Source organism: Lepisma saccharinum, chromosome 9 (genome assembly GCF_977018435.1).
Source record: "Lepisma saccharinum chromosome 9, izLepSacc3.1, whole genome shotgun sequence".
NCBI classification, from domain to species: domain Eukaryota; kingdom Metazoa; phylum Arthropoda; class Insecta; order Zygentoma; family Lepismatidae; genus Lepisma; species Lepisma saccharinum.
In genome coordinates this window covers 89,610,015-89,680,116 of record NC_139237.1, presented here as the reverse complement: position 1 = coordinate 89,680,116, position 70,102 = coordinate 89,610,015, and the positions used below count along the sequence as shown (strand labels likewise).

The 70,102-nt window shown below is 38.7% G+C and overlaps 1 protein-coding gene, 1 non-coding gene and 2 pseudogenes across 4 annotated transcripts; all 4 read right to left on the bottom strand.

Moving 5' to 3' along the window:
* Window positions 1-6,397: 6,397 nt before the first annotated feature.
* On the bottom strand, window positions 6,398-11,024 carry LOC145992538 (uncharacterized). Its single transcript, XM_083128892.1, has 3 exons — window positions 10,521-11,024; window positions 7,248-7,349; window positions 6,398-6,460 (listed from the first exon to the last, which is right to left on the bottom strand). Exons 1-3 carry the CDS (start codon window positions 10,794-10,796, stop codon window positions 6,398-6,400), a joined length of 441 nt encoding a protein of 146 aa, XP_082985018.1. The 5' UTR covers window positions 10,797-11,024.
* A 7,068-nt stretch (window positions 11,025-18,092) lies between these two features.
* TRNAT-UGU (transfer RNA threonine (anticodon UGU)) lies at window positions 18,093-18,164 on the bottom strand. The gene has a single exon. It is a non-coding gene; the product is annotated as a tRNA-Thr (tRNA).
* A 6,783-nt stretch (window positions 18,165-24,947) lies between these two features.
* LOC145992537 (glucose dehydrogenase [FAD, quinone] pseudogene) lies at window positions 24,948-42,027 on the bottom strand (annotated as a pseudogene). Its single transcript, XR_014442168.1, has 2 exons — window positions 41,987-42,027; window positions 24,948-26,884 (listed from the first exon to the last, which is right to left on the bottom strand). The product of XR_014442168.1 is annotated as a glucose dehydrogenase [FAD, quinone] pseudogene (transcript).
* A 9,215-nt stretch (window positions 42,028-51,242) lies between these two features.
* LOC145992246 (glucose dehydrogenase [FAD, quinone] pseudogene) lies at window positions 51,243-69,445 on the bottom strand (annotated as a pseudogene). Its single transcript, XR_014442158.1, has 2 exons — window positions 69,392-69,445; window positions 51,243-54,295 (listed from the first exon to the last, which is right to left on the bottom strand). The product of XR_014442158.1 is annotated as a glucose dehydrogenase [FAD, quinone] pseudogene (transcript).
* Window positions 69,446-70,102: the final 657 nt, after the last annotated feature.

The window sequence follows — 70,102 nt, the reverse complement described above, 5'->3', positions numbered from 1 at the left end:
CAACACGGACCACCTTCAATAACTGCTTCCGTGTTGCCATCATCCACCTTTTACCCCCCCGCTCTGACACATCTTTCCGCAGGCGATGGGAAAGGGCCTATATAGCAGGCATGCACGCCACTATACCCCCCGGACTCAACCTAGCCAACCAGTAACTCTTTCCTCTCCTCCCCGAAACCACCCACCCACCTGACAGTAAACACTGGCTAAAGTATTTCGTGTTTCCTTTCAACTGTTTCTGGCAACACTGACCGTAGAGACGCTACGGTCAGTATTCTGTGCCTCTACTCAAAGTGTCGTCGATCTTTTATCTACCGTCTTGAAAATGCGACTCAGATCGCGAAATATTGAATTATTTCTATTCGTGTGGTAAGCGTTTACTGTCTCCTTCATTATTTGTATATATATATATATATATATATAATGGATAAAAGCAAGGAGGGCCAAAAGGGCTAAGTAAAAATCAAAGAAGGTAAAAGGAAACACTCACCGGACAGTAGAAAAATTCAAAATTTTCGCTAATTTCATAGCATCATCGGTGTGAGGAGAAATAGACTAAATGCTATGAAATTAGCGAAAATTTTGAATTTTTCTACTGTCCGGTGAGTGTTTCCTTTTACCTTCTTTGATTTTTATATATTTGGTCTAGAAATAAATTTGTGCGCCTGGACAAGAGATGGCGTAACGAGCATATTATCCCACAGTTCCGTGTATCCACACATGCATTGAAAACTCCTGTCAAAATTTTCGCTAATTTCATAGCATCATCGGTGTGAGGAGAAATAGACTAAATGCTATGAAATTAGCGAAAATTTAGAATTTTTCTACTGTCCGGTGAGTGTTTCCTTTTACCTTCTTTGATTTTTATATATTTGGTCTAGAAATAAATTTGTGCGCCTGGACAAGAGATGGCGTAACGAGCATATTATCCCACAGTTTCATGTATCCACACATGCATTGAAAACTCCTGTCAGCACGCATCGTTCGTAGTATAGGGCAGTTGACTGACGCGTCAACAACAGCATTTTGTAGTCAACTGAACATGGCACAGTTCATGCCAGATAAAGTGTTTTTGTGGGGTGTTCTGCTTCATTACTTTAACATGCAGAAAAGTGCTACCAAAAGTCATCATATTTTGGTGGAAGTGTATGGTGACCATGCGCTAGCTGAGCGAACGTGTCAGAAGTGGTGATTTCGGCCTGGAAGACCAAGAGCGACCTGTACAGCCAAAAAAATTTCAAGACGAAGAATTGAGAGCATTGCTCGATCAGGATTCAGGTCAAACGCAGGAAGAACTTGCAGAAGCATTAGGCGTTGATCAAACAACAGTTTTCAAAGCCATGGGAATGATTCAAAAGATGTCACATTGGGTTCCACATGAATTGAAAGACAAACTTTGAAAGATGAAAAACCATTTGCGAATTGCAGCTTCAAAGACAGAAAAGAAAGGGGTTTTTGCATCGCATTGTTACTGGTGATGAGAAGTGGATCCATTACGAGAACCCGAAACAAAAAAAGGCCTGGGTGAAGTCAGGTGAACCAGGTCCATCACAACCGAAACGAGATATTCACTGTGCAAAGGTTATGCTGTGCATATGGTGGGATATGAAAGGTGTGGTGTACTATGAGCTGCTGCAACCGGGTGAAACTATTAATGGAGAACGTTATCGACGACAATTAATGCATTTGAAGCAAGCTCTGGCCAGGAAACGACCAGAATGGGAGAACAGACATGATAAACTTATTTTTCAACATGATAACGCTTGCCCACATGTCGCAAAACCGGTCAAAACCTATTTAGAAAATGTCGGATGGGAAGTTTTACCCCACCCACCGTATTCACCAGACATTGCTCCTTCGGACTACTACTTGTTCGATTGCATGAATAACGATTTGATTTGATTGGACAGCGGTTCACTTCTTCAGAAGATATCGAAAAATGGGTCTCTGACTAGATCGCTTCAAAGGATGAGGACTCCTTTCGCCACGGAATCCGTAACTTGCCTGACAGATGGGCGAAAGTGGTGGCTCGCGATGGACAATATTTTTCTTAAGGTATTTATGTATTTTGTGTTTGAACTACAGCTTCATTGTGTGCGTAACAACCAAACGAATTAATTCCTAGACCAAATATATATATATATATGATTGATTGAGTTGGTGTTTTAAGTCCACTTTATGCACAGTAAGGCTAATCGGGACCGGACCTACAGTTTAAAGTGGGATCCGAACCACTATGAGCCTCCACCGGGGTATCGAACCCAGGACCCCTTGATTACAAGGCAACGACGCTAAAACTGCACCATCGGGGAGGCCCATATTTATATATATAAAACTTCAAAAAATTACAATGATAGCTTTTTTTTTATAATAATAATATAAATTACAAGAGACTAGTTGAATAATTTGATTCAACCTGTTGTTTACTGGTTTGAACTGTGGAGGCAAAGGGGGGGGGGGGGAAGCAATTAAGTACTAATGTAGTTTTCTATATGTTTACTTTAAGGTTACATACAAGGGAACCTCAGCAAATATTTTAATTTTTTTGGTGGAAAATTACCACAATTAATTAATTAATAAATTGCCAAAGATTTTGGTTAAAAATAATATTATGCTTTTGTATTGACCTACTTTCAATTAATGGTAGAAAATGTAAATATGTAAGTTGTGCTAGTAATGCATTTAAAATTCACGAAACAACAGAAGAGAAAAATAAACCTTGAAAATGAAGAAAAATGCAACAAAACCAGCAAAAAATACTGCAAAATGACATAAAAGCAAAGGAAGATCGATAAATGGAAAATAAAACTAATATTTTCTGGTTCTAACTGAAGTGAAACAGACTAGTACCAGGCCCAGACAAAAAGATGATTTGTCATAAACTTCAGAGTTCTAATTACCACTACAAGGCATTCTGAAAGGCTATGAAATAAAATTAGTAATATTTGCACCGCTTCTATTAATAAATATTCTTTAAAACAAGTTTTATGAACACACATATGGTTAATCCGTGCCAAATCACAACAAATAAATTAACATTTCAACCCATTTCAGATTTTTATGGAATTTGGTAGAATAGTACAAGACGTGAAATAACTTACATATGTAAAATTATAGCCCTCAGTGATACACAGTATTCATGCAGCAGAGTTGCCAACATTATAAAAGATGTGAAATGTATGCTTACAAGGTCAAGTAAAACAATTCATAACTTTGCTTGTAATTATAGCATAACTTTCATCTTGGACTTGTTTTGAAGCCAAGCTTTAGGGTGTCTGACTACCATGCGAGAGGCCCAGGTTCAATCCCCAGGGGGGGAAAGAACCGGGACTTTTTCCACCTGTTTAAGCAGCTCCAGCACCCACCCAGCATCACATAAAGTGGGTACCTGGAGGAAACTCTGGGGGGTAAAGGCAGCCAGTGGCGTGGTACTGATCACATCAACCCCAGCTTCGGCCGAGATCAAGAAAGGATTGAGACCTAACTCCACACCCCCTATACATGTTTATGGCATTGATGTCAATTTGACTCTGAGATATAACTTTTTCTGTTTAGCACTGCAGGCTACCACCATGGGCTCGGCAATGGCCGATTTGTGTAAAATTCTGAAGCTTTAGCCTCCACTTTCTCCGTAACTATGAGGTCTACATAATAATATTTTGGCATGTGTTCATACCTTGGTAGTATTCACAAATACACCAAGTGTCATTAAAATCTGAATCAGCGAGTGTCACGGCCTGGGTGATTTGACATGGAATCAGTCAAATGTGTAAAAATTACCCCAACATGTCACGCACAGATTTCATCCACAATATTCTTCTTTTATACAGTGAGATGCGTAAGTATTAGTTGGCAAACTGTCCATGGTCATATTTATTTATTTCTCTCTTGCATTCTAAATGTAATAGATTTTCTACATATGTTGGTGCAAAGGTCAGAAACTTGCCTGGCAGCTTTTTTTTTTAATTCCTGAAGTTCTCATTGGGTAAAATAAAGTGCATGAACAATAAAGTGATGGACAATTTGATTGATAATACTATGCATCCCACTGTACAATACAACAGGAATGATAATCAACGAATGAGACCTACAGTTCTAAACACACTTCGGAGCGATTTTACAATACTGGACACTTCTCCAATTTCGTTCATATTTCACATACTCAATAATTTAGGGCTCCTAATCATGAATCTGCAGTTAAAATTTGGCGCTCACGTGTCGAATTTGCAAAAAAAAGGGGGCCTGTGATCACAACCGACAATGCACAATTCTTCACTATTTACTGCAAGTTTTTGAGTTTCCAATACTTAAGGAACGAAATATATATTCCTGATATTACTACGACCTCAAATTTTAACTATGTATGCCTAACCTAACCTTATCGTGAATGGTTCATGTGGCTACGCGTGGTGAATGGTTCGTGGGGTTTAAGGCCAATTGCGACCAGGCACTGTCAAAAAAATGTCAGTTTCGTGGCACTTGAGCAACAAATTTTAACTACACAATCGTAACCAAGTGTCCTAAATTATTGAGTATGCGAAATATGAACGAATGCCCCGTATTATTAATATGTATGTAACTGAAAGTGACTAAAAATAGCTTTTTTCAAAGCAAAACTTATGAAAGAAAGGACTTTATTTCCTACCTTCAGACCCCATCTTCCTCACACCACACAGATTACTGATCAAGTGAACGCTCCCGTGTAAGTGATTTGCAACGTCACGTGTTCATATCATCAAACATGGTTTCCATGCTTGTATACAGAGAACGATCGCGGTAATTGAAAAACTTATTTTACAACTTCTACACGTCACCCCCACATGTTAACCTCATATATACAGCCCGGAAGTTTGGCAAAATGCCTCTTTTTATCTATTGCATATATTGATAAAAATTTTCCGGATATACGTTTTTTTATGTTGTTTCGAATGTTTTAGAAGCCTTTTCATTTTGCCTATTTGGGACCCCACTGCCTATTTTTAATTATAATGCCTTTTTTGCCTTTTTCAATGAAATTTGACCATTTTTTTAAAAAATATGTTGGCATTTATTTTTCTTCCGTTTATTATGTGAATAATTTTTCACTTTATTTAAGTAATATTGAACTCACGCATGTTTCAACATTGCTGAAGGAGAAAAGTGTGAGAAAAAAGTATTTCATGCTCAGTTAGGATATTGCCTTTCGGTTAACATTTCCTTGTGCATGATTGACTGCTGAAGTGGAGAGGTTGATTTCGAACTCAAAGAAGATATTTCTGAAATCTCCCTCTCGAACCCGAAAATTTCAGGAAGTTGCGCCTGAGCTTAGTTTACCTCCGCAACCAGTCTTGACAAGATGGGGAACCTGGATATCAGCAGCTATATATTATGCTAACAACCTTGAAAAAATCAGTGAGGTGATCGATGCTCTTCCAGAAAATGAAGCGGCTTCAATTCGTGAATTGAAAAACTCCTGTGCTATTCAGAACTGAAGAATTAACTGTCGTTTATTTTTGCACATTATGGTGCATTGCCAGAGACAATTACAAAGCTAGAAAAAAGAGGTGAGAGACTTATAGCATCCATGAAAATCTTCGAGGAATCTATGCAGCAGATGATGGAAGTGCCACGAGAAAAGGGGTCAGCTGTTGCGGAAAAGTGCAAACGTGTAGTGAGTGCAAATAATTGGTTTGATTGATTGGATTGGTGTTTTAAGTCCACTTTGTGCACAGTAAGGCTAATCGGGACTGGACCTACAGTTTATAGTGGGATCCGAACCACTATGCGCCTCCACCGGGTATCGAACCCGGGACCCCTAGATTACAAGGCAATGAGTGCAAATAAGGACTTGAAACAATTGAAAACAATTTGTGATAATCTAAAAGGTGAAAATGCTGTTACCAAATTGAGTCCAGCTACATTAGCTTGTTGTATGTATGCTCCAATAACTTCTGTCGAAGTAGAAAGATCATTTTCTATTGTGAAAAACATTATCTCTGACAGACGACTATCAATGAATGTTGAGAACTTAAAAAAACAGCTTGTAGTTATGTGTAATCAAGATGGAGAAAATTGAAATGCTCTTCCCAATGTAGATTTTTAACATTTTGCCAGAGATTATAGATAAAAGTAAGTGACTTCCAAATGTGCCTTTCTTCGCTTTATTTTGCCTTTTTTTTTCATTTTTAGTGCCTATTTTCCACATTATAAATGCCTTTTTGCCTGCCTATTTTAACGAAAATAAATGCCTGAACTTCCGGGCTCTACTCATATACTTCATCGGGACTATGTATTTCGTGAGTATAAGAAGTAGGATAGAAATTACGGATGAGTCTGGTATTGTAAAATCTTACCCACAATTTTATCCAAAATGTAAGTATAAAAATACAAGAGCACTTAAAAGTTCAATTCAGTTGGATTAACAGTGGACTATGGTAACTAATGGACTCTGTATGCAGTTAGTAGCCTGAAGATTGTAAATCTAAAAAATAAAATCACTATGTACATCCACATAAAAATGCACATGTATGAAGAGAAGATATATGCTTTTTACAGTTACTCACAAAGATGTGTGTATACTAATTTTATTCACCTTCACTTTTCTTATATCTATGAATCAGATGTTAATGGGGGTTTATCCAGAATTCTCCATCTGGGGTGTAAGTTTGTATTTAGGAGTGTGCAAGCAAAATTACGAGCCACATTGACCATAAATTGGGTCTTTGTGATGATAATGCAGCCTCTCTTCCTTTTTACATGCATTTTTTTCAATTACTGAATTTTGTATTTAGTAAACAAAAGGGAAAGAACTCGGCTGCTGAAAATTTAGATATAAATATTTTCAAAGATAAAATCCCACATTTAAAATTAACTTTGAGCTCTTCTGATTACCCATACACTCGTTCTGCATAATAATAATAATAAAATCGCCTTTATTGGAGCGGGCAGGTTTCGGCCTCTAGGGCCGTTCTTACAACAGACCCTTGTCTGAAAGATTAATACAATGGAATAAAGAGTATGCATTTAGAACAAAATAAAAACATGAAAAGGATTCCATATCAATACAAATAAGAACAATTAAATATATAGGTATATACGCGTATATGTATGGATAATGAAAAAGAAAAACAGATTTACCTATAAACAGGAATATTCGCATAAAAGAACAAATAGCTTTCACAAGCAAACAAATAATGAATAGAATTTTTATTACAAGCCAAAAATGAATCAGTTTTATGTCATTGTTAATAATTTTAAATTATACTCACTTTAATACTTTGAATGTGCTTTTGACTAACTCTCAGAGTATTGTTAATATCATCCAGCCTTTTCTCTGTTTGCTCTAGCTGTTCCCTTTGCCGCAGCAATTCCTGTCAATTGAAAATTATGTATAAATATTAACAATATATTTAATACACTAGTCTACATACAAGGCATTTGTATAAATACAAATATTCAACAAGTCAGAATACACCAACAAACTTTTTGAATGGAAAAATCAACGTATTAGTCTGTGTAGGTTTGGATGGTGTACTTGGAAGGATAGAAAGGACAGTCTATTGTATTATGTATTCCAAATCGGAGCGAATTTACAATACCGGACCCCTCCCAGATTTTTGTAATATTTCGCATACTCACTAATTGAGGCCTCCTAATCACGAATTTGAAGTTAAAATTTGGGGGTCACGTGTAGAAATTGCAAAATAAGCTAAATTAAGTGGTCCGCGATCGGAACAGAAACCCTGGATTTCTCCACGAAAACAATGATTATTGCAATATTTTAAGTTTTAGAACGAAATTTATATATTCCTGATATTACAACGACCACAAATTTTAACTATGCTTCCCTAACCTAACCTTACTGTGAATGGTTCTACGACCCCAAATTTTAACTATGTTTGCCTAACCTAACCTTACCGAGAATGGTTCTTGGAGCTACCCGTGAATAGTTTGTGAGCCATTTGCAATCACGGACTGATAAAAATTGTTAGTTTCGTATCACTGTAATGGCAAAATTTCCTCACTCAATTTCTACACGTGGCCCCCAAATTTTAACTTCAAATTTGTGATTAGGAGGCCTCAATTAGTGAGTATGCGAAATATTACAAAAATCGGCGAGGGGTCCGGTATTGTAAATTCTTACTTCCAAATATTCCACAAATAAGATCTGCATAAAACTCATGAACTCCAAATAAAACTAAACTTCATGCCTTTGGGTAAAAATTTACTATTCGTCTGACACCTATAACTTCTTTGTTTCGTCAATTTTTGACATTCATACTTACTTAACTGCTTCGCGGAACATTCCTTTAACGTGTATTGATCAAAGTAATTGCAATTTTTCACATTACGAGTACTTTTTTCTCGTAGTCTTTTCCCTTGCCTCATTCGTTATGCAAGGTTTCAACCTTCGGAACCAAAGAAATGCTCGTGAACAAAGCTCATGTGATCTAATTTTTTTAAAAAAACTTTTTCGCATTGTTTTACGAAGAAAATTGTAATGGTTCGTGGGGCTATCCGTGAATGGTTTTTGGGGCTATCTGTCCTGGAATTGGTGGAAAATTTAAAGTAAAAAATTATTTTAGTTTGAAATTGTAGAGTCCAAATTTCCCACAGATTCCAGGCTCCGCCCCTGGGGTAATTGACCTACCGCCTCCGCGGCCCCGACTCCACTCTGCTCCGGCTACCTCTACAACGTCCCTGTTAAAGGCATTTAGAAATTGGCCGGAGTCACCTGCCCCCAAATGAGCCCAAACTTGTCAATTTGAAGAAATCAGTTTCCAGGATATGGAAAATTTGCCTGAATTTCGCCACGGATCCACGACACGTCATATTAGGCAAACATAGTTACAATATAATCATGAACATTTCTTTGAACACGCATATACCCACAGCCCATTTCTTCTAACGAGTAGCTTACATTCACTGCCACATTTTCGACATTCCTTTCCTTTCTTCACGATCCCGTGTTCAATAAAAAAATCCACTGGATCTCCACACCCGGTACAAACTTCACCACGCATCCACGACACGTCGTTTCTAACTTTCGTTGCAAACACAGACTGTTCGAAACACTGGATACCAAATGAACATGAACAAAACACAATCACGACGCATGATGATGTACGAAGGTGTACACGCCAAAGGCTATTCTCAGTCGGAGAATTAATTTTCAACGAAGAACATGAATTTCCCCTATCGTACATTCCCACATGACACAAAACACATTCCCGATGTTAGACAATGCTACAGGAACTTATTACGGTAAGTAGTTTCTTCTGTAAAAATGAAGAAATCTGTCAGAAGAATAGTAAATTAGTACAGAGATATTTTCTGTCATCATAGAATCTGCTCGAGCAGTAAATCATGTGTTTTTCACAATATTACTACGACCACTATGTTTGCCTAACCGAACCTAACCTTGCCATTTATGAATGGTTCGTGGGGCTATCCGTGAATGGTTTCTGGGGCTATTTATAAATGTTTTTTGGGGCTATCGTGAATGGTTCGTGGGGCTATCCGTGTATGGTTCGTGGGACTACTATTGACATTATTTTAGTCACAAAACGTCAGAAAAGCAATATTTCACCTTAAAGAATGTTTTGCAATGCACAATAGGTAAGTAAGAATGTAAAAAGTGACGAAATAAGTGAGAGGTGTTCGTCCGATAGAAAACACTTAATGTAATTAGTACTACTTGAATTTCGAAGAAAGTTATTGGTTGGGGGAAAAAAAACAACCTGACTCACCTACGTAACTACGAAAGCATGTACTGAACAAATTCTTCAAACATTTTTGATAGTAAACGAATGGCTGTTGGCAAATCGGATATTTTGTGTATCGCATGGTTCATACTTACCAATTGTGTATTGCGGAACATAGTTCAAGGTGCCATTATGCTTTTTACACGAAAACAAACACTTTTTCTACTAAAATAACGCATTTTTCTAAGAGCTACCGAACGCACGTAACGGTGCGATATTGCTTACTTTGCGAATGATATCGCTTCTTTGGTTTTCGAATATCATTGTTTCCAACCTTCACCGAAAAATACCTACTATCGTGTTCGTCACGTGTGCAAATTGTACATTATGCACGGGTAGCTGATGAATAGCCCCACGAACCATTTCCGATAAAGTTAGGTTAGGTTTGGTTAGGTTCGGCAAGCATAGTTAAAAAAAAGGTATTGGAAACACTGACATGATTTCCTGGTCAAATAGATACCACGATGAAAGAAAATACCTCGACTAACGTTGGAAACCTTAGAGAAACTCATTTCCGTAAATAGTTTCTTCTGTAAACATGAAGAAATGTGTCTCCGATGTATGAAACTGTTACCTTATATAGAAGTATCTGGAAGTAAAAAAACAGGGTCAAGGAAGCATGCAGTAAGTAGTTACTTAATAATAATACTCCACAGTATCAGATGTAAATCGAAATCGAATCATGTAAAAATTGCATACGTAGCATGATGAAATCGCAATAAAACAAAAGGAATTTGGGCCAATATGTAAAACAAGTGGTAGAAATTAACACAATACCTCAGCAGTTGCAACTCCTATTTGTTCGGAATCCCGTAACAAGCCTATGGATCTTTGTGACGATTGTATTGTTCGCTCTTCAATTTGACGTTTCCTTTCCAGGAGTTGAAGTCTTTTATCCTCCAAATCATCCTCCTCTTGCTTAATGTAATTAGGAAACATGTAACCCGATGATCCTGTTTTGGGGTGTTGAAGGAAGGTTGCATCATCGACGTCATCATCATCCGTTGAAAAGAATGGATTTCTAGGGTCACTCAAATACTGCCTGCCTGCCATATTGCCAACACCTACACTCGAAGCACAGCGCCTTACTCGAAGGTTTACAGGAACAGTCGAATCTCACACTTCACCTTCGAATAATTTATTTACTATTTATACGACATTCGTTCACAGGGAAAACTATAATTCATAACTTACAGTCACAGCTGTTGAGTAATTTCCTGTTATTGTGTGTAAAACTGCTAGAATTTATCACAGACTTCCGTTACCTATTCTGTCACATCCAATAAACTTAACCAATCATGACTCAGCAGCAGCTCTGCTGCAGACGATGAAACAAATGACATTCGCATTTATCAACGTTTGCGCTTCTATGGAAAACAAGTGGCGAAGTAAAATAATTGTGATTGCTGCAGGGGCGCAACCACGAATTTTTGTTTGGTGGGCACCTACCAGGATAAACGTACCAATAATAATAATAATGTTATAACATTATTATTATTATTAGTAGTAGTTGTTGCAGCAGTCCAAGGCGGGATTCGAACCCGGGACCAACATTATTATTATTATTATTATTAGTAGTAGTAGTAGTAGTATCAAAGATGTTATCCTCGTAAATTATGCAAAAAGGAGGTAGAAGTTAATCCTAAAGCATTTGTGTTCGAACAAACTATATGAATTATTTTTCAACACGTTCAATTTCACATTAATAATTGAAAGCAAGCACACAAACTATTTTTGAAAGACAGAAAATGCTTGATAAATGCATTCCAAATATAATTCTTTTTTACATTAACATGTGTAACTTTCATGCACGATATGTGTTTCACATATTATGCAACATGGAGCGATGCCCACACTAAATTGTGTACATATTCAAAATTTCATTAATGCATATTATATACAACATATATTATTTATATACATTACACCACCAATTCATCCATCTTACTAATCAAGGGGTCCCGCGTTCGATACCCGGTGGAGGCACAAGTTGTTCGGATCCCACATTAAACTGTAGGTCCAGTCCCGATTAGCCTTACTGTGCATAAAGTGGACTTATAACACCAAATCAATCAATCATCCATCTTACAATAAACCAACAGCAAAAATTACATAAATTGTCTCTCATATGTGCACGCTCCCATTCTTCAAAACAATTGTTCATGCATTTAAAACAAAATCAATGACGACAAACTTATTTCTCTGTCTGGAAATTTACAATGAATTACAGAAAACAATTATATATTGCGAGTAAATTTTTTGATCCAATTTTCTTGTAGGCTGAAATCAATATTGATTTAATAGGGAGCAAATAAATTCCGGGGCGCCAATGCATTTTCTCTTTTACAACTTGTGTGCCTCCCCGATGGTGTAGTGGTAACATCGTCGCCTTGTGATCAAGGGTTCCTGGGTTCGATACCCGATGGAGGCACATGGTACAGTGGTTCGGATCCAACTTTAAACTGTAGTTCCAGTCCCGATTATCATTTCTGTGCATAAAGTGAACTTAAAACCACAAATGAATCAATCAATTTTACAACATTTATTTCACTATTCGGCGCCGAAGGCCGACTTGCGCCATCCCCTAGCTACTGTTCTGAACTTAATAAGACTAAGAATAGCAGATCTTGCTGGCGAAGCGAGCAAGATAATTATACGAAAAGTATTTTTATTTGCATAAAATTTATAGTTGTGGGCGGTAATTTCCCCCTGGAGGTAAACTTGGCCGTCAATGTTTGGCCCCCCTTGTCCCCCTAAAACTCATTTCCGTCCAAGGTTAGGGGCGGCAATGCTCCCTTCTGGTTGCGCCACTGGATTTCTGTGTCATACCAAGGGCAGAGGGGAACGATAACCCCCCCTTAGATATCTAGAAAGATATCATGTAATTCGAATGAAGAAATTGTAGCTTAAAAACTGGGTGAGGGAAGCCATGAAATACAACAAATTAAGTGGTCTCTGATATATGATGCTTTCTCCGAAGTTTTCTAACTGCGGGCGCGGGGAAAAGCATCACCCTCACTTCCCGATTCGCTTTGAGCACTGTTGCTCCCCTGAGAAATTGAAACAATTTAAAAGTAAATATTCCTTGCCCTCCTGGGAAAAGTGATGTTTGCAGTGGTGCCAACTTTTGAAAAACTTTGGATGGGCTGAACTCGGAGATTTGTTTTATATTTATATGCTATAATACATAAATAACATAAGTAGGCTAAGGATTTGCCCTGAAATGCCTTTTTCTATTTTTCGTCACAAAATGTAGGCTTTTACGTTTGATACAGAAGGTTGGCTATAATAAACAGATCACTTGAAGTGCATGAAATTTTATAAAAATAAAATGCAGTGAAATATGCCTGAGAAGCGAGGATGAGGGAGCGTTCACCGCGACCGACGGCATGACTCTAGCGAGCTGGACCGATCGCGGATTAAAAACAGTTTGAGGTCATTTCTGAGAAAAATACATAAAATTTATAGTGAACTTCAGTAGCGGCGATTGGGTTTCAAAACTGGGGGCGGGGGGCAAGGTTCCAAAGCTAGGGGGGCAAACTAGGGGACTTTCTCTTAGCAGACAAGTTTTAGCATAGTGCGGGAGTAAAAGTTGCAAAAAGTTGGGGGGGGGGGGCAACTGCCCTCCTCCCTCGCCTCCCCTAATCGCCGCCACTGGTGACCGTTTTTATTTCCTATTTAGAATAGTTTAGTCTATTTCGAAAACAACTGAGTGTCTAATCCGGGAAAATGAGGAAAAATTGGTCGATGTACCTATTTTGTATTTTAGGTGCTATTTTGCCTGCTTATTTCTATTTTGAGAGTCTTTGTGCCTATCCATCCACATGCCTTACTTTCCTAATAACGATGTGACTACGGATAGTGTAAATAATTTAAGACACTGAAAAGTATCATATTGGAGATTTTCTTAAATTTTAAATCTCTAAGTGATTCGATACAAAATCTTCAAGCATAGTCTATGTCATCAAAATATTATCAAATTTAAGTAATAATAATTATAACTGATTGTATGTTAATATTAGGATTAATGCAGTATTTTCTCTGTAAGTCTTTAATGTTAAGTTTTCGTTTCTTTCAGTTGATTAATTTTTCTATCTTATGGAAACAATTTAAGAAACCGCGAGAACGGATCAAAATTAAAAATAATTTGATCTTGACAGAAAATTACAATAAAGGGCATGGACGTCCGCAGGATTTTTCCAGGGAGGTGCAAGCAAGGTATTTTTTTTTTCACGGGGTGTGCAAAGGAGGCATATTTTTCTCATAAGTGATGCCTCCTCAAAAAACACTGCTTCAGCCTGCAATTATCATGTTCCTTCAACGCCCATCCTAATAATTAACATAAATTACTGTGACTGAAGATGAAATTATGTGTGAAAAATATAATTTTTTGGTGGACTTTCATTTTCCAGGGTTGGCGTCAACTCCCCTTGCCCCCACCCTTCCGGACGTCCATGATAAAGGGCAGTGGCGTAGCAACGTATCGCGAGGTCCTGGGCGAGATCAGAATGCGAGGCCTCCATCCGTTCTTTACATTTGAAATCTCAATGTGAACCGATAGAAAATCTTCATGGATACGTCATCAAATTATCATATTTAAATAATAATAATAAATTACTGACGAATATCATATTTAATAATTTCACTCACCCTAAAAATCTCTTTCTCTGTTTTCCTGGAGCTGAAATCTGAAGCTGTAGGGAGGAAGGAAGAACTGCTAATATTTTCCATGCCCTTCTTGAGTTGAAAACAACCGCAAGCATATTAACATATTAAAATCGGGAGTAGAAGGTCAAGAGAAAGAAGACAAGACGAAGTGCATTTTATACAAGAAAAGAATAAACGGGTTAAAATGTCCAAGCAAGTTATCGTGTCGCCTGTATTTATTACATTTTCCGTATCAATCACATGGACGCGAGACCTCTTCAGGCCAAAGGCGGTCACCCACTTCGCCCACCCCTTGCTACGCCACTGATCAAGGGGCCCCTAAAAGGCGTTGGGCCCATAGGCCGGTCGGTGCGTATTTCATAATCCGGCACTGCATATTAACGTCAGTTGCAAGTCGATATATATCAATAGGATTTGATTGTTTTGCTTGATTTTTACTTCGCTTTTTTTTGGGACACTTTTGGCTAATTTTCAAAGATGGGGATGAGTGATGATATGATGAAATTGATGAATGGACACTCACAAACATCCATGCCCAGGCCAGGAATCGAACCCGGGACCCCTGGAATCGCAGCGCTTATATCAATAGGAAATCAACCACATAACATGCAGATTGTTATTATTATTATTATTTATTTATTATTATTTATTATTATTAAAGTAGGGTTACAATTAAGCTTACATTTTTTTTACATTGATTGTTCATTACAAATTATTAGTTTTGGGATGCCGCAATGTTCAGAAAAAACATATGTCAAGGCTCTACACTGATATTAGTGTATAGTATAGTATAATTATTAAGCGAAAAATTCAAGTTCGACTAGGACTCGAACACGGGTCTCTGGCATACGGTGCCATTGCTCTACCACTTCTTTTTTTTTTTTAATACCGCTATTCGGCAGTATCCCCCGTCATTCACACATTTTCACAATCTTTCACACATGTCAAGTTTCACTGTATTCACTCTGGTTCTCATTATTCGGACAAATACAAACATCCAAGCCCAAGCGGGATTCGAGCCCGGGACCTTTAACGTTGCAGCGCGATGAGCTAACCACTTTTTTTCTCTCTCTATTTTAAAGGAATACCCCTATTCGGCAGTATCCCCCGTCATTCTCACATTCGTACACTTTCACACATGTCAATTTCCACTTTATTCACATTGTTTCTCATTATTCGGACAAATACAAACAACCAAGTCCGAGCGGGATTCGAGCCCGGGACCCTTGGCGTCGCAGCGCGATGTGCCACAGGGTCCGGCAACCACTGATCTACCGAACCAGCCTGGCCTCGCCTGATTTTTCGCTGTCGCTGTTTTACCTTCGTGGAATCGTCTCTGCCAGTGCTAGGATCTGTTGCCTTTGAAACACTGTAGACGTCGACGTTGCTTGGATCCTCCCCCCCCCCCCCCAAATACATGTTTTTCAAGGAAAATTCTTCAATCTTAGCTAAAAAAATTAACGAAAACAAAAAATACTATAAGAATGCCAATTCTTTTTTTTCCGGCCTTGGGTGAAGGGAATATTAATTTAGTACATGTGGCCAAAATGGCAATAGAATTTAATCTTGGAATGCCAAAAGTCCAGTTCTCATGGTCACTATTCGGGACCAAGGACGCACAAATGGTTTTGTGTTGTTTAACCTAACCCAGTATTTAACAACACAAATCGATTTGAACGCCAGGAGCTTTATCCAGAAGAACAAACTAGGTCAAGTCCTCATATCATGTATGAGGAATTCTATGCTTTTATGAGCTATGTTTTCGTAAGTGATTGCTATGCGTAATTGCTGTAAAACCATTTTTTTCATGAAACTTTTAAAAATAATGTGTGGAACATTTTTGTATTAGTATTTGTATATTTTTATATTTATATACATAAAAATCATTGCTTTGTTAATAATTTATATAAGAGATTTATTATTGTTTGTTATTTCTTTCTTCTTCTTTGTGACGGGGCGATTCAGCTTTCAATTTCATATTAGAGAAATGGAAGTTCTCTTCGCATTGTGCATGTAGAGCTGTGTATTTCTCTATTTTTACGTCGCTTTTCTGCCTATTTATGCTAATCGCGACGACGATGATGAATGATAATCATGAAACGAAATGTATAAAAGCCCACTAGTAAAGGAGCACCCAGTGATTCGAACCCGGAACATTCTGTGGAGACATTATCAGTCGACCACTCAACGAGCTCAGCCACCGAGGCGCCAACATGCATATCCTTAGTTTATATACATACAGGACGTCCCATTCAAAATTTCCTTTTCTAATTCGTTGCAACTGTAGTAAAAAATAGATCAATCAACAAGTAGGATCATTTATTAATAAAAAAAATCAGTAACCTGTGGTACGAATAGGTTTCCACACCTCTCCATTGTTCACTACATACTGCAGAGCAAGGCCAAGTTTTAACATGACGTCAGAGGGCCAAGTGAATTGATATTCGCAGAACTTTCTTTTTATATTTATACATCTCAATGTACCGACCTATTGGGAAAAACACAGACTGAAATCACCTGTATTTAGTAATTATATATTGCAGATTAATCGGTAACGATATCTGCGTATAGTTTTTTTTTTATTGCGTAAATTGCAATTGCATAATATATCTACTTAATTTGTGTTTCACGTGTGTATGTATGCAAGTTCTTATTATATTATGCCAGATTTCTCTATGCTAAGCTACCCAGTTGGGTGAGCTCTCGTTTGATGGGAAAAACAGTTGCAATGGAAAGTTACAGGTCTTCGCGGGGAAATTTCCGTTGGCAACTCAACTGGGCTTTTATGAAAGCGTCAATTTTAAGTAACCGAGCAAGCAGATGTGACCATATTTTTTCGAGGAGAATGAAGATCTTCCTGGGTGTGAGTAATCGGTGCTCAAGAGACAGGTTTTGTCTATCTTTGGTCTTTAGAACGATCCAGACGGACTAAACGAATGGATATGGGAAGTAAAAATGTACTGTTTGCGTAAGCCAATCCTTGTTGAAATTCCCAGCTTTCCCCATTAGAAAAGTATTGCGTTGATGAAATATTCCGAGAATGCATCCTATTACCTAACGTTAGCGGGCAGTAGTAGCAGGATGGGATGCTGCACAAAGAAATGCGCTAGAAGCTTCCCTATAGTCAGTGGCGTGCCCAAGATTGGGTTCGTGGGGTCATAACACTCCTTTGACCCAGTATTCCTAAAAGAACAAACGTCAAAGTCAGGAAAACATGGCAAAATTGGGGCTGACTACCATGGATTGCTTCGGGGGGGGGCTGAACACCATATTTAGAAGGGGTATAGATAGAACCTTACAATTGTATGTTTAAGGTCAATGGTGGCAATTGCGTTGCAAAGCCGAGAAGGGGGGGGGGTGCAAGGAAAGTTTACTTTCTCTTGGTAGACAAGGCTTAGCATTAAGAGGCCATAGTGAGGAGGCAAAAAAAATAGTGAGCAACTATCCCCTAAATCGTCGCTACTGTTTAAGGCTGCCAATCGGAATATTTTTTTACCACTCGGCTCCTCTGTTTCCATGCATTAACATTGTGTGCCGGAACATCTGAGTATATGTGTTTGTCCATTTCTTCTCATCAGGCATCAAACATCTTGGTTTGAGTTGGTGTTTTAAGTCCACTTTATGCACAGTAAGGCTAATCGGGACTGGACCTACAGTTTAAAGTGGGATCCGAACCACTTGTGCCTCCACCGGGTATCGAACCCGGGACCCCTTGATTACAAGGCAATGACGCTACCACTGCGCCATGGGGGCGGTCCATCATCATCAAAACATCTATATTGTCTTTGAGTGTTTTTACGTTTTTACGAAGCTGTTACACACGCAGGGGATGGACAATCCACTCGACATCGCGAGATTCAAACTGTGTGCCGCAAACTGGACGCACACAGTTCTCGAATATTTCTCTCTGATTCGAGCCTCAGTACCACTGATGTGTCTTGTTCTCCCATGTTTGCAGTTCTTGTAAAAGACAAAACGCACCAAATGATTCATCTTGAGGTCTAAGCATTCGCAAGTGTTCAAAACTATCTGTCACAGCTTCCGCAGTCTTGTCATATAATGACACGAAAAAAAGCAAAATGTCTCGATTATTGTTGGATCTCGAAACAATTAATGCACACTGAAAACCCTTTCGTTCCCAACACATCTACTGTTTCGTCTCCCAATATGATCAAATGCTTACTAATTTATCTCCAGTGACGTGCCCAAGGGAGGGTTGTTTGGTGGGGTCATAACCCCATTTGACCAAGTAATCCTTAAAAAAATAACTTAAAAGACAGGAAAATATGGCAAAATGAGGACTGACCACCAAAAATACTATGCATAACCCCTCTCCCTTCCGAAAATCCTGGGCACGCCACTCTTTATCTCAGAAACATTTTTTTTTAAATCGAGTCACCAAAAGTTTTTATCATTTTGTATTGGAGACTGAAGTAAGATGCGTTCTTCCTGCAGGTTTGGATATTATCCGTTAGGGTGCTGTCGCCTGCCTTCGCACCTGACCTTAACAAAGATCCATCCTTGTGACTTGGATCTTCAAGACTTAGGAAGATTTCGGACCTAAGGGACACGCGATACATGTCGTTTAGAATGAGCCAATCAACAGCAACGTTTCACACCGTAGCGATACAAAAGGCCGCACAAACCTACGTTCGATTTGTGAAATCCTCAGGCGACACGGTGTGAAATCTCCCTTAGTAGGCCACTGTCATCGTCACCTCGAAACGGCAGCTCGTGTTGATTACAGAAGTAAAATGTAAATTAGACAATTATCGGATTTTGAATAATGTACGTGTGGAACAATTGCATATAAAAATCGTAAACTAAACAGATCCAGAGATAATGTTTTGAATTAGCGACATTCTATCTAATCAATGTAATCGACTTTTTCATTCATATTTTGTTTTTCTTTTATTATTGATTGAACCTAGGGACGGGGAAAATGTCGTATTTATTTAACTTTTAAAAAGTTTCGGTGATATTAATCTGCTCTCAAGGCACCACGGGAAGAGGTGTGGAAAGAGAGAGAGAGAGAGAGATTAAAGGAGAAAACTAGTAAGCCAGAAAGGAAGGGGGGGGCTAACAATATACTGTTTATCGATATTATTATCCATCCCATATATATATATATATATATACACACACACACACTGTCAGGTTTTGAAGTTAAATTCCTATATCTGGGCATTAATGTTAACAACTGAGTCGCCAAATGCGTTTCACGAATAAAATTTTAAAAAATAGATGCCAAAACTGATGTATATGTAAAAAAAAATAACTTTCACTTATATTTAAGACCACAGAACAAGGAATGCAAATTAATACAGTGTCGATTTATTCAAATTTTCCTTTACTTTCGTCTTCAAAGGTTTCTATTAGAATAAAACATTTTTGTTCAACACAATTCTTCGCAGATTTGTTTTGCTTTCATTTGTTTTACGGGGTAAGGAAGACAAGTGCTGTGAAGGTAAAGGTTCTGGATTCGAATCCAGATTATGTGATTCTTTGTGGTTCTTCCCCATAAATTACAAAGTATGTATTCATGGTTACGACGAAGCCAGTGAAATATGAACTTGATTAGCCAAGGAAATATAAATGAAAATCCTATTGTCCAATAATTAATATTCCGAAAATATCAAATAGTCTTTGTACAGTGGGAATGCAGAAGTATTTCATTAATTTTTATCTGGTATCCTACGGGTTTTTAAATTTAATTAATGGTTCTTCAGTTCAAAGAGAACTGGAGATGGACAACTTGCTTGGTAATACTTATGCATTCCACATTACCTACATTAAAAAGAGTCAATTAACATGCAAATTTCTTATCATAATCGTAATGTAACAGTAAAAACATGACGCCCTATTACATTCAGTGATAAGTACAACTAAAATTACAATCACAATTAATTACATGCGCCAGCTAATTTAAAACACTATATATACACACACATACACACAAGCACACTGTGGCGCTTACTGCTCCCATGGTTTATGTTATAAGATCATGTAACTCTTTGCTTTCAAATAAGAGTCTCCACTTTTCAACAGCGATAATAGTTTGTAGACTGAGCATCCCAAGTGAAATTGGGGTAACGTATTCTTAAAAAAGAAACATTATTGCGGAAAGAATGAATGACAGTGGAACGTTTAATTTGAGTTAATTTTAGGAGACGTATGTTCACAAATATGCCATCTCTTCTTCGACTGGGTGCTACATGTGACTAACAGCCTATGACACAAGAATACTAACATTTCCCATCCATGCTTGAGTTTAACAATTATGTACATTTATAAATAAGTACACCCAGGGCGAGCCTCAGCTACTGGGCGGGTCGCAGGTGGCGGATAGCGAACGGCCATCAGATATGGTGGTTAGCTGCGAATAAGGAAATACCAAATAAGCAGTCCCGGACCGAGGCGGTAGTGCTGTTGAGGTCTGGGGAGGAAGGTTTATGGCAAGATCATCCTCATAAAATCCCAGAAAAGCCCCATAACAGCACTACGACATGGCGAGAAAGTGCCGCCATTAAATAAGCACTGCCCCTGCTGCCTTGCAGGGAGGAGAGGGATCTCCAAAGGCTAGGGGAAGGTCACCCCAACAGAAAACCAAAGGGTGGAAGGAACTCTTAGGCATAGAGAAGCCGATCCTTCTAAGGGGAGTAAACCCCTATCAGAAAATCCCAGGTCCTCCAAGGAAGTGGAGGTTGGAGCATAGAGCCCACAAAATAAAAAGGGGAGAAACATCCAAACCCCATTGCTGGCATAGCAGCAACAAGAAGGCAGCCCCTTCACTATGCTAGGAAGCTGCAGGCCAATCACCTACACTTCTTAAATAAAGATGATTAAAAGAAAAGACAGAGAGTTGGCCGGACGGATCTATAGGAAAGATAATTGGCGAGGACTAAGGTATACGACTTTTGGAACTTGGAACATCAGAGGCCTTAATGGAAAAGAAGTTGAAATAGTAAAAGAAATGAAGAACACCAAAGTAAAATATTTAGCCCTAACTGAAACCAAGAAAAAAGGAAATGGAGAAATTGAGTTAGATGACGGATATGTACTGATATATAGTGGAGTATCGAGAATGGAAAGAGCTAGAGGAGGGGTGGCACTTCTGATCCACGAAGAAAAGAAAAACAATATAATAGATTGGGAATTCATAAGTGAGAGAATAATGATTGTTAACATTAAAGAAGAAGAAGAAAATATAGCAATGATAATAGTTTATGGTCCAAATGAAGATGATACAGTAGAGAATAAAAACATGTTCTATGATTCATTACAGAAAATCATAGATGAAAGAAAGGAAGAAGTATTGATAGTAGGAGATCTAAATGGAAGAGTAGGAAACAATACGGAAGAATGGAGACAGGTAATAGGACAACATGGAGAAGAGACATTAAATGATAATGGTACACGAATCTTAGAATTATGTGTAACAAATGACATGGTAGTGGTAAATACTAACTTCCCACATAAAGAAATCCATAAATACACTAGGGAAGAACCAAGAAGAAGGGAAAAATCTATAATTGACTATTTTATAGTAGAGAGAAATACGATGAGAAAGATAAGAGATGCCAGAGTCAAAAGAGGGGCGGAAATTGGGAGTGACCATAAACTATTAATAATGGAAAGAGTAGTACAAAGAAGTAGAGTGCTAAAAACTAAAGGGAAAAGACAGGAAAAACAAAATAAAATAAGAATAAAGGCATATAAATTAAAAGATACAAAAGTTAAAGAAAAATATCAGCAACTAATAGAAGCAAAGATACAAGAGAAACATGAAAAGGAAGAAAGAGATGTAGATAAATTGTGGGATGAATTTAAGAAGATTTTGCTACAGTCTGCAGAGGAATGCTGCGGGACAACATACATCGGAAACAAAATGAAAAGAACGGCATGGTGGACAGATGAGCTGAAAGAAGAAGTCACGCACAAGAAAATACTGTGGAAAAAGTACCTATCAGTTAATGATTTAGAAAGCTTCGAAGAGTGTAGGAGGCAAAGGGATATAGTCAAAAAGAAAGTGTTAGAGGCTAAAAAGAACTCGTGGAGAAAATTTGGGGAAAGTATGGAAGAGAACAGCCGAGAAAATCAAAAACTATTCTACAAAGTTTTAAAGACCATGAGAAAAGATAAAGAAAGCCCATTAAAATACATAAAAGGAAAAGATGGTAAACTAAGAACAAAACCAGAAGAAATCATGCAAAGATGGAAGGAATACTTCGAAGAATTGCTGAAGGATGAAACACAAACTAACAGGACGGAGGTTCAAATAGGAAACGAAAGAACAGAAAATACAGAAATGGAGGATGAAGAAGAGGAAATAAATGATATCAAAGTAGAAGAATTAAAAGCAGCATTAAAGAAAATGAAGTTAGGTAAGGCCAGTGGACATGATGGTTTAACACCAGAAATGCTTAAATACATGGGAAATGCTGGAGAGCAACTGTTTTTGAACCTATTGAATGCTATATGGGAAAAGAAAACTGTACCGAAGGAATGGGAGATATCAGTAATAATCCCAATCTTCAAGAAAGGGGATAATAGAGAATGCAGAAACCATCGGGGAATCTCATTGCTCAGTGTGCCAGGGAAGATATATTCAAGAATCCTGGAGAACAGACTCAGAAAATATGTCGAAGAGCAATTGGAAGAAAGTCAAGCAGGCTTTAGACCAGCAAGAAGTGTACAAGACCATATTTTCACCCTCAAACAAATAACAGACAAGACAATAGAATACAATAAAAAGGCACATGTATGTTTTATAGATCTACAAAAGGCTTTTGATAGAGTTCCTTGGAATGAGATATGGAAATCTTTAGAGAAGAAAGGAGTGGATAAAAACCTAATAAAAGCAATCCAAAGTTGGTACAAAGGATGCAGATGCTACGTGAGGACGAGAAACCACCAGTCAGAGGAATTTGAAATAACAACAGGAGTTAAACAGGGAGATATACTATCACCATATCTATTTATAATCCTATTAGATGAAGTAATAAAGGAATGCCATATAAAAATGAAACAATTTCATGTAGGATACTGGAATATGAAATCAATTAAACTAACAGAGCTCATATACGCTGATGATATTATACTAATAGCTAATACACAGGCTAGTTTACAATATAACCTAAATATTCTTAATGAAGAATTAAAGAAAAAGAATATGGAAATAAATACGGAGAAAACTAAAACAATGATAATTAGCAGAGAAAAGACAAACCATAAGTTAAAACTGAATAACAAACCTTTAGAACAAGTGACAAATTTCAAGTATCTTGGAGTAATTATAAACAGTCAAGGAAAAGAAGAGGAAGAAATAAGAGATAGAATCATGAAGACAGGAAAGCTATATCAACTGATAAACCGAGGATTTATAGGCAAAAAAGAAATATCTACCCAAACAAAATTCACTGTATATAAAACAATTTATATACCAACACTTACATATAGCAGTGAAAATTGGACAATGACTGGAAAACACCTGCAAAATGTACAAACAATGGAAATGAGGTACCTTCGAAGAATAAGTGGGAAAACCAGGAAAGATCGGATAAGGAACCAAACCATCCGGCAATCTTTAAATGCTCAGCCACTACAAGAAACAGTTGAACGTAATCAACTCAGATGGTTTGGCCATTTGAGCAGAATGAGTGAGACGAGACTGCCAAAACAGATATGGGAAGCACGTCCACAAGGAACAAGACCAAAAGGAAGACCAAGAAAGACATGGAATATGAGTGTCAAAGAGATTTTGGAGAAACGAAGCATAAGATGGAAAGAGGCACAGGAAAAGGCGATGGACAGAAACGTCTGGAGAACTCTCTGTAACCCCTCGACACCGGCAGGTAGAAGAGGACGCGACTAAGTAAGTAAGTAAAATAAATAAGTACATATACAATATAAATATATATAAAAATATAAATGTTCTTCCCTGGTCTGTTTTGATTATTTTTCAAATCCAAGTTTTTAAAATTTTTGTTAACGTTGGTTGTAGCGTAATTCTTTTGTCAATAACATATCATATCGGCGTCCACAGGATTGTTTCCCGGGAGGGGAAACCAAGGTATTTTCTTGCGGGGGAGGCATATTTTGTCCATAATAGCGTTAGCTTCTGAAAGAAACACTGCGTCAGTTTGAAGTTATGTTCCTGAAACGTCCTCTGATAACATGAATCACTGTGACTTAAATAAAATTAAATGTGTGAAATATATAACTTTAGGTTGACATTAGGTGGATGGGGTCTCACTTCCGGACATGAACGTCGACCACGAACAATACGGAGGTATAATTTAGTATTTTATTTCTTGCTTCTGCATATTGTCAACACCAACATGTGATTCCTGCAGGAATGAGGATGGTGGATAGAAATTATAGAACAGGGCATGAAGTTGCGATGGAACAGAAACGTCACACTTCCAGTTTCAATCCTCACAGAACTTACAAGTTTTGCTGCATGCATTGACTATTCAAGAAGAAACCAGTTGATGTATTTCACTCGTCAATTCTCACTAGTCACTAGAAACGCACTTATAACCCTTCTCCCCAATCTTCCTTGATCATATCTGAACCTTTCTCACCAATCATAATGGCCATAGCGTTCGTGTGAGCCCTCGGTATCCTTGGGGCAATAGAAGCATCGATAACTCTCAACCTATCAATGCCATACACTCTAAGCCTGGGATCTACCACCGCGTCCGGGTCTGAAGGTGGCCCCATCTTGCAAGTCCCGACTTGATGATGGAACAGCATGGTGTAAGTCCGTAGTTGGCACTCCCAATATGGATCTGTACCGAAGAGATACTCTTCGCAACCCGGAATAGGGACGGCGTAAAGCTCAGTACCAAATTTCTGAAAGTGTCTTGTCGAAACTATGGTCAGGAGTAGATTGACGCCTTCCAATGCTACCTCCACGTCGCGCCTGCTGGCCAAGTAGTTCGGATAGAACAGCGGAGGGTCGAAAGGATTGGACGATTTAAGTCTGAGGTAGCCGAAGCTTTCAGGGTTCAAAATGATGGGGAATATCGTGAAGGAGTCACGGTTTTTGATTGGTCTGAACACGGTTTCGTAGATTTCGTCATTCAGCCCGTGCGAATCCTTGAGACCGCCGTTGTCCGTATTGGTGGATCCCGCCGCGAAGATTAATTCCAGGTCTGGATACTTGTGGGCGTATTTGGTTCTCACGAACCCAACTGCTTCTGCTCCTCCTAGGGTTGTGAAAGGACCGGTCCCTCTGACCAGATAGTCCAAGGTGTTCGGTACGGTGGTGATGCGTTGCTCTATTATCCCCACGCTTTGGTTCACCAAGAAGGTGATACCTCCGATGCCTATGTGATCTTGCAGGTTGAAGCCGACGCTCCTGAGATGTTGGACGACGGGGATTCCCAGCTCGTGGAGATGGTCGGCAGGACCGATCCCTGAGAGCATCAGAAGCTGAGGGGAGTTCAGGGCGCCTGCCGAGAGGACGACTTCACGCCTTGACCTCACGATCCGAAGCTTTCCGCGCTTGTAGAACTCCACTCCGTAAGCCGTTCTGGAAGATTGGTCAATGAGTACTTTGGTCACTTGGGCATTAAGGGCGACGTGAAGATTCGGTCTCCTGCGAGCCGGTCTGAGGAATGCCTTCTCGGTGGTGCATCTACGACCGTTCCGTACAGTTCCCTGGAGGTAGTTGAACCCTTCTAGGTACTTTCCGTTGTTGTCTCTTATCTGGAAGCCGAGCTCCTCAACGGCATCCAGGAACGCCCTGCTGAGCGGCGTTCTGAACTTAGGGTCGCCGACCGTGAGGTATCCCCCTCTGGCATGGTAAGTAGATTGCGCGAAGTTGGGATTCCGCTGATCCTCGGACTTCTTGAAGTAGGGAAGGAGGTCGCTGAATCCCCATCCGAGGTTCCCCATCGCTTCCCACGCGTCGAAGTCGCCATGGTCGCCGCGAGTGTACAGGAGGTAGTTGATGACGCTGGTCCCACCCAGAACTTTCCCGCGCGGCCAGACGCAGCGGCCGTTCACCAAACCGCGGCAAACGCCGGGAGAGGGTTCCGTAACGTAGTTCCAATTCAGCTCCGGGACGTGATCGATGTAAGCAGCTAAGCATGGGACGTCGGACAAGAAATTGTCGAAACCACCCGCTTCTAGAAGAAGAACTTTCCAATTCTTCACCTCACTGAGTCTGCTGGCGACAACTGCACCTGCGGATCCGCCACCCACCACGACAAAGTCGTAAACGTCGTCGACATTCGGCACGCTGGTGACTCTTCCTTCCAAGGGTGGGACGGTAGCTCTGTAAACTGTCCTTAAGAAATCAACAATCGTGGTGCAGATCGGATCACCAGGATAGCACCACAAGATGCAGACAAACAGCGACCACAATTTCCAATGAACCATTCTTAGGATCCGTAGATTGCTGTCTTCCCTCTACACCATTCACATGTGGGAAAGTTGATCCTACGTGCATGGACTTTCTGTCACTGAAAATAAAGATAGAACTTTATTACTACATTACATATTATTTAAGGAAATTGTAAAGTTGAAATATACCATCAAATTTAAACTGAAACTAACTGTAGGCTCTACTAATCTCAGTGAAGCAACAGCCTTTTGAGCGCCAAATCTGTAGAATCAATGTATTGTTGTTTGACATGTGATTTTTACATTCATGACAAACGCAGGAACCACATCATTCTGAAGCCACACATGCACAGCATGTTTAATGAGTGATAAAATCTGCTTCCGTTCCAAGCTTTCAACCATTTCTGTTACAACTGTGTACACTAAGTTTCCCATTTAGCAGAATTGATACAAACACTCTGTCTATATTTCTCTGACAATATCAATTGCCTGCTAGAAAACGTCCCTGTATTCTTATGAGCATTTCCTTTCATTGCTTTAATGCAGTTGAGTTGAAAGAAAACTCGAATTGATGTTAGACTGACTGCATTGCATGAAGTACATATGCTGCCACACGAAAACGTCAATAGGAAGTACCAGGGGTCCTGGGTTCGAATCCCGACCTGCCCATTGATATTTGTAAGTGTCCATTCGTCAATTTCATCATGTCATCACTCATCCCCATCATCGCAAATTAGCCAAAAGTGGCACAAGAAGCGAAGTAAAATAAAGCAAGTCAACAATCTTTTTTTGATTTTGATTTTGATTTTAAAATTTTGGGTGCGTCAGCACTAAGGCTATTGTGCACCCGTCACACTATACGGGGTCCAGCCCATTACCGTTTCACATAACAACTCTAACATTGCTTAATTAAAATCATAACATATTATTATGTTCTGACTTTCGTTAAAAGCCGAGGCTGCAAAGAACACTCGGCACAAGTAAGGACAAAACATAGGACAACACAAACAAAATTATACTGGCCATGGGGCCAGTCGCCAGAGCCTCGTTAGTCTTCAGTCCAGGGTGTACTAACGTGGAAGTGAGGCAAGTCAACAATCAATCAATCAGTCAGTAGGAAGCAAATGACGTCAGTAAACTGATTTAATGAGAAAACAGCTTCAACTTTCAAGAAAGGATGTAATTAAAAAAAAAGACCGTCACAATATTTGATGTGCATAGTTCACCAACAGATTTCAAATATCGTTAAAGGTACGTGAGAAGTAATTATCTAAAAAAAACTTCAATGTTATTCTCAATTCACAGAACAGAATTGTTTGACAGCGTACTTGCATATTCAGTGTCTGATTCAGTTAATTTTCAAATGATTTGCTCAATCTCACACATCCTATCTACACACTTAAATATCTTCCCAGATGGTCTCGACAATACCGCCAGTCGTAAAGTATTGAATGTTACTTCTGCAATGATACAATGCCTTTAAAAGTAATCCTTTTTATAACTATTTTCATGGAAAATGTACATAAAATTGGTTTAGGAATTGGGGTTAATGAATATGTGATATATTTATATGCGAAGCACCGGCCCTTTTGGCAATTGCCAGAACTGTCAGTCCGGCCATGATCTGATCACAATTTATCCTCATCGTTTCGATCAACTTAGAGGACTAGAGTTTATTTAAAGTCCACTTTTGTGCTCATATACGCTAATCCGGACTGGACCTACAGTTTACCATTGCGCCATTGGGGAGGCTCTTGTTCTTTTTAAAAGAAAAATCCCTAAACGGTAGTTTCCCCTGACACTCTCTTTCACATCTTTTCATATCAAATTTACTTAATTCTCAGGTTTTTCGTTAATTGTTTGTTTCTTTGTTTTTTAAGTTCACGTTATACAATCGGGACTGGGCTTACTTGGATCCAGTGACGTGCACTGAGGAGTAGCTAGTCTAGCAGAGATAGATCAATCAATCTCACATCTCGAATTATATTCAAATCACAATATTTATTGTCTTGTTAAAGCCACCACAGCTCATACGCAACACTTTCTTTTCCACGCGCTTCTCGTCCATCGGTGTTCTCCGCGGGCAAAGCTGGCTGGATACCCTAGCTCGCTCTTCTTCCACCAGACCAGTTTTCAGGTAGAAACGGCCGGCCCAAGGAAAACGAAGATTTCTACCTCTACCTCTACCTCTCTTGTCCCCTCGCCCCCCGCTGCAATGGTTGAAAGCCCAGGCTTTCAGGTCCCCCAGTCTATCTCCTATAGGACAGATAGGGGATTGGTTTCTCATAGATTTTTTGTAAATCCTGTAAAGAACTCAGGGTAAAATTTTCTGCAGTACTTATGTTCTCTGTATTTACAGAACCTTTTACACGTTGTACAATATGTGCGTATGTATAATATGGGATGTAGTTTTATTATTTATGAAATGGGAACGTGTTATGTGCAGACAATGATGTTATGCTTTCTTTCTTTTTTTCTTTTACAAGTATGGAATATATAATGATTAAATTACAAATATATGCTCAGGCTCTCTCTGACTCTCGTTTCAGTAGTGTTTTATTTAAATATACTACTCTTGGTCTCTAACAGTCATAAATACGGATGTATTTATTTGGGCAAGAGAACGCGTGTTCATATTGTTGTTGGTTTGGTTTATTTTACTTCGCTTTTCTGCCACATTTGGTTATCGCGAAAATGAGGATTGAGTGATGATATGATGAAATTGGTTAAGGGACCTCATATGAACAATCCAAGCCAGGATTCGAACCCGTGATGAGTGCGCATTCTTGTCCTATGTGTTGCAGTGAATAATGAAATAATTTGGAATAAAAAATGTATCTCAGAACTCAAAAAGTCAAATGAATATCATTGAAGAAACTACAAAAAAGTGTGTTGTGTTTTGTTACCTGTCACCAAATCAACCAAGCGTGGGGGAGTGGTTATCATAGCGCGCTACGACACCAGGATTTCCGGGTTCGAACCCCGACCCAGGCATGGGCGTTCCCTGTGCTCGTCCCTTCATCAATTTCATCGTATCTTCGCAATTAACCAAGTGGGACAAAAAAGCGACGCTAAGTAACAAAAATGAAATCAAATCATTGATTGATTGCTCAATTTGGTTCATTTTACTTCGCTTTTCCGCCACCTTTGGTACAACAAAATAGATGAAGGAACACACACAAAGAACACAAATGGCCAATCCGAGATTCGAACCCAGGATCTCTGGCTTAGAGTCAAATCAAATAGTTTTTTACTTTCGAATGTGGGTGGGGGTTACGTGTACTTTTTTCTGGTACTCATTCATAATTTTGCAATCTTTTCCTGTTATTGACATTCTTCTTTTTTGTAGGAATACTGGCCCTAAAGGGAGGAGGGGTGTGACCCACACCAACCCCCCCCCCTTGAGCACGCCACTGAGTGCTACCCCAAGTGTCGACGTCACCGCACGTCACTGCTTGGATCCAAACCAATAAAAACATCCGTATGTCTTACTCAGGATTCGGATCGGAACCCATGTGACATTTCGCCACGAAAGTTGGGTCCACTTAAAGCAGTAGGCAAGGGTATTAAATTCGTAAATTTTAAAAACAAACAGTAAAAAATTAATTCCTTCTTATTGACTGAGATATTTACAACCGACTGCAAGAACTCTTCTAACCTTGAATTTCAAAAGAAAGTAACGTTCTTGCTTTCGATGCTTCAACTTCCAGGGAAGAGCAAAGCTGGTTTCATGTTCTTTGAACTGAAGGTGGAAACTGGTTTAGTAAACTGCAGGAAGAAAGTACGTAATCTGTGGTACGTACATACGACGTGCAACCTAGCACGAGTGCAACACTTGTTATGGCTTTATTTGTTGTCTGTACTTAATAAGATTGATCTGTAGCCTTGAGGCACGTGCTGATTGATGACCATAATAGCATCATTCAATGCCAAGTCATCAACGAAACGTTGGAAGTTAGTTTATGTTTTGTGCTCTTCGCATTAGTAGGCATGGTTATTGGCAGGGGCACCAAACCATGTGGTTCTCCTTGCTTACCACCAAAACTTTATTTCTGATTACACAAGCGTGCCAATTTTTTTTTTAAATATATTTTTTAATTCTACTTTATGAACAGAAAGGCTAACCGGGACTGGACCTGCAGTTTAAACTGCGATCCAAACCACTATGTGCTTCCACCGGCTGCGTGACTATTTGTTTTAAAAAGAACTGAATTTATTTTGACAAGAATTAGGCTAATTGAAGTTACTGCTGAATAACATAATAAGTATATTGCAAAACCATGCAGCAATTTAAGTTAAGTGATTACAGTAATTTTAATGTCATAATATAGGAACATACCTACAACAAACGTGTTCTTTAACAGTAACGCCTGTATTTCTAAAATAAGGCTTCTATTGATTGATTGACGCTTTTTGTTTCACTTTTGGCTAATTTGCGAAGATGGGGATGAGTGATGACATGACGAAATTGATGAACGGACACTTACAAACATCCATGCACAGGCCGAGATTCGAACCCGGGACCCCTAGCTAAGGCTTCTATTTTTTGGCGATGTTTTTATTTGAAGAAGGTGAAAGTAAGGGGGGGGGATGGGGTGGCAAAAATCCAACTCGGCTAAAAAAAATTATCTTGAGCCTCTCCTTTCTATTGATCAAATTCATAGTTTTAACACCATTAAGCCTTGTTTCCATGATATGAAAAACTCAATATGCTGACCAAGGCAGTAATTTATTTTGTTATAAAACATAAACTAAACATAACTTTTCAACCTTCTAACAAGGTCTTCTTCAGACTCTGCACCAAGTACAAATGTAGCAAGTACACATTTGTACTTGGTGCAGAGTCTGAAGAAGACCTTGCTAGAAGGTTGAAAAATTACGTTTAGTTTATGTTTTATAACAAAATAAATTACTGCCTTGGTCAGCATATTGAGTTTTTCAAATTCATAGTTATGTAAAAATTACAATCAGGGTGAAATATTCCTAAAAATGATGGAGAAAGATGAGTTGAGTGTTTGACTACCACGTGAGAGTCCCAGGTTCGAGTCCATGGTGAAAACAGGGAAGAGCATTTGTTTGTCCTTCAATAAAGCGGATTTGGGTCTCACCCATGGGAAATTTGAGCGTCCCGCGGGAAGGGGCCTAAACCTACTTATATTTCTTGATATGAGAAGAACTAACTCCCCCCTTCCCATCACTAAGGTTTTCGCTCCAATATTACATAATATATTAACCACACACATACAATTTCTGTGTTGCACAAGTTTTCATTAATACACAGTGTGGTTTTAATAAATATATTAAATTATTATATTTAACTTAGTCTCTATCGCAACAAGTACAAAAAATAATTAAGAAGATGAAACCGATTGTGGTCTACAGTATATGGAAAGTTTTCTTAAAAAATAATTTAAAGTTTAAAAAATAAAGTATAATATCGTCTAAGGCACTGAAAAATGGGGACATGGGATAGTTTCTGGGGCCAGTGTCCTCCGCACCCTGTGACATCTTCGTAGCAAGACACTTTCTGTCCCCCAATATTCCTCAAGAGATGTGTATGTGTGTGTATAATATCATTTATGCCAGTCTTGGTCGTCCAAAATTTATCTAACTTAGACGCTACTGATTGTAATGGCACATAAGGACCTCCCCGTTGACGTAGATGCTAACATAGCCGCATTGTAACCAATGGGTCTCAGGTTCTATCCCCAGTGGAGGCGCGTTGCATATTGGTTTCAATCCCACTACAAACTGGGGATTCAGTTCCGATTAAGTTATTTCGAGTTTATCATCGTCTATTTTGATAAGAAACTACTGATATAAATATTCAAATATACTTAAATATATCCAAAATTACTGAATCCATATTCTAATCAAAGTACTAGCTATATAAATATCGTGTTTAAATATTTCAATCGAAAATAGTTAATATGCACTATTAGTTTAACAATAGAATTACATTATGGAAAGAAAATATAGTTTTACACGAAACTGTGTAAATTCACTAGTCTTAAAATTCAATGAAAAAAGAGAATTATGATATAAAAGTTATTACATGTGATTAAAAATTTCTGCTTTATAGATATTGAACATACTCAATCTTGTAATTAAATACAATATAATGAAGGTCGCACCGGTGACACGAAATAAAACACTCAGTGGCGGCGATTGGGTTCCAAAACCGGGGGGGAGGCATAATGCGGGAGCAAAAGTGGCGACAAGTAAGGGGCAACTGCACCCCTTGCCTCCCCCAATCGCCGCCACTGGAAACACTAGTTTAGAAACTTTTAATAGCTTCCCATAATTCTTGGTTTTAACCTTAACATGTGCTGATTGCTCTTAGATAATAATACAAAAAATATATATATTAATTGTTTATGAATTGTAATGATGTTTAAAATGTAATCATAGAAAGCCTGAATCACACGGAACTGGATATCCAGTAGGAATGCTCTAGTTGACGCTGGACTTGCTACCCATTTGCTAGTTTTCGCCTCACACGGTACTTGTTACACCGTACTTGTCGATAGTCTTTCGTTCCCATAATGGCGGCCGCGTGAAATGTAAACAACGTATCACTTCACATTTTTAAGACACGATAATTATTCAACCGAGAGGAATTACGCTTCGTATGAAATGGTTTTAGGTATAGAAGCATGGCGCTGATTAAATATATACTTTACAACGTTTACTTTACACGTATGGAATAATATTTTAACTTTTTCAATTGTAAACACCGTACACTCACCATACACGATGTAACTCGACATGCCTTTCGTGCTGTATGCACTCGGAAACCACAGACACAAAACGCTACTTTGCAAACTCACAGATTATCTTTACATGGCCAAACTTTGCTCTGATTGGCTGTTCCACAGAATCTAGTCAAAGAAAGTTAGGCTGTGTCCGAAAGCTGCAAGACCATACTTGAAGCGAGCATACTTCGAGAGCATACTCGCAGTGCGGTCTTGAAGCCTGGAAGCGGAAAGCTTTCGAACTGCACTTCGACTGCAGCGCCAGCACAAGTGAGGATTGCAACAAAAGTTGCTTCGAAACTAAAATTATCAAACATCGACTGTATGTGCCACTCTTGTTTTCCGTGAACAACACAAACATGACTCGGCGTGCAGTTTATATAACACAGCACGTTATTAATTATAGAAATATGAAAGAAATTTGCTCTTTCAAATTAATTTTCACACATTCCGCAACATGGGTTACGATAGCGGAAAAAGAAATTGTTTTCTCACTTTTAAACACTTCTCACTATAGAAGAAAGAAACCACGCATATATGAATAAAACCAATAAATAAAATTACATAGTATTTTAAAAACTTGTTTACTTACATTTCCACACAATGGAAGAACTACAACTACCAGCTGATTGACTTCCGACGTCCATTTTTTTAACAAATGAAAAGCAAGCACAGATCGCAAGTGTGCACCGCTCGTGTGCTGCGTGCTCTGGTCTTGTACACTCGTTTGCTTGGCGCTTTCGAACTGCACTAGGTGACGTCACTTCCGTCAAGACTGTACTTCAAGTATGTACTTTGTACCTTTTGGACACAGCCTTAGTAGCAATTAGAACATGTCCTATTCCTCAAAACCAGTCAAGCAGTCAGCCAGGCGGCCATGATTTCTACCTAGAAAGTCAGTTCAGCGCCAACTAGGGCATTCCTACTAGAAATCCAGTTCCGTGTGATAGGGGCTTAAGATACATGTACTTCAGAATAAGGAACTAAAATCTGATGTTTTCAGATCTATGAAAAATTTTTATGTTCCAGGTCATGCACCCAGATAAGGCCGGCCTAAATATAGAAAAAAGTAATCTTTGAATCTTTTGGGTTTTGTGCATTTTTGAACACTAGTGTACAAAATAACACTTTTTCTTTTACTCTGTACCTTGCTGTTATTCGAATGTTGAAACGTGAATTTCCGGGGATCTCAACAGGAAGCTTTCTCTTTCCTTGCAGCTATACTTTCGTTTTTGATCACCCACAATACTCATTCGTCTGAAAACGCCCAGTTGGCCTGCCTTTCTCTACTGTCTTCCGCTCGGTAAATCCATCAGACCACATCCTTACATTGTCTTTATTTCCTTTTGTCTGTGACCAAACATTTTTGCATTGTAACCTAATGAGCATGGAACTGATTTATATGTAAATGCACGTGTTCATATGTTGCCAAAATCAATGTTATTATTTTTGCGGACATGGACGTCCGCAGGATTTTTTCCAGGGAGGAGCAATGAAGCTATTTTTTTCCAGGGGGGCAAACAAGGCACATTTTCCCCAATAATAGTGTTGTTCCCTCGAAAAACATTGCTTAAATTTGAATTTATCATATTCATGCAATAATTAACACATATTATTCAGGCTGCAATGAAAATATATGTGTGAAATATATAATTTTTGGTTGACTTCCATTTTTTATGGGGGCCACGCTCCCCCCTTGGCCCCTTTCCGGACGACCATGATTGCGGATCGTAGTATGTAAGCTAGAAAAATGTTCTTTTCATTGTCCATTTTTCTACGTTTTATAACAAATGTTAAGATAAAGCATAGTAGATGGTGATCCACTCGCAAGTCCAGGGTGCGAAATCTTGGGGGAACAGGGGCGATTTTCCCTTCACCAACAATGATGCCCGCAAAAATCCCCCCCCCCCCAATTTCCGGGGAGAAAGAGTTTTTGTTATTGCAACAGAATATAATCGTTAGTTTTGACTTTAAACATACTCTATTAAGGTTAAAAAAAGGTAAAGTGTTCCCCTGTGCTTAGCACCACGCCATGAAGGCGTATAGGGGGTGTGGGGGTAACGCCCCGCACTTTCTTGATCCGGTTGTGAGTGATCAGTATCACCCCCCAGGTACACATGTCATTCGACGCTGGGTTGGAGCCCGGATTTGAACCGGCCGGGGATCGAACCCGGGACCTTTAGTATGGTAGTCAGACGCGTTACCGACTGAGCCACCGCGGCCTATTATCCTCTACTAAGGATAATATAAAAAACGCACATATAGTAGTAGTGTGGTTCCGAGTGTCGCATGCTTTTCTACCTCCCCCCCTCTCTCTCTCTCCCTGTCAAGAGATCATTAACAGATAACAATATGCACACAATAAAAGTAACACAAGTATGATTGATTGACTTGCTTTATATTTCTTTGCTTTTTGTGCCACTTTTGGCTAATTTGCAAAGATGGGGATGAGTGATGACATGATGAAATTGATGAATGGACACTTACAAACATCCATGCCCAGGCCGGGATTCGAACCCGGGACCCCTGGCGTCTTAGCGTGATGTAGTAACCACTCCACCACAAGGGCCGGCGGGATGCTTTATGAGAATTCTCTTAACTGGGGGTAAAGCACCACTGCACGTTCTCTCTATCACCGCTGCCCCTCCCCCTCCTGAGCAAAAAAAATTCTGCGGCTTGCCTTGATAGAGGAACTACCATGCAATATGCATTATCCAGTAATCGAATCCAGGTCCCCTTGCTTACAAAGCAATCGTAGCAGTCGTTACGCTATCAGAGAGAGAGGCACTGATTCTCACGTTGCACTTGACCTGGAATTCAGTTAAATACATTGTCGAACTATGCACTTCAGATTAGCGCCACTGCAGAGCCAACAACAATTATATGCAGGGTGCGAAATCACTGCAGATTGGTGGGGGGAGGGGCAGACAGACACATACACACTCTCACTCACTCTCTCTCTCTCTCTCTCTCTCTTGTGTGCGTGTGTGGGGGGGTCATTAAATATGTGTCAATTATTAAATAATTAAATTTTATTATAAAATATACAATATATTATATCGACTGTCCTTCATTGAAAAAGTAATTACAAATTGAAGATTTTAATGTACTACTAATGCTATGAACAATGATTTGCGTAACGGAGGACAAAAATTAAGAGACATTAAGAAGATAGTAGCTTCCTGTATAAAATTCACATATAAATGCTATTACGTGTTTTATTAATATATCTATATACTTCGTGCTTGCTAACGAAAGGCGATGAGAAATTGAGGGGAAATAACAAGTCGGTCCAATTCCTGTGTTCTAGGGATTACTGTGTTCAGTGTCCTTAGACATGAGGCTCTTTGTTGTCCGTTCTTTTTGTATGTTTTCGATATTATTCCAGTCAAGTATATTCGAATCCCAAACTAATTGCTTATGTTTGTTGTTAAAACAAGAACTCTCCCTCCCCCAGAAGAGTTTGATGGGTGGGGGGGATTTCACAACAAGATCCCCCAGGATTTAGAACCTTGTATATGTGAGCTTTTTATTCAATCAATAGAAGTAAGTCTAACTCTTCAGAAACGTAACGACTTGCTGGAAATCTCACAAACAAGAAGAACCAGTTTTTATGCTAAGTAGTTGCGAAAGGTTTAGCTCCAAAAATGTTTCCATGAACAAGAACAGTTCCTGGTGCTGGTTGTTTTGTTGGTATCCTGCTCTGGGCGAAGGTCAAGGGATATTGGGCAGAGAGCATCGCCCAGAAGAATTGCGTCACCCAGTGCCGGATTTACAAATCTTGCCCTCCCCCTGCCCGCAAAATATTGCCAAATCCCCTCTACCTACCTACCTTCACACACACACACACACACACATATGTATATATAATGTATGTGTGTGTGTAATTCTTGATCTCATGTTAACAAAGTCACCTATAAGGGTCTAGAGGGTATTCTAAAAGTCCCTCAACAACCCTTATAAAAAGTAAAGGGGTTAGGCTGGGTACTATTGGTCAGTGGCGTCTCGTGGCCTCAAATTTGGCCGGGGCTTATTTTTTAAAGAATTTAAAATATAATGACAATTCACATGAATTACAAAAAATAGGTATTTTTCTTCTTCTAGACTACGAAACTGGACTTTAAAAAAGTATTTAAAAGGTAATAACAATTCATATGAATTACAAAAAAAACAGGTATTTATCTTCCTCTAAACTACAAAATTGGACTTATTTTTTTAAAGAATTTAAAATATAATGACCATTCACATGAATTACAAAAGAAACAGGTATTGCTGTGAAACGTACCTTTCTACGAACGTTGGTTCTCATTTAAAGAAGAACTGTTTTTCCTTACTAATTCATTGTGCCTTGTACATAATTGACAGTCTATATCCTTCATCGATTTGTGTTCGAACATCAACCTTTCCAAACAAACTCAATTTTAACGAGTTTCCAATGTGCGAAGAACTAGTTTCATGTGACTTAATTCTTTCAGAAAGACCTAAGGACCTAATTGTTTAACAACAAGTTTTTCTTGGTCACTCAAGAAATCCACTTTGTTCATAGCGAATAAAAGCCACCACAACGCTACACTACAACACGCGGGATCGAACGAACACGACGCGACGGAAGTAGCCCCGAATCGACACCCAAACCCATTGAACTCCCCCCTTCGCTCTCTCTGCTAGCACGTGACTTTCACTGCAGCGTGTAGCGTAGACCACGCCTTCCTCTGCGATGAGCCCCGAGACCGATAACTGACATCAATGCCGCTAGGAGTGCTGCCGTATCCATTGCAGCAGACGATGAACTTACGTGGGTAAAAATCGCATTTTAAAAGATTGTGTGATAGTTATGTATTATGGTGATTGAAAATTACGTCAATACGTCCGTTTTTCTTTAGGGGCTAAGCCCCGGAAGACCCAAGGGACGAGACGCCACTGCTATTGGTCATAATGAAAACAGGTTAGGATTAGAGGAAATCACATTCGTGTGTTTCAAGCGGACGTCCGCCATATTGGTGGCCGCCATATTGTATTCAACTCAATTTTTTTAAATGGAAAGGGGGTTATGTTATATATATATATATATATATATATATATATATATATATATATATATATATATATATATGACACTGTTTTCTCATACCTGGAAAATGATACATTTGTTACAATCATGCAGCGGTAACTTAACTTTTTCCTGATTAAAAAAGGGTTGAAGAAACCTTCACCTCTGCATTTCTCGTCAAATTCTAGCCTCACTTGATTCTACTGCCGGATTAAAAATTATAGATACTCGAGTGTGGATCCCAATTAAAAATTAACCAGTAGACCTATATAAAAACGAGTTAGATCAAAATTTAGCTTTTACAATTCTGCGTTAATCTATGCTAACCATTTTTTTCCGAGTATGTCTATTTTTTATCGCCGTGAGAACAAGAAAGTGCCGCTTGTTTCGAGTTTTGCAAAAATATAAGACGGGTTGTCCGATCGTGATGAAATTTTAGTATGGTGCTAAGGTTTGAAACACAATTCTTAATTTTCAGATTTTTAAAATTTGTCAAAAATGCCGCTATTTTCAATTGTGCGAAACAAGGTTTTCTTGGTATTGGGTAGTCCTACAAATACAATATTGGTCTATTTAAAATCCATTATAATTGCCAATACACATTGCGAAACCGATTTTATACAGATTTTTATTCAACGAAGTAAAGCTGTACGCGGAACATGGCAACAGGGCACACAGCGATGCTCGTTGAACGGTGGAAACTGCGGGCTGCCCCAGCGAGACAATGTATTCGTTTCTGTACCACTGAGTAACTAAGCTTATTTTTTACATACACATATACGAACCCTCTACTATGTCAATGGCTGAGGGCCTCCTAAAGGCTTAATTGTCCCCGCACTGCGGGGTTTTGCAGCTTGTAGATCCAGCACTGGCGTCACCCTTGCTTCTATCGTAATGAAACGCGGCTAAACACAATTTGATTCGTTGCCCTCTTCTCTGTTCTTTTTTGCATGTCATAATTCAGATGCATTATGACAGTCCGTCAGTTCTTTCACGACTCGTTGCACAGGTATCAGCAAAAAAAGTTCGAAGCTCGAAGCACCCTCCCCAACAAGTGGGTGTCCTATCAATATCTCAGGAACTGCTAAAGCTATGGAGATGGAATTTGGTGGGTTGAGTTATGTAATTAATGTTAACGCAATGCCACATAGATCCATTTGTGAGTCAAAAGATTGAACGACGTTCACATTATAGAAAAGTTAACAGTAATTCTTATCAACACTAGTAAATGTGGATAAATTTTATATCTAAATTCACGCGTTACACAAATAAATTTAATAAACTAATTTATAGTAGTGGAACATTATTGACAACTACGATTCGAAATTTAATAATTATAAACGCATTAGTTTAATAGTTTTCAACGTCCCCCACTGGAAAATAAAAACTAGACATCTCCCTTGATATGAATATCTGGTACGTACATGCAAAAAAATATGAATTTATTTCGTAAAGTTGTTTATTTTACTTATCTTTTTGCTGTGGGTTTAGTATTACTTTGAAAAAACAAACGGAAAGCAATCGTAAATAATTTGATACCAAGTCGATAACTAATAGGTAATGTTTGTGAGACCTTTCTTATGTTACATCGAATGCAAACTCATAATATTAAATAAAGCTTTTCAGAACTTCTCGCTTCTCATGTACATCCACCACTGATTATTATAGGGTAACATCGTCGCCTTGTAATCACGAGGTTCCGGGTTCGATACCCGGCGGAGGCACATAGTGGTTTGTATCCCACTTCAAACTGTAGGCCCAGCCCTATAAGACTATCTGTGCATAAAATAGACTTAAACCAAAACTCAAATTTAAATCCATCACTGATTATAAGAAAAACCTCGTACTAATTAAAGATTATTCTAATCGTTCTGCCTTTTAAATTTATTTTCACAGGTTTCAGTTCAATAGCTACTGTAACCACTCATGACATCTTTTGGTTTGACCCACAGTCGGCTTAACAAGCATACCAGCTACAAACGTCATATCAAATTTCAGGTAAGCGAAAGTAAAAATGTCTTTACGCCAAGGCTTATTGGGTCTACGGCAGTGGCGGATTAAAGACACTCTCGGAGGGGCCTCGCCTTTCCTAATCGATGCCACTACATGTGGCTGATGGTTATTGAAAGAAGTTTTCATTTTACAGCAAAACAAGCAAGCAATGAATGTGTATCTAACACACATCGAACAATCAAGATACAAGAAAAAAGTAACGATTAGGGATGGACGATATCGGACATTTGATATCGCGATATATCGTTAAGAAAATATCGTCACAGACGATACGATTCTATATTTTATCTGTATCGTGATATCAGCGATATATCGTCTCCACGATATATACCGCCAAATATCGTGACGATATAGCGCTTACACGATATACAGTGGCGTGCCCAAGGGGGTTTAGTGGGGGTTATAACCCTCCATTTGGCCCAGTATTCCTTAAAAAAAGAACGTCAAAGGTAGGAAAAGATGGCGAAATGATGACTGGCTACCAGAAAAAAGTGTACATAACCTCTCCCTTTCGAAAATCATGGGCACGCCACTGACGATATATAAAGCTAAAATATCGTGAAGATATATCGCCAACAAGATATATATCGCCAAAATATCGTGACGATATATCGTCTAGTTGATATCGGCTGGACGATATTTTTTCAATGTCACGATATATCGTCTGGACACAGTTGGACGATATATCGCCCAACTCGAGTAACGATATTAAATTGAGCGTAAAATAATTATTTACAAAACTAAAACATTCGCTTGGGTGCTTTGGCATGAGCAAAGTGTTTCACAGTGTGTTCAACGTTTAGCCTTTGCGTTTGCCTGGGCTCATTGTTGAAAACAGATACGTATGTTTGTTTATTCTTGGTGGGGAGCACTATTCCGCAGATATTGATTGATTGAGTTGGTGTTTTAAGTCCACTTTATGCACAGCAAGCCTAATTGGGACTGGACCTACAGTTCAAAGTGGGATCCGAACCACTATGTGTCTCCACCGGGTATCGATCCCGGGATCCCTTGATTACAAGTCGATGGCGCTACCACTACGCCATTGGGAATGCCCTATATCCCGCAGATAATATTGTATTGGCTTAAGTTTCGAAAGTGTGCGTTCTAGAGGCCACAGTTAGGGTAAAGTGAGGCATATCAAACAAACAGTAAATAAATCCGGAAAATAATTGTAGTCGTGTTCCAGGATGAAAGTAGTGACGTCGCGAATGGTCTCCAGTTTTGTGATCAGAGGCGTGCCAAAGGCGGGTTGCCCCAGTATTTCTATATATAAAAAAAAACTTACACCCCCTTTCTAAAATCCTAGGCAGGCCCCCTCCGCCCCCACTTTAATCCGCCCTTGGTCTACTGACTTAAATCTGGTTCTGAGTGTTAATTGTGAAAAGCTTGTTCGAACTTACCGCAAGAGGGCTCCGTTGAGCGGCCGGCTTGCTTCCCGTCGCCTCAGGAAGTGAAACGAGATGCTCTTTCAAAGGCAACTAACTCCCGAAGTGGGAACTAAGTGATATGCAACAACAAAAAAAAAAACTGGTCTCGCTAGTTTGGACGAGGGAAAAAAAGAGAGGAAGGGAGAAGATGAATAACCTTAAGTTAGCCTGAAGTTATGCTTCATAACTGAACTGTGCCGAAATTAGTAGAATCGCAAAATGAAATTGATCAAAAGGCGACTATTGAAAGCACACGTCGTAGAAACAAGGAACTTCAACTTTCAGTAACCTGGGGCTAACAAGATTTGAATAGTGATTAATGCTTCTATTACCTCACCGCAAGACTATATACTTTTTATTCAACTTTAATCGCACTAAACAAAAAATATACTTTCTAGTTTTAAAGGTACAAATTATATTCTGCATCGTGTCAATATTTCCTTGTCTGATACTGTTAGCCGAAAGTATTCGGACAATTGTGACCGCGGACAATTTCGATCACATACAATTGCAACCAGATCAAATTCAAGTGAAAGACCATTGTCATTAAGGCCCTGAGGGGATTGGATGTTTAAAATAATTTTCATTGTGGTTCTGCAAATCAAAGTATCGATTTAGAAAAACTTAAGCTCGCAAGTAATTTTACAAGCAAGGGGAGGGGGACAAGGCTCTTTGGGAAGCAAGCCAACATTCCTCTCGAAGACGGCTGGGTTAGTGACAACAGCGTAACGTGGGGTATAACTTGAAGGGGGGCAGGGACAAAACGTGATCCTCAAGTTCCAAGTTTTAATAAATACTCCTAACATTTAAAGTTTGAGAAATCTGAAATTTTGGGGGTGGGGCGAGTGCCTTAGGCCTTAGGTACTACACTGATTGATTCAATCTTCGTTAGTGTACTTGTATTTGTTTCACCGTCGTATTTTTCGAGATTCGAGTTTCCGTATTGAATATCGATTTAGTGAAAAATTACTAGTCAGATTAAGTAAAACAATGTGCGTTTCTGTATCATACTAACCTACAAAGATAATTCCATTCGTTTTCTATTGTGAAATAGACTCATATAAAATTAACTTTCATTAAGTCTACTGACTTCCCTCGTACTTTTCTACTGGACTTGTTAATAAAATATTTGGTACCATTCATCAAAACAGTAAAATTCTTAGGCGATAAAACTATAACCCTCGAAAAGTTTATTTTATAATAAATTGGTAGAATTATTTTAAAAAAACATAACTTATCAGCGCCAGAACTCCTCCAAAATTTACAAATTTTAGTTGTATTTTAGTCGTGTTGTAAACATCTTTCTGAGAATTGAACAATATCACTATTTCTTCTTATTGACTTCCTCTGTATTATTGCTGCCTACATTTTTTTATTTACATCACATTCTTTCTTATCTAATGCATTTTCCAGGTGTTGAAACCCAGTAAAGTATGATTCCAACTTCAAATGAATTAAATGAACTTCCTTTCTTAATATTATCATGTATAGCTAAATATGTGTTAAATTCAGATAGCCACACAAGCCAAGTACATATCACTTTTTAACTCAAACTTATTGGCCCCACTATTACCCAGTTCCTGAAGCTAAGAATACAAACGTATGACTACACCACAACGCGCTTCGAAACAGATTTCACTGCGAAGCAATTTAAGAGGTATTAGGTATCATGCATGGCAATTCTTGATATCATGATGACCACTAATGGTGACTTCCGGTGAAATCGACTTGAATTTAAAATAATACTTGTCCTCCTTTAGAAATCAGAATGATCCATTTTTTAAGATTATATTCAGTGCTTCTTTTTTCTTCGACTGTAGTACGTGTTTCCTTCTGGCGTGCAAAATCTTGCTCATTTGTCGGGTTCTTGAATTTGAAACGTGACATTTTACTCCTAATCGACTAAAAACGCTACCTAGTGGTTGGTTCGAAACTCGGAACTGGCCCAGATAGGGCAGTAAGCTTGCTTCAAGCTTAAACAAGCTTTTCATGTAAAGTGAACAAGGTTGCTGGAAGCAATAATGGCAAACTGTAAACTTGTATCAAGCTTGAATCAAGCCAACTGGTTACTGTGTGTCAAAATTGCAGAAAGCTTGACATAATAAACTTGTACCAAGCTTCTCACAGAGTTAAATGCTTGTCTTATCCAATTGGCTTTGACAAGCTACAAGCTAGTACCTCGTGCTATCTATTCGCACAATATAAACAAATACAAACTTTTTTTGTACATTACCATTACAAATAACAACTCTAACGTTGCATAACTAAAATCTTAAAATATTCTGACTTCCGTCAAAAGCTGAGGCTGTAAACGGGCACTCAGCACACACAAGGACAAAAAACAGGACAACACACACAAAATTACACTGGCCATAGTGCCAGTCGCCAGAGCCTCGTTCGTCTGCAAAATGCAGTCCAGGGTGTACTACATGGAAGTGAGGTTGACTTTTGGGTACCTACGTGGAAGGTACCCCTTACATCCGCAGAATTATAGTAATTGAATTCGATGCTTTATGCATGCATGTAAACGTAAAACAGGCTCAAACATGATTGTCCATTCATTTATTCCTTCTAATCACCATTCATTCTCATCTTCGCGATTAGCCAAAAGTAGCAGAAGAGCGAAGCAAAATAAAACAAATCAGTCAATCAAAACCCATTAGCTGTCTCCTGTTTGGTGCACTCTAGCTGGTCACAAAGCTGTCTTCTTTGTTGATTTGGTGTCTGCACAGTTTGTATTACGCTCTGAAGCAGTGTAGTGTGTGGTCACGAGGTACGTGCTAACCAACCAATGAACGCTGAAAGCGTCCGTCAGGCATTTGTTAAATCTTCTGAACTTGAACACCGTCATTCTTCCGTACAGCGTTTGCTTGGTTGAGCACAATTTTCTCGCAATGACATTGGGATGCACCTGCACTAGTAGAAAGGGTATCGAACATACGCTGGGTGCTTTATGCAAGACGCACTTTATGTAGGGGCGTTGTCGGGAAAATTCCCCTCAGATCACCCACCTCCTAGAGAATCAAACACTCCTTCCGTGCGGCAGTCAGATGCATTATTTTTTTTAAAAAAACACAAACACTTTCCATGTATTTCTTTTGTTTTCAATTATTCACTTTTGCTTTTTTTCATTTTCACCGAAACAGTCAAACACAAACATCCATGCCTAACCCAGGATTGGAACCTGGGACCCCTGACGTCGTGGCGTGTTGTGCTAACCATTACGTCACTAGACCACCGCAGCTCTCTTGGAATACCATGATAGAATACAACTGGCACACACTGTAGTGTATCAGATCCCACTGTATTATCTTTTTTTTCTTTTTTTTTTAAAAAAAAAACAACATTTTATTCTCTGCTACAATGTTTCTTTTTCATTGTATATAACTAAAAAAGCTTTATGTTGGATTGCAAAATTTGTAAAATTTTGAAAAAAGAAATGTACATTTCATACTATGATCCCTCTTCAGATGAAATCATTACACGATTGGCAGTTCTGGTTGAGCTTATTATATCATCCATCTTTTCTATCTTCTTGCTTTTTAATTGTCGATTTGAAAATTTGAAAACGACATGCATTTATTTTCTTTTGTATGCTTACTTCTGTTGTTCAAGCCAGATAATAGAGAAAATTGATTACCTGATATTTGTCTTACAGGAAGAAAGTTATGCATGTGCATGTTGTGCGTGTTTAGCACAAAAGAAAGCGAAACTCCCAGAATCTGGAGGACAAGGATAGTGAGGTAACCCAACTTGCAAGTAGGTTGCTTAAGGTTTTCTTGTTTTGAATGCATGCACCCATGACCTTTTTGAACAGCTAAGAAAAAGGCAAACCACTAATTTTGTAATCTAAAATATGAAACGGTGAAGAACACTATCTTTATACAAAGTTAGAAGTTATTGCATTTCATAATTTTTAACCTTTGCATATCTTGAAAAAGAGTATCTCTTAAGTATATGAGAGTTATGTACGTTTCAAACGCAAGTTTGAGAATACATTTTATTTCTCTAACATGTACACACACACGGGGTGTAAGGGGTGACCTTCCACGTAGGCGCCCAAAAGTCAACCTCACTTCCACGTAGTGCACCCTGGACTAAAGACTAACGAGGCTCTGGCGACTGGCACTATGGCCAGTATAATTTTGTGTGTGTTGTCCTGTTTGTTGTCCTTGTGTGTGCTGAGTGCCCGTTTACAGCCTCAGCTTTTAACAGAAGTCAGAACATTTTAAGATTTTTAGTTATGCAACGCTAGAGTTGTTATTTATAATGATAAGGGGCTGGCCCCCGTATAATGTGACGGGAGCAAAATAGCCTAAGTGCTGACGCTCCCAAAATTTTAAATTCAAAATCAAATCAAATGTACACACACACCAGTGACGGCACCAGGGAAAGTTGACTAGGGGAGGCGGAAGGGGGCGACAAAGTATTGTTGGGGCAGTCACATTAAAACGCCCGAATACACTAAATATAATAATTATTATTATATTCATTTGCTGTTTGTCCTTTATTCAGAGAGGACATTTTCTGCCTAAATTTACTTCTTGATTACGAGTTCATTTCCATATGATTCGCTTTACAAAGGCATTAACTCTTTTTTTTTATTCAAGGGAACTGTCGCAAGATGCGTTGCTTCTATAGGACGTACGGTTTTAGAAGCGATACCGGGCGGAGTTACGGAGAGTGTGTCCTTGGCAACCAGTCAATAGCAGGAGTTCAACGTTGTACAGTTAGGAAACTGCGGCGAGCAAGTTAAGCGCCGTGTTCTGTAATTTTTTTGCGCGCTAGAAGTTCTTTAAAAAACTCACCACTTTAAGGTTCATCATTGCATGAGACACGACATTATGAACCTGACTGTCCAAGTCCCATGCATTTCCGTCGCCTACAGCCGGAGATATGGTTTCTCGAAGAAACAAGGGAAACAGCGCGTCTCTACACACACACCATGACCCTTCGTTTTCCTTCGTTGTTCCGTCTGTTTTTATTTTTTTTATTTGCCAACTTGTTTAGAACGCGGCTGAATTGGGTCCTGGTAAAACGATGGGTGTCAAATTCGGCTGAATATGAACAATGGCCCTTCATTGTGGTGAGCGTTTACGAACATTGCGAGTCTGAGTCACTTTCAGTTCAGCGTTTTCGTAACAAGTGCGGTGTAAGATAATTGTACTCGTACGCCACGAAGAACAGTTGTGAGACGATTCAATATGGCCCTTTTTGATTGATTAAATGTTGTTTTATTTTACTTCGCTTTTCTGCTACCATTGGCTAATCGCAAAAACAGGAGGATGGATGATGATATGATGAAATTGATGAAGGGACACTTACAAACACCTATGCCCGGGCCGGGATTCGAACCCGGGACCCCTGGCGTCGTAGCGCGCGGTGATGTTCAGCCCTTATGTTCGATAGTTACGTATGCAACAGTGTGTGTTCCGCGAGTGTTACTTAATAATTTCGCGCCGGCTCCCATGGTGAAGTGGTTAGCATATCGCGCTACGACGCCAGGGATCCCGGGTTCAAATCCCGGCCTGGACATGGATTTTGTGAAGGTCTATCCATAAATTTCATCATATCATCACTCATTCCCATCTTCGCAATTAGCTAAAAGTGACAGAAAAGTTAAATAAAATAAAGTAAATCAAATTAAATTAATAATGTCGCTCTCGAAACCTATTACAAGTAGTACAGGCACCAAGGGTAAAATATTACGTTCACAAGACAGAAATCTAGTGTATTCTTGCTTCAAGGAATTGACGTTGGAAGAAGTGCGTGCTGAAACAGTGTTTTCTCCGAGTCGAGAACTTACGGCTAAAGCGTGTAGTGTCTGTGTGCATACTGTGTTGCGTATTATAAAACAGGGTAACGTATCTACACAGAAATCGGTGAACCCCTATTCAGATCTTCTGGGAAACATGCCAGAAAACAGAAACGAGAGTGATGATGATGACCTTGCAGTTCCCCTACAATAAATACGTACCTTCAAATTTCTTTCAGGTACGAGTTTCTCTTATATGCTGCAGTGATACGATATAATCCTGTGTAGAATTCTTTACTATATATATTTCATTGTACTCAAATATCACGTGTATGCATTATATGAATGAAATCTCTGCGTTTCCCTTTCGCTAGCAGTTGTTTTGGCAGCAGCGCGACAGCACTGGCTGCGTATTGGTTGAACTCATGTTCCTTCTAAAAGCGTACGCCGTATAGTGGCCTATTTCAGTACTGGGAGACATTCATAATTTTATAATCATCGTCTATCTTGATAAGAAACTAAAGATAAAAAAAAGGTAAAGTGTTCCCCTGTGCACAGCACCACGCCATGAAGGCGTATAGGGGGTGTGGGGGTAACGCCCCATACTTTCTTGATCCGGTCGTGAGTGGGGGTGATGTGATCAGCATCACGCCCCTGACCGCCTTTACCCCCCAGGGTTTCCCCCAGGTACCCATGTTATTCGACGCTGGGTGGGCGCCGGGGCCGCTTCCACCGTTAGAAAAGTTCCCGGATTTGAACCGCCCGGGGATCGAACCCGGGACCTTGAGCATGGTAGTCAGACGCGTTACCGACTGAGCCACCGCGGCCACCTAATAAGAAACTACTGATATAAATATTCAAGTTATAAGATAATACTTCTATTAGACGAAAAAATGTTTCGGAGAGTATAATTTTCTTGCAAAATAAACATTACCTTGGAAGAAATTTATTTTCTTAAGTATTAGATAGAAACAACGAAACTCACTAAGTGAAGTGCAATTCTCCTGTAGGAGAATTCTACTGTATGTGATCTGGAGAACACATTGCTCACTTTAGGTACGTCCAGGACTTGACATTTCTTCTCAATAGTAAGGACAGCCAAATGAGGCAGCTGGAATCCAGCATGCTGTTTCGAGCAAGGCTTTTCAAAGGTTTCAAAAACGGAAAGGTTCTCTCACACGCTGAATTGGAAACTGAAATTTCTAGAGGGAATACAACTAGAGTGTGAACCTTGTGAAATGTCAATTTATACTTTCCTAGGATTTCGAAGAAATTCATTGAAATCCATTAGGTGGAGGACTTTCGTTCCATCTTCTTAACACTGAAGAGTTTTGAGCAATATCTGCGTTTCACCTTTCAGGGAAATGTTATTATAGGAATAAAAATCTGAAAAAGGTTACAGTTATCTCATAATTCTAGAAATATTCTGATCCTGGTGCACCTCTCACTCTACCACTGCAACGTATATTTGTGCTACACAATTACAGGCACCTATGGAGTTCTTGGGAAGAAGTTCTTCGATTTTGATATGTACGAGAAAGAGTGAACCTGCATCTCATGATTAAAGAGTGGCAAATCCTAAAAAGCGTTCTTTTACCTGCCCACGATACAAATATCTGTCCTGTTCCTTTCTCGCAATGTCTCTTGTTTCATCTGACATCAGTGCGAATACTTTCGCCTCTTCCATTTCCTGGCTTATTTTGCTGAGAATAAGTGTGGACATTACGCAGATTAAATTGTTTTGAATCTACGTAATTTTGAGTGTAATTTGCATTTTAAGGTTGTAATTCAATATTTCGAAATTAACTTTAAGAGTATCGAAGAAATTCCCTTTCTTAAGGTTTGCCTCAGACTCATATCTCGAAAATCAAGTCCCTGAATAGTAAGAAACAGCGATGCATACACAGCAACTGACATGTAGTGTCGGTTTTCTTGGATAACCTTTGGTCCCTGGTTCGATACCCGGTGGAAGCATTTTAAGCTGTAGGTACAGTCCCGATTAGCCTTACTGTGCATAAAGTGGACTTAAAACACCAAATCAACCAACCAACCAAATCTTGAATCACCTTTGAATGTATTTTACTAAATAGCGTTGTCACTAACGACACACGATTAGAATAATTTGCCCGTACTACATATGATGTTTTGTGGTCATCAAAATGTTGGTGATGTTTTAAAACCATCCACATTCAACTTTTTCCCCCAGTTCTTAAAACTGGTTAAAACTTATGTTAATCGTGACGATTACATAACATAAATGAATGAGAAATCACTTATGTCCAGGTCGGCGATTGAATCTTGAACGAAAGTCACACACACACATATATATAATAAAACAAATTAATATTTGTTTGCCAAGTTGGTATTATAAGCAGGGAAAGTGATATCATGCAGAATACACCACTTAGAAAAGGTGAAAATCGTCATACTCTTAGAAATGAACTTTCATATTATTCGATATTTAATTAACTTCAGTTGGGAGGGCCCGAACGGAGGGTTAAGTGTCTGACTGTGGCCCCCACCTCCTGTCCCCGTTTGGCGTCGTCACTGACACACACACTTAAGAATTGCAAATCACATTTTTGATCATCTCGAATTATCGTCAAGCTGATGCAGACCAGACAAATTTCTCCTACATTTGACATATCGCCCAACTCTATCATGCAAATACTTGTGCTGTGGGACTCCAAGCAAGTTTATTAGAAAAGAAAACACAAGTGAATGTTCATGATCTATTGTATAAGTATTCGAATTATGTATCATGAAGGATATGTGAGCATCAGGTAAGTTCGTATACTAAATAAACAGTGGTAGGAAGATGGTAGACAAAGATTTTTCTGCCTACGTTAGATCTATCGTGTGCGTACATATGCAATGATGCATCAGTACAAGGAAGATTTTACAAGTGACCCAATTATGATGGGTAATCTAATGTAGCACACAGAACCCGAAATCCATAAATGATCGTTGATGTACTTTTGGTGCTTCAATTGACAGAGTTAAATGTGTAGTTTTGATTTCTTTGAAATGGTTGTGTCTGATCTTCTCAATTGATGCATTTCTGTGTGTCTTTTGATGCACCAAAAATGCATCATTAGCAGTTTAGGCACTTTAATGTGTTACTGGAGCCAAAAAAAAACATTTAATTGAAACATTTTGGGTTCCTTGTGTTTGTATGCATTACTTTGAATCTCTTCATTCCATATTAATGGTTATAAATTTGAAAGATAAAAACTCCCTTTGAAATCTTGGCAGTTTTATTGTGATAAGAAGAACATTAAAAATAAATTAAGAATATACAAGGCTTTTTGGTTCAATTACTTCATTTGTAGCGCGAACTTGAGGTTTTTGATCATCAGTGATCGAAGTGAAGGGAGTGCAGAATTTTTGCAAGGCATCCCCCCCAGCTATCTTATTGCCATCACGTTAAACTATAGGAGCATCCCCTCCAGTTAATCTCAAGGATCAACCAAACATCTCGTAATTAACATTTTCCACTTCTGACGTTCTTGCTCATGCTGTTCAAAACTTGGTATCCAGAGCTCTAGCATATAAGGTATCGTTGATCGTTGTAGATATACAGTATGCAGTAGTAGCACTAACAAGTTCTTGGTTATTACGTTCAGTCTGTAGAAATGGTTATGATAGTACAACTAATTAGTTTTCCAATCAAATTTGGCAAAATTTACAAAAAAAGATGTTTTTGAACCTTGTAGAATTTAGAGTGTGATCACTAAGTCATAACGTTGATGACATTTTGTGAAATAAATATTACGACTACTCGGCTTTTTGTTTACAATGATTAAATACTTAGTTGGAATTTTAACTGAAGTAGATGGGTTGAATCCAGAAACAAATTTTGTTCCTTTGCTTTGACAATTGTAATTTACAAAGAAGGTGATTTTGCAAGGCAATTGATTTACCTTAAATCGAGAAAAATGCAGTATTTCGCTCTTTTCACATGTTGAGATTCAATTATTTCACTACTATTTCGAAATTTCTCTGCTTGGAGAAGGAGAAAATAATAATAAAAATCATAATATCAGCGCAATAATAAACCATTTTTCAATTGCTTCAATTATTGTTTAAAATAAGCACATTACTCGAAATAGAGATATGCTTTATTAAATTATACGATAGGAAAGGGGATGCTTGTATGGATCAACATGGAGATAGTGCAGTAGGTTACGAATACTTGTGCAAATTTTCCTAGCTGGGTAATTCCTTATGAAAATTGCATTAACTGAGGATAGCATTTCCTGCATTCCCACCACTTCGAGCACTGTGTAAATGTACCATTTATCTTTAAGGGAGTTTGCACGCTGAAGTAGATTGTTTGTTCAGAGGATAAGCTCCCTATAATGGGGTTATTTATGAAAGTACTATCAACACAGCTCTGTCGATAATATGTGTATGCAGCGCACCTCTATAGAATTGATTTGTGGCTGCTTAGTAGTGATGTAGATGTTCTTACCGAAGTTTGCACCATTGTGCACAAGAAGTGCCCACTCATGGTAATAGAACTTCTAACAATTGTGCATTGCAATCGTTTTAAGTGACGAGAATCGACATCTACTCCATCCTACTCATTCAACATCCCCCAATCTTCCTTGATCATGTCGCATCCCTTCTCGGCAATCATCTGAGCCACGGCGTTGGTGTGGCTTCGAGGAATCCTGGGTGCGATGGAACAGTCTATGACCCTCAGCCTCTTGACGCCGTACACCCTGAGGCGGGGATCGACAATAGCATCTTCATCCGACTCTGGACCCATCTTGCAAGTTCCGACCTGATGATGGAAGAGCATCGTGTAGGTTCGAAGGTGGCATTCCCAGTAATCCTCGGAGCCGAAGGGAAAATTCTCGCAACCCGGAAGTGGGACGGTGTAGATGTCGCTACCGTACCTCCTCATCGCACTCGTTCTGCTCATCTTAAGGGTGAGCTTCAATCCTTCCATGGCCACATCGACGTCTCTTCTGCTCGTGAGGTAGTTTGGGTAGAACAGAGGTGGGTCGAAAGGGTCTTTGGATTTTAGTTTCAAGAACCCGGTGCTCTCCGGTTGCAAGATGGTGGGGAAGACCGTCCAAGTATCCTTACCCAGTATGGGTTTGAACACTTCATTGTACAACTCGTCGCTCAAGCCGTGGGAATATCTGATGCCACCTTTGTCAGAGTTCGTTGATCCTGGGGCAAAGATTAGCTCTATGTCAGGGTAACTATCTGCGTACTTGGTTCGTATGTAGCCTACAGCCTCGGCACCTCCAAACACCGTAAATGGACCTTTGCCGTTCACAAAGTAGTCAAAAGTGTTCCTCAAGTTTGTGATTCTCGATTCTATAATCCCTACCGTGTCGTTTACTAGAAAAGTCACTCCGCCGAACCCTATGTGGTCTTGCAGGTTCCGACCGACCATCGGCGCGTTGTGCACAACCGGGATTCCCAACTCCTCCAAGTGATCTCCCGGTCCGATGCCCGACAACATGAGTAGCTGAGGAGAGTTTAAGGTACCTGCGGAGAGAATGACTTCCTTCCTGGCTTCGACGAAATGAGACACGTCGCCCCTGTAGTACTCTACCCCGTACACTGATCTCGTCGATTCGTCGATCAACAACTTGGTGACTCTCGAATCCAGAGATAGGTGAAAGTTCGTTCTATTCCTGATGGGTCGGAGAAAGGCTTTCTCCGTGCTGCATCGCCTACCGTCTCGTGCTGTTCCCTGGAAGAAGGAGAACCCTTCCTGGAACTTCCCGTTGTAGTCCCTCACTTCGAAGCCCAACTCTTCCCCCGCTTCCAGAAAAGCCTTGGCCAGGGGCGTCGTGTAGGGAGAGTCCATCACCGTTTGGTACCCGCCTGTGGAATGGTAGCTGGTTTGAGCAAGGTTTGGATTTTTCTCGTCCTCCGACTTCTTGAAGTAGTGCAGAACGTCTCTGTAGCCCCAACCCGGGTTCCCCATGGCTTCCCAGGCGTCGTAGTCGCGTCGGTTGCCTCTGGTGTATAGAAGGTAGTTGATGACGCTCGTGCCTCCTAAAACTTTCCCTCGCGGCCAAATGCAGCTCCCTCCTTCCAGCCCTCGGCAGGCGTACGGGGAAGGTTCGGTCCAGTAGTTCCAGGTCATTTCCGGCACGTGGTCGACGTATGCGGCCAGAATCGGGACATCCGTGAGAATATTGTCGAAGCCTCCAGCTTCCAGTAGCAGCACCTTCCAGTCATTTACTTCGCTGAGCCTATTGGCCACCACGGCTCCTGCGGACCCACCACCCACCACGATGAAGTCGTACACGTCATCGGGAACCAGCACGTCCTTGTTCCTTCCGTCCACCACCGTAACGCCTGATCTGAAGATTGTCTCCAGGAAGTCCAAGAGAGATGTCGCAGTCGTCAGGGTTTGGTTTAGGGTGTAAGGCAAGAGCATGCCCAAAATCAGCAAGCACCATTTCCAAAGAAGCATTTTCCGTCTCAGTTCGATCCTCACGTCCAATATATACGGAAGTTCCTCGTCGAGTTTGAGAAGTGCGGTGCTTCAAAGCCTGAAAATAAAGAAAAACTCACATCAGCTTTCGCCACCTTCATCAGAAAAAGTATCGAAAATCTCCACACTATACCTTGTTTCTAATGAGTAATGATGGTCTCACATTGATCTGATCATCTGATTCACCTTGTTAGTTGTTGCTGTCGTTTATTTGTGCATCATTTGATAAGGAAATGGAAGAAATATCCATGACCACCATATTGAAGGTTTCAAACCGATATATTGATGAAGCCAGTGACGTAAAGGGTGAATTTAGCTTCATATTAATCAACCAATGAAATATATTTCCCAGATTTTGTGTATCCGACTAATTTTTTTGAGAAAATCTGCATCAAAAGAGAGACTGGGGGTTATAACCCATCGTAACCCTCCCATGGATCGTTGCCTAGGGTGACTGAGGAAAACCACTACAAAAAATCCCATTCGACATTCCAACGCTGAGTGAAGTGACTGCAGACAATGGCCAGTGGAAGAGTTGGTACGGGCAATTGAAGAACTGAACTGAAACCAAACCATCAACTATAATCTTTCTTAGCACCATAGCACCATCAGTGCAAGAACATTCCGTGCTAACACATAATACAAAAGAAAAGTGCATGATGATGTGCGTTCACACATCTTTGTAGGGGACTGAACAATTCGTCTTTTGCAATCCAAAATAGAAGTAGATAAGAATGAGACTTTAGTACTTTCGCTCTGATTTTTCGGAAGGTCTGCATCTTTAAACTGTAAATTTGCTTCTTTGTGCAATCTATAGAGGGTACTGAGCCAAGTATAAGGTTTGTTAGAGGGTTTGCACTCGCCGAAAATTATCTAATTGGTAGAATGTGTAGGAAAACAAGTTGGGAGGCTCTTTTCCAGTTTGATACTTAGTTCAAATGCCTGTAAGGAAATGAAGTGGGTAAAGTGCCTTCACTAGTTTTATTTTTGTAGAATAGAATTTTTTTCTATTGTTTTCAAATAATTACCCAATCATTTTTAAACGTTTTCAAATTTCATGACACTGACCTCCGTAGGGAAGTCGTTAGCATAGCACGCTAAGAAGCCAAGGGGTCTCGACCTGCGTGTTCTCTGTGAGTGTCCTTTCATCAATTTTATGATATCATTACTCATCCTTATCGTCGTGATTAGCCAAAAGTGGCAGAAATGCAACGTGTAACAACCTAATTCAATCAATCGACCAATCAAAGATTTTCACAATTAAAGATCACGGGAAAGAACGTGCTTTGTCCATTTTAACCAAATTGAGGTAAAGGTGCTATCAGATAGATCTCTGAAGAGTCTTTCTAACTAGGAGTTGTACAAGGATAGAACCTGCTATTTCCATCCATTACAAAGAGGTCTTGATTGTGTATACAGGGAAAGAACGTGCCCTCTTGTAAAACCAATGAAATGGACAAATCACGCTCTTTCCTTGTGGCCTTCAAATGGAGAGGACTACAAGATATTTTATCAGTTCTACTTGCATGTGGAAAGTTATAGGCGAGAACGGATTTATGTGTAAATACATATTTATGTATGAACCTGAAATCAGTTATAGTTTGTAATATCTTTGTACATCCCGGCATGTAGACTCGAAAAATTCAGTTTTTAATTTACATATTTGTACATATATTAGGTTTTGACTCATATTTTACATATTTTAGTTATTTATACATATAATTTCCATGTTTCAGAACATTTCTCAACATTTACTCTATATTCGGCAAATAACTAAATGTCCCCGTGTAACCGAAAGAGTTGAGTGAATTTCTTGCGAATAACTGACAAATTTGAAATACGTTCCCATTACTTCTTGCGACATTGAACGCAGTTTAAGTCTCGAACACTTACAACAACATTTTGTTATTCATTGTTTTGGAACATTAAAAACAATGTCAATGTAAGCGTACTGTATTTTATGTAGCTCGTGTAGTGTGTTATATTATTAAAATGGTCATTTTTTACAATTTTAAGTACATATTTAACTCCATATTATGGTGAAAATAACTAAATATATATTTAGCACATTTTCAATACATATAAATCCATTCCCTTGGAAATAAGAAACTGATCAAAGTTATGAACTTTCATTATCTAGCAAAGGCCTTTCAGCAAACTTAGAAAACCAGAAACGCATACTAAAATATCGGAAGTACCACCCTTGAGACCGAGTACGTACTTATTACGAGTTGCCTTGTACAAAGAAGACAAACAAAACATTCCTCATGTAATATCATGTTAGACATTATCGTATCCTGAATTCCACTAAAGGTGCTAAATTATAAGGAAATATGTTCTCACTGATAGAACAAATACCACCTTTGAAACAAACTGGTAGTTTTGTGCATACTTACAACCACTTATTCATGGGCATAGCAAGTAACTGACCTTTCATAAGAATATTCAACCAGTAGCAGTATCTTGTCTGACCTTCAGAAATATTGTCTTTATCTTCACTGCAAACATATCCCATTTTAAAAATATTTATTTCTTTATGGCAAATTCCATTGCGACGGATGTGACATTCAGACAAATTTACATTCATTTTTAAATTATTTTCTTAGCACCTTCAAATATGTAACTCTATCAAGTCATGTAATTTCATTTTTCTTGATTTCAGAATATTCCTCCCCCTTCTCAATTTTTAGCTACAGAAAATACATTTTTTTGTAATTTTGACGGGTATTAGGACCTTCCTCAGACTTTCAGAAAACACTGTGAAACTGTGTGTTTACTGAAACAATGTTATTTTATTTTCACAAAACAAACTTTAAACGACATTTAGATGCTTTTAGTTTCTAAAAATATTACTACATACTTCTTTTTATAAACATTTTTTGCCTGTGACGGGTGTGACAAATTTAGTCACGGGTGTGACACCATACACATGATTTACTTTGTAGGATTATGGAACAATGCAAAAGACTATGAAAATTATCATATATAGATTCTTCAAACTAAGCTTTGTTTCAGAGATGAAGTAGGATGCTTCAGAGCTTAAGATATAGAAACAAAAAATGAGACAATTAGAACGAAATTAGAATTGATTTAGATTTATTATGGTATATTACTATATCAAAATGAAACTAAATTAAGTGAAATCACCACATATAAAATCCCACTTCTACTATAAATATTGATAGGTTTGAAACAATGTTACTTAAGAGCCACGAAACTAATGTTTATATTATGTGGACAGAGAGGGAGATCTTGAAGTAGGAATGCAGGTGCGACTTCTGATCATTGCTGAAAGACATTGGCCGGGAGGAAGTCGTGGCTGATCCGGGAGTAGCGTTGGTGGGGTGTGAGGAGAAGGTGGTGTTGAGGACTAAGTGGCGTGCTGGATGTGAGGAGGTACCAGGAACGGACAGAGAAAGTATTAGGAAAGCGACAGGGGGTCTACTTCTAGTGCACTTTCGGGTCCGCATGGTCAAGGTGTTTTAATAAATATTGAAAAGGATCAAAAGTGGGTGTCTCTACTGTTACATTCCGGGGTGCCAATAGGTAGTTCAACAATTAATAAATCCACATTTTGCTTGGTTTCTCCTTTAATTTAATTTCATAAGTGATACTTTGAATAAAAATAAAATTAACCTTGTTTGTTCACATTCACATGGAATGGCTCTTGTATGCCTAATTTCTTGTTTTCCAAAGTTAGGGGTCTCGGGTTCGAATCCCGGCCAGAATATTGGTGTCACTTCAAAAATGTCATCATATGATCACTCATCCTCACCTCCATCGTCTCGATAAACCAAAAGTATCAGAAAATGATGCTGAATAATAAAATACAAAAATAGTGATCGTGTTTCTCAAAATGAGCTTGTAATTTTTAGTTTAACTTATAACCGAATATATCAGTTCGCCGTTCTTGCTATGTTATTCTCATGCAAATTTTCAATCTTATCTAGATTTCTTTAGAATGTAGGTCATTTGATATTATATATTAAAAGGCAATGTACAGTACAATTTCATTACATTTCTTTAGTGATTTGATTATTTATTTGGTTTATTTTACTTCGCTTTTCTGCCACTTTTGGCTAATTGCGAAGATGGGGATGAGTGATGATATGATTAAATTGATGAATGGACATTCACAAATACCCATGTCCACGCCAAGATTCGAACCCGGGATCCCTGGCAGTAATTTGATTATTTTATACTTCGAGAGCATCATCGTGGCTATAAATGTAAATAATACGCCTGATTAATAGAATTTATTCACCCACAAAAAATGACTTTAGATTTACCCCTAGGTTCGCAGGACAAATCGAATATTGTGTTTTTTTATATATGTTAAACTAACCTTGAAGTTTGTGATACATCGGCAGGTTTTCGAAGCATTATGCTGTAATCAAGATATGTTTCAATGCGAAAATAAAGGAAAATTATTTAGATTATAATAATTTTTGTTCCTTTTCTGTGTCATCCTAAAATCATAGATATGTAAAATATGATTTTTAAACAACAGATTTTTTTAAACATGTTTTAGATTTTTTAAAACAGATAAATGCCAAAAAGACTTATGCCGGCCCCCGTGGCGGAGTGGTTATCACATCGCGCTACGACGCCAGGGGTCCCGGGTTCGAATCCCGGTCTGGGCATGGATGTTTGTGAGTGTCCAGTCATGAATATCATCATGCCATCACTCATCCCCATCTTCGTAAATTAGCCAAATGTGACACAAAAAGCGAAGTAAAATAAAGCAAATCAATCAAAAATACTTATTTTCTAAGAATAATGATTAATAAGGAATCTGTTAACCAGTGGCGTAGCGTTATAGTATGCCCGTACGCCCGGCGTTCCCAGATTTAAAATTTCAAAAATGCTTAAATGCTGTGATTATAAAGTAAAACGTGACTAATTTGATATATGTTTGACCTTCATGGCATTATAATAGCTATTTTTCGCGATCCGCTTGCAACGCTCCACTCTCAACACTCGTTCTAGCATCTCTTTTCAATGCCTTTCCCGGCCGGACGCCGAGCAGGTTCGGCGTACAGGATTCTATATTTCTTGCTGCCTCTCTGGAGGGAAAGCTTCGATTTGTACAGCACGTGCGTAAATGGTCTCTCTTACGCCAGCGTACGAGAGGTCTACCGTGATTGGTTCATGTGACCCTTCCTGCCTTCTGAAGCAGATGACAGCGTCAGAATTTTTACCCGGTTCTTCGCTCTTCGCGCTCATGCAACTCGTGCTATGTGATGCTACAATACGCAATATTGACTGACGTAACTTTACCAATCTCAAATATACTGCTTCTTAATGGCCACTGCATTGTATAATTTATCGCACGAACAGCGATGTGTATTAGAAACTAAAAGATCAACACAGTTTTTTTCAAATAAGTTGGTGAAGTCCTCGTGATAGAAATTCAGCCTGTGGCTGCTCTACCACTTAACCCGCAAAACTATTATTTTTTTATTGTATTTTTTCGTTATTATCAAACTACTTAATAATGAAAAACTAAAATATGCTGACCAAGGCAGTAATTTATTTTATAAAAAAACATAAACTAACGTAACGTTTCAACCTTCTAGCAAGGTCTTCTTCAGACTCTGTATCAAGTACAAAAGTAACCAGATACCACAAAAGACCATTATATATACACAAACATTACTCCCTCCAGACTATTTAGAAAGTTGTTTGGAACTTTCTAGCAGATGACTTTCACTTTGCCAACTTCACTTTCACCTAAAAGGCTAAACACAATTACTTCCATATAGAATGTGGTTGGGCTTTTAATCTCACACTCTTTTCCCTTCATTTTTCTTCCTTCTCCTTTCCTCTTTCTCTCTTGTCCTTTCCACTCTTTCCAACATCTTCTTCCATTCTTTGTTTAACTTCAGTCCCCCATTCCAGTTCATTGTGTCTTCTTCACCTTTCTTCTCTATTTCCTTGGCTTCCTTCCATTTTCTCACTAGCATTCTCTTCTCCCTTCCTATCTGCTTAGCCTCATCCCACTCTATGTCATGTCCTGTTTCTCTCGTGTGTTTAAATATTGCATTTCTCTCTCTCTTAAGTCGTACATCATCCCTATGTTGTTTCAACCTGTCTTTCAGCCTGTTTTTCGTTTCTCCTATGTACACACTCTGACATTCTTTACATTTCACTTCGTAGATAATCCCTTCCTCTTCCTCTTCTCTGTTTTCTTTTTTCTTGTTAGCATTCCTCGCAATTCCTAAGATGCTTCTCCCTCCCTTCCTGTATGTTTTAACTCCCGCTTTCCTAAGCACTTTGCATATCTTTTCTGTGGTCTTCCCCATACTCCTTATTCCAAACCTTTTCTCCTCTTTTTCTTTCTCTTCCAATTCTCCCCTGCCCGTTTTCTTACTTCTTCTGTTTATGTCCAATCTGTCCTGCTTCTCATAGCCATTCTTTTCCAGCTGTTTCCATAGGCTATTTATTTTGCCTTCTTTTTCACATTCTTTCATGCATATTTTCTTGATTCTGTCCTCCATATTCTTTATAAAATTTCTTTTTGTCACCTCACTTACATCACTTCTTTTGTGGCAGAATACCCCTGCTGCACACTTCTTCTGATGCCAAGCGGTTTCAATTTCTTGTCCTCTTTTCCTTTTCATCAATATATCTAGATAGCTTATCTTGTCTTCTTCTTCTATTTCAAGTTCCAATAATATCCCTCTTTCTTCATCTTGAATTTCTTTGACAAAAATGTCAAGCTGCCTCTTGGTTCCCTTCCATATGCCAAAGCAGTCGTCCACATATCTGCAAAACAGAATTATTTTGTTACCTTGCTAGAAGGTTGAAACGTTACGTTAGTTTATGTTTTTTTTATAAAATAAATTACTGCCTTGGTCAGCATATTTTAGTTTTTCATAATCATGGAAACAAGGCTTAATGGTGTTATAATTGGACATTTTCCAAGGCTGATGAGGAAAATTAACAACTGGAAGGACTTGAAGAGGAAAGAAATACACAAAGACGAACAAGAGAAGTTTCTGAGAAAATGTTTGGAGAGAGGCACAGCGCCTAAAGGATTAAAAATAAGTAAGAAGGGAGTGGTTTGCAACACCAAGAGATGGAGGATATTGGTTCAGAAAATGGAAAAAGAACTGATATGGAATGAAATAAGGGCAAGAAGAAAGGAGTTAAAGATAATAAAGGAGAACCTGACAAGAATTGAAAAAGCTATTGAAGATGGTCTCACCATTTTTACGAGAGAATATACATTTCATGAAATGAAAATCTGGCAGGAGCAATTTAGAGAGAAAATGAAAATAAAATTGAAGAAGAAAGGAGAGGGACTAGGATGGAAAGAAGAAAGAGGAGAAGAGGAAGAAGAAGAGGATACCAGAAGAAGAGTTGTGGTAATAGGGAATGTAGACCTAACAAAAGAAGAGGAAGCTTTTTTAAAACTAGGTAGAGGTTTCAAAGTTAAGGAAAGAAATGTAGATTATGAGGAAGTTATATATGACATTGAAGAAGCAGTGCTCCATATAAAAGAAGAACCAGAAAGAGACAAGATTAGAAGAAGAACAGCAGCCATACTGAAGAAAGAAATGGGAAAACAAGGAAAAGTAGATAATTTGAGTCAAAAAGAAAGGGAAGGGATGAAGAAAATAAAGACAAGAAATGATGTGGTGATAGAGCAGGCAGATAAAGGAGGAGCAATTGTGGTGATGGAAAGAGAATGGTACGAGAGGAAGTTTGAAGACCTAAAAGAAAATGGATATGAGGGGATTTGTGGAACAGGTGAAGAACAAACTATAAAAGAAAGAATCATGAAAGATTGTAGGAGGAGAGGATTCAAGAAATGCATAAAGGAGACAGGAAGACTACCAAGTTTGAAAGGCTTTCCAAAGATACACAAAGAAGAGATAAAGTTAAGACCAGTAATGAACTGCAGAAACAATATTTTGGAACCCTTAGAAAAGAAATTAAAGAAAGTTATTGACGTGTTAGTAACACAGCAAGAAAGCAGAGCAGTTAAGAATAGTGAACAAGTAGTAGACCTCATAAAAGGACTTAAGTTAAATGAGATGAAGACGACAATGTTTAGCTTAGACGTGAAAAGTATGTTCCCGAGCATCAAGAGGGGACACATTTTGGACATTATTAAAAAGAGAATGGGACAAGAAATTATAGGAGAATGGGATAGTGAAAGGGTAGTGAAGGCGCTGGAAACCATTTGGAATAACGGTTACAGTATAATGGGAGATAAAATAATGTTAATGAGTGAAGGACTAAATATAGGTTCCAGTCTAAGCCCAGCATTGGCTGAATTGGTTATGAATGAATGGGAAAAGAAAGTGATAGAAAAGGGAGGTGACAAAATAATTCTGTTTTGCAGATATGTGGACGACTGCTTTGGCATATGGAAGGGAACCAAGAGGCAGCTTGACATTTTTGTCAAAGAAATTCAAGATGAAGAAAGAGGGATATTATTGGAACTTGAAATAGAAGAAGAAGACAAGATAAGCTATCTAGATATATTGATGAAAAGGAAAAGAGGACAAGAAATTGAAACCGCTTGGCATCAGAAGAAGTGTGCAGCAGGGGTATTCTGCCACAAAAGAAGTGATGTAAGTGAGGTGACAAAAAGAAATTTTATAAAGAATATGGAGGACAGAATCAAGAAAATATGCATGAAAGAATGTGAAAAAGAAGGCAAAATAAATAGCCTATGGAAACAGCTGGAAAAGAATGGCTATGAGAAGCAGGACAGATTGGACATAAACAGAAGAAGTAAGAAAACGGGCAGGGGAGAATTGGAAGAGAAAGAAAAAGAGGAGAAAAGGTTTGGAATAAGGAGTATGGGGAAGACCACAGAAAAGATATGCAAAGTGCTTAGGAAAGCGGGAGTTAAAACATACAGGAAGGGAGGGAGAAGCATCTTAGGAATTGCGAGGAATGCTAACAAGAAAAAAGAAAACAGAGAAGAGGAAGAGGAAGGGATTATCTACGAAGTGAAATGTAAAGAATGTCAGAGTGTGTACATAGGAGAAACGAAAAACAGGCTGAAAGACAGGTTGAAACAACATAGGGATGATGTACGACTTAAGAGAGAGAGAAATGCAATATTTAAACACACGAGAGAAACAGGACATGACATAGAGTGGGATGAGGCTAAGCAGATAGGAAGGGAGAAGAGAATGCTAGTGAGAAAATGGAAGGAAGCCAAGGAAATAGAGAAGAAAGGTGAAGAAGACACAATGAACTGGAATGGGGGACTGAAGTTAAACAAAGAATGGAAGAAGATGTTGGAAAGAGTGGAAAGGACAAGAGAGAAAGAGGAAAGGAGAAGGAAGAAAAATGAAGGGAAAAGAGTGTGAGATTAAAAGCCCAACCACATTCTATATGGAAGTAATTGTGTTTAGCCTTTTAGGTGAAAGTGAAGTTGGCAAAGTGAAAGTCATCTGCTAGAAAGTTCCAAACAACTTTCTAAATAGTCTGGAGGGAGTAATGTTTGTGTATATATAATGGTCTTTTGTGGTATCTGGTTACTTTTGTACTTGATACAGAGTCTGAAGAAGACCTTGCTAGAAGGTTGAAACGTTACGTTAGTTTATGTTTTTTTTTTTTTTTTTTTTATAAAATAAATTACTGCCTTGGTCAGCATATTTTAGTTTTTCATAATCATGGAAACAAGGCTTAATGGTGTTATACTTAATAATGTGTGAATGGAAATGTTTAGCATTCATTTGAAAACTCTTAACATCGAATGGTCTCTGGAGAAAATTATTTTAAAATGTTTATCAGCATTCTCAAGATGTAATAAACAGTGTTCTGAATTACTAATCGGCACTGTTACGTCAGCAGAGTGTACGATATTTGGATCATCCATTCTGCTTTTCACAGTGCGCCAAGACGACAGAGGTCCCTGGTTCGAATCCCGGCGTGAGCACGTGTGTTCTTTGTCAGTGTCCCTTCATCAATATCATCACTCATATTCGCAATTAACCAAAAGTGGTAGAAAAGCGAAATAAAATAAACCAAATCAATCAGTAGTTGGATCGCCCACAACAAAGACGTCTACTGTTGTGCAGAGGCGCTTGTGATTCAGGTAGGTTTTTAATGACTTGCGTCATGCAGAAATATATAAAAAAAGGTATAGAACACCAGAGTTCAAAACATCCGTGGCATAGTGAGGCATCTAATTTTCTAGCTAAAACATGCAATGATGATGTTTTATTGAAAACCCAGCTTACTTCAGGCAAATAATACCTGTGGCGACTAATACCATAAATAAATTATTAAGCAAGAAAGGGCCGACTCTTCCTTCGGACTTGGCGTTCCCACCCGAAATGTCCATGCTACGCCACTGCTGTTAACCTATATCTTCTCAGAGTACACTGCGTGATGACGTCAAGTTGATTATCATCCATTGATTTGCATTATTCGTCAAATAGCGCCTAAAGATCTTATTTCTTTCTAAATAAATTATGCTATACTTGCTGTAAATTATCGAATGGAAAAATCTGTACATATTATATGTAGTGTACTTACGTATTCGGTTTGTGAAAGAATAAACCAATTCAATTCAAATAAAGAGGAACCAAACAAAAAATAATTAGTCAACATTCAAGATGTCAATAGTGCGGAGTGCTGTAAATTATCGAATGGAAAAATCTGTACATATTATATGTAGTGTACTTACGTATTCGGTTTGTGAAAGAATAAACCAATTCAATTCAAATAAAGAGGAACCAAACAAAAAATAATTAGTCAACATTCAAGATGTCAATAGTGCGGAGAGCTTGTAGAAACTAAGCCAATTTTTGTTTGGATACAAAATGCATACTTGAACACCAATCATTACTTTTGTCATCGTTTGCCTGATAACAAAAGGATAACGACTGCCTCATAGGAAGAGAGTAGCAAATTGCTCTTCCTTCCTCTAATTTGTGCTGGTTATTTTCTAAGCAGGTCTCGTGTCCTTCATTTTACTCTTTTGTAAGTATTTAACTACAACACAAATACTATTATCGTTGTTCGACTCTTGACTACAGATAATGGCACGCGTGCATCCGAAGCTCCCTACATGGTGTTTGGAAATTTTCGTGTGGCGCAGGTTGGAAAGTCCACACACATTTCCATATAACTGTTAAGGATGTCTTTTATCAATTAAGACTATCCAAGGTTAATTAAACGTAAATTCGATTGGATATTATATACACGAAACAACGAAACTGTTAAAAGTATTATAATTCTTCACACAGTCAATTGCTTCTTCACATGACGTCACTCATGTCCCACATCAGAGCCTGCCCTATGGAGGGGTAAATCGGGAACTCAACAGAGGCCCTGCGTTTCAAGGGGCCTGACGCCAATTAAAAAAAAATGTTTGTGTACGATCTTCTTCTAAAAGTATTACATGAAAATCTTGTTCATATATTTCTGTCAAAAATGGTAAATATGCACTATTCGTTAAATTAAAGAATGAAATCATGAAGTGAAAATATTATTTTTTATGAAACAGTGTAAGTTTAGTACAGCGTCAAAATTCAGTAAAAATAACCAAAGAATACTATAATAGATTAAAAAATTGCCACTTTCAAACGGAAAGTAATCATAGTTTGATAGTAAAAACAGCCAGTTTTGTAATTAAATATAATGAACCTCGCATCAATGGATACCTGGGGGAAAGCCTCTGGGGAGGGGGGTAAAGGCGGCTGGAGCGTGGTGCTGATTACATCACCTACAAAATGGCAGAGATTGAAAATGTGTGGGACCCTACTCCCACATCTCCAAAATGTGCCTTCATGGCACGGGGAACTTTGCCTTACCTTGAACCTCGCATCAGTGTCACATCCGAAATGAAAAGAAACACTAATTGAGAACTTTTTTATTCTCCTCCCATAATTTTTGGTTTTAACCTTCAACATGTTCTGCTTCCTGTTCTTACGTAATAATACGAAATATATAAATTAATTTTTATTCATTGTTACATTGTTTATATTGTGATAATATACTTCAGACTAAGGGACAGAAATTTCTGATTTTTCAGATCTCTGAATTTTTTTTATTTCTCGCGTATGCCCCAGGTTGCACACCCAACTAGGGCCGGTCCTGTCTCACATGACTCACCGCGTTGTGTGTATGTGAGAGAATGAGGGATAGAGTGAAAGGACACTCGTCGGTTGTATGGAACCCAAGCTACTGACTCTCAATAGAACTGTTACAACCCGGGATTGTCAGTGACTGTACATATCCAGCATATCACATTGGTACGTGATCTAGATAATATTTTCCTTAGATCCAACGGGACAAACAAAATAATAATTTCCAGTTCGTTCATCGCATCGTACAGTGAATTTTCTTTTAGGTATCACCAAGAAATCACGTTCCCCCAAACTCCACAACATACAGTCCCCACCAGATTCAGCTGTTAATAAATTATTAAAATATTTGTAATTACCTGGTTTGTCTTTTTGGTTCTAACAATCCAAAGACGTTCAATCCATTGAACTTTTAGATACAATTGTAGCGCTTCAGGAGTTCTCCATGGTTGACTTAAGAGAATACACATATTCAGTAAATGAATCAGTTTTAGCTGAACAGGACTCGAAAAAGAGATTAACCTGAGAAGGACCTGTTTCTGAGAGAATCCGTTGTCACGTACATAACCTAAGCAACACAAACTTCGTTCATAATATGGCCGTGCGAACACTTCGAACACATATTGTGAGATAAATTTTGTATGTACGTGAAATTGTATGATAAGGATCTTCCATGCACTAGTTTCAAGTTGCTCGACTGTTCAAGGTGAATTGTCTAAATCTACAAAAGAACTTACATGCAACAAGTACAATGGATAAGAAACAGCAATCTTTATTGAGTGAAATCATGAGACAAGGAACTTCAGCGGATAGGCCACAGTTTGAAATGGAAAAATGAAAGTTATTTCTAGCATATTTAGCAGTGGCGTCTCGTGGCCTCAAATTTGGCCGGGGCTTATTTTTTAAAGAATTTAAAATATAATGACAATTCACATGATTACAAAAAAAGCAGGTATTGTTGTGAAACATACCTTTCTACGAACGTTGACTCCTGTTCTTCTGCTCAGCAAATTTTGTTATTACTTTTTCGTTGAAGCCCTCTATGTTTGAAATGTATTCTTTCTCTATTGTAAGCAAGTGCCAAGGCATTTGGTCTGTCTTGTCCCATTGCATTTCTTAAGCAGGTTTTAATACGCTTCAATGTGCTGAAACATCGTTCAGATTCAGCTGTTGCCACTGGAGTTATTAAAAATATGTTTGTCATTTTTAATGTTTCTGAAAAGTACCCTCTTTATAATTTTAAATAAAAAATGAATGCAATCTACTGATAGAGTTTATGTTTTTCAACTCTTCACTACAATAAAGAACACGAAGTTCCCTCTTTAGTTTTCCCTCTTCTATGAAGGGATAATAAATCTAGGAAGATGCCTCTGTTTAAAGATTGTTCTCTTTCATTATGTCCTCGTAGAGCAAGTTCATGTCGACCACAGAATTTTAAGCAATCGATAATTCTATTTAATATATGCCTATTTTTCCGGACAAATTCATTGTGCCTTGTAATTGACAGCCTATGTCCTTCATCAATTTGTGTTCGAACATCAACCCTGCCAAACTCACTCAAACATAGCGAATGAAAGCCACCACAACACTACAGTACAACACGCGAGATCGACGCGACGCAACGGAACTAGCCCCGAATCAGCACTTAAATCCATTGCACGCTTCCCTTCTCTCTCTGCTAACATGTGACCTTCACTGTAGCGTAGGTGGGTGCAGACCACGCCTTCCTTTGCGACGTGCCCCGGAAAGCGATAATTGACATCAATGCCGCTAGGAGCGCTGTCGTATCCATTGCAACAGACGATGAATTTACGTGGGTAAGAATCGCCTTTTAAAAGACTGTGTGATAGTTATGCGTTATGGTGATTGATAATTACGTCAATACGTCCGTTTTTCTTTAGGGGCTAAGCCCCGGAAGCCCCAAGGGACGAGACGCCACTGATATTTAGTAGAAATTTTACATACACACATATCCATGCATATATACATACATACGAGATGTCATCGTACAACACCGACAAGCTTTCAAAGGAGTGGCGTAACCACAGGTGGGAGACACCACCCCCAATCTTGGACGAGAATCAATTCTAAGGGGGGTGGGGGACATTGAAGTTAAAAAAGCAAGACCAGCAGAATCTAAGAGTAGCAGCACAAAAGAATACTCAAGATAGTTTTCACGTATTTCTTCCACGTTTTCTTCCAGACTGCCAGGGGCACCAGCGGAGGGGGGGGGGACACAGATGGGAAATTTCCCCACCCCCTCAATTTCAAATTTTACACAAATAAAAATACATTTCGTAAAAGGTTCTTCCTCGCTTTGCTCGCAAGCACCATATCTGCTATTCTCATAGTCCAGCCGGCCCCTTGTGGCTGAGTGGTTAGCACATCGCGCTGCGGCACGAAGGGTGCCGGGTTTGAATCCCGCTCGGGTATGGTTGTTTATAAATGTCCATTTATCAATTTCATCATTTCATCACTCATCCCCATCTTCGCAAATTAGCCAAGAGGCACAAAACGCGAAGTAAAATAAAATAAATCAACTTAACTCGTATGGTCCAAGTTCAGAGCCATAGCTTGTGCGCGGCGGGAGTCATCCCTGGGAGCCGAACGATCTAAATGAAAAATAAATTGTAAAAGAGAATGCCTTGGTGCGTCGTGAGATTATTTGCACCCTATTAAATCAATATTGTTTTCAGTTCGCAAAAATTTGGATCAATTTTTTTTTCTCGATCGCTTCGCTCGCAATATGTTTATTTTTTGTAACATTGTAAATTACCAAAGAGATAACATAGTTGGCTATGTACTTCAGACTGTTGCTGCTAAACAGTTTTGTCTTAAATGAAACAATTGTTTTGAGGAAAAGAAGGACACACATTTGAGAGACAATTTATATATTTTTTGCTATTAGTTTGTTATGAGGCCGATGAATTGATTATATAATATAATATATTTAAATAATATATTAAGAAACTTTGAATACGTACACAATTTAGTGTTATTTTACGTCGCTACATGTTGCATTTGTGTAAAACATATGTTGTACAAAAATGATTATATTGCATACAATTAATAGTACTAATTCCTGTACGAACCTTTAAAGTGGCGCGAAGAAGTCTCCAGGGGCTTGATAACTCGACACTGACAAAAATTTTGCATTTCACGAAGTATACAAGTTGCCACGGCAATTAACGGTGGGAATTCAGAACTCCATACATCGCCCCTCAATGTGTACTGCATTTGTTATGGAACATGTCGGCCTTGTCTCCAAGTTCTTTCGATAATAGGCTTGCTCTTACCTACACTTTGTTTAGATACAGGGAAAACAAAGAACATACACATTTAAGTTGCTTCGTGAGCGGATCCACGGGGGAGGCGATAGGGGTGATCACCCCTCCCAAGTGCCAGACTTCTGGATATAATATTATGACTAATTTTCTTGAAGAATATTCTATCCTTTATCACCAAGTTTAACAGCCTCGAGAATTTTTTTAAAGTTTGATTTAAGTCCACTTTATGCTGAACATAGGCTAATCGGAACTGGACCTACAGTTCGAATCTCTGCCTGGAAATGGGTGATCTTTGTGTGTGAGAGTCCCTTCATCAATTTCATCCTGTCATCACTAACCCTCATCTTCGCGATTAGCCAAAAGTGTCAAGAAAGCGAAGTAAAATGTACCAAATGAATCGATCCGAACACTGTCACTGTGCAATATTGGGTATCGAACTCAGGACCCCTTGATTACAAGGCGACGTTACAACCTTGTCACAGGGGAAAATAATAGGGTTTAATTACATTCAAATAT

Coding starts and splice junctions, on each gene's coding strand:
- LOC145992538 (XM_083128892.1), bottom strand. CDS start 10,796: ATGGCAGGCAGGCAGTATTTGAGTGACCCTAGAAATCCATTCTTTTCA. Junction 7,350..10,520: donor TAGGAGTTGCAACTGCTGAG/GTATTGTGTTAA, acceptor TTCAATTGACAG/GAATTGCTGCGGCAAAGGGA. Junction 6,461..7,247: donor AGCACATTCAAAGTATTAAA/GTGAGTATAATT, acceptor TTTATTTTTTAG/ATTTACAATCTTCAGGCTAC.